The sequence below is a fragment of the Mytilus galloprovincialis genome, chromosome 14 (assembly GCF_965363235.1).
Source record: "Mytilus galloprovincialis chromosome 14, xbMytGall1.hap1.1, whole genome shotgun sequence".
NCBI lineage: Eukaryota > Metazoa > Mollusca > Bivalvia > Mytilida > Mytilidae > Mytilus > Mytilus galloprovincialis.
The window spans coordinates 69,970,186-70,042,274 of NC_134851.1; the positions used below are offsets into that span (position 1 = coordinate 69,970,186).

Genomic DNA, 72,089 nt, shown 5'->3' on the forward strand with positions numbered 1-72,089 from the left:
CGGGGTTTAAATAACACGAGCAACACGATGGGTGCCACATATGTAGTAGGGTCTGCTTACCATTTGCGAGCACCTTAGATTAACGCTAGTTTTTGTTCTTCCTGCTTAGTCATTAGGTTTCTATAATTCATCTTGTGCACTAATGGTTTTTCTGTTTGTCTTTTTTTTTTTAGACATGGCGGTTTTAGTTTATGTTTTGATCTATGAGTTTGAATGTCCCTCTTGTGTCTTTCGCCCCTCCGTTTTCAGCCGTAAAATGAGTTCTTATTGGGAATTTCGTTGTCTATATATACAGAGATGCAACCTTTATTTGGTAAAAAAATGATAACAAGTAGAATTTACAACATCTGGTTTGATGATAAAGGTATATAAATATTTCATCACGATTGTTAACTCATAAGCCTTTACTATGAAGACTCAGCATAAATTTACAATTCACAATGAAAATGAATATGCATAGTTTACTTCAGCCCTGTGACTCCTTTATAAAAAAATCGTACGATTAAGATTGATTGCAAGTGATACTGGAATGCATGACTTACAAGTATTTTTACTCTTATAAAATTTTGTGAAAAGAGGAGCTTTGTTCAGCGTATATTCATTTGTAGTTCAAATTGTTAAGTCAGTACTTATTTTAACTTATCGCAGTTATTTAGACTCATAGATTCTTGCTGTATATTTGTGTTGCGGTGTTTGTGTCCTGTCAAAAACCAAACTATAAGCAGGATTATCTGAGTGTGGGTTTTGTGACCGGGGCATAGATATACAAGCTAGAGATACAAACATAACTCAATTAAGCTAACAGTAGGGTGTTCTATTCTAACTGATAAAAATTTACTAGATATTCTACACTCAGAGTAACAATACAATTATTTTCCACTTTTGAGGCCCCAGAAGCTAAAAACAAAAGAAATTGCCCTGAACCCGGGGTAATAAAATAGATAATTTAGCCTGTGAAGGATATGCTTTTATTATTATAAAGGTCTTCGGTATAGAAAACAATAGTTGTCCTTTGAATGTATGCAAACAAATATGGCTTTGCTTAAACACTTCCAGTCATATATTATCTAAATTATAATAGATGTATAGTAAGAGATAATATTATTATGACAAACATTCTTCACTGATTATTTGAGGCAGACATTGCGAACTTGGATAAATAGGTTTACAGTAAGATCTGGACATACGCATAATTTTATTATTTAAATAATCTAGAATGTTGTAATGATTTTAAAATTACTTAACTTTGCATTTATAGTATTCTGAAATTATTTCAATGTGTTATACTGATTTAAATTTGCACTTGATTGGCTATATAACTATTTTGATTTGAGCGTCACTGATGAGTCCTTTAAAGTCTTAAAAGACTCATCAGTGACGCTCGAATCCCAAAAAAATAAAAAGGCCAAATAAAGTACGAAGTTGAAGAGCATTGAGGACCAAAATTCCTTAAAGTTTTGCCAAATCCAGCTAAGGTGATTTATGCCTGAGGTAGAAAAGCCTTTTATAGCTGACTATGCGGTATGGGCTTTGCTCATTGTTGAAGGCCGTACGGTGACCTATAGTTGTTTATATCTGTGTCAATTTGGTCCTTTGTGGATAGTTGTCTCATTGGCAATCATGCCACATCTTCTTTTTTATATTAGTATTTCATATTTTAAATTTTGTAGACAGTTAATTTATAAATATAACCATATCAATGATGATTCATGTCAGCACAAAAAGTGCCGACTACTGGGCTGGTGATACCCTCGGGGAAATAAATCTCCACCAGCAGTGGCATCGACCCAGTGGTTGTAAATAAACTCATCATAGATACCAGGACTAAATTTGGTATATACGCGAGACGCGCGTTTCGTCTACAAAAGACTCACCAGTGACGCTCGAATCCAAAAAGTTCTAAAGGCCAAATAAAGTACGAAGTTGAAGAGCATTGAGGACCAAAATTCCAATTTGTGTAATGTCATCTTTTGGAATATATATTAAGTATTACACCTGGACAGGATGTTCCCCATAAAATTAAGGTATTAATTCAACACCCAGGGTGCACGCAACTTTCATATGAAAAAGTGCTGCTTTACATGTAATCAGCCATGCAACTTAAAGATGAAAAAGAAAATCTTCATTTTAATCAAAAAAAACAAAATGGATTTTGGTCATTCAAATTATGAAATTAATTATTTTGACATAAAGACAAATTGAATAATTTCCCACAAATTAAAAGAAAATTAGTTTCTCTAATTTTTGTGCTTTTTTCACATTTCCTGACCGGTGTGACTAGTGAAAAATCTGTTCTCGGCAAATGATTAGTCGAAATTTGATTATGACGTCAAAATGTTTTGTTTTTTTCTCAATTTTCCTATTGTGACGTCATGAAAAAAGGCGACCTTGCCTGATGACGTCGCATATAAAGAGCACAATTTTCTGAAAATCTTTGAAAAAGAACGATAAAAAGGATTAGAGAAACTGATTCCGACACTATAACTCGTGTATTACGATATTTCTCCACTCTCGACAGTTAAATTTTATTATTTAAAGGGCTCGGCAAGCCTCGCGCTTTAAATAATAAAATTTAACTGTCTCGAGTGGAGAAATATCGTAATACACTTGTTGCAGTGTAAGAATCTATATATCTACTCAGGAAGTAATAAAAAAGAACTGTATTTATCATGGGTCCCATCGGTCTTATGAAATGGATCTCAAATAGACATGCATAAGTGAGGGAGTTATCACAAATATGTATCCTTGATTCTTCAAAGTGTAGTTTTGTCATAATAAAAAGGAGTCTATAACAGCCATAGAGAGTCATATACAGTGCAGAATAAGTTTGTACACAATTCAGGCGAAATTTATTCTGTTGAGATAGTGTCGATACATATTTAAGACTGTCAAGAAAGTGTCGAGATATATTCAGACAGCTTTAAAATTTTCAAGAATGTGTCAAGACATATTCAGACATTATTAAGAATGTCAAGACTGATCCGGACACATTTAAGACAGTCAATAATTGGTCGAAACTAATCCAGACTCTTATCAGATGATACAGAGAATGTCGAGAAATATTCAGACAATGTTCAACCTGTCAAGACACTTGTCAATAAAAAATAAAAAACCTTATTAGACAAATTCATACTATGTTAAGAATTTTTAAAAATTATTCAGACAAATAAAGAATGTCGACAAAAACTGGTCTTTTCAGACTTTTTGTTTTTTGTAGTGACTGATCAATAGAGATTAAAATTAACACTAAACTGCACACTATACACCTTGTTTTCAGACAAATAATAATAAGCATTTAAAATTGAGAATGGAAATGGGGAATGTGTCAAAGAGACAACAACCCGACCAAATGAAAAAAAACAACAGCAGAAGGTCACCAACTGACTCCTTATCAAAATCTAACAAGAGAACGACATATAAACAAAGGAAATATTGAGGAGTCAATTTGCTTCTCCACTAAGCATAAAGCATTTAGGAGTAGGAGAAAATACCGATCTGATGCAAGCAGTGAGAGCACACATCTATTAATTTATAAATATCATATCAATTGAAGTATATGACATATCATTACAATACTTACCTAAGTCACTCGAAGTAACCTTAGCATGCCAGTGTGGAACAGTGGTACAATATTGTAGCAAGATTGTTCAAATTCCATCAACAGGAACAAATCAAGTTTACCTTAAACAAATATTTGATTGACAAAAATTGAAGTGCCCACTTTACCCCCTGTTTGATTTCATGCAAGTTATAATAAGCATTAAACGCCTATAGGTAACCTTGCAAATATCAAAATAAGATAGTGATAAAATGATTATTGCCGCCAATTCCATATTTGTTGTCATTTATGCTAGTTTTCATCATTTATTTTATTAAAAGAATTACACCATGCACAGAGGACATGAAACTATATATTGATCAACTTCAGTAACTACTATTGATTTTACAAAACTTTCAATAAAAAAAGGGATTTGACTGTTGTTTTCTATTCTTTTGATAGGTTTGAACTTTTTAATTTGTATTTGCTGTTCTCCACACAAGCATGAGGCATTTAGAGGTAAGCACAACTATTGGTAACTGTAAGCAAATAGTGCAGTCATCTATGAAATATAATTGAACTTATTCATTGAAGTAAATAGCATATTATTATAACACTAACCTAAATAAATGAAGGGTGTCTTTTAATACAGTGGGGAATTATGTCACACATTTGCAGTTATTTCCGTCTATCTCTTTTTTTTTTGTGTTATTAAAATTTGCTGTTACAAAATATTAGAAATTATTATAAATAAAGGAATGTATCTCCCTCATGCAAAGCTCTGATTCCTTTTACGGATTTGGCTATACTTTTTGGACCTTTTGGATTATAGCTCTTCATCTTTTATATAAGCTTTGGATTTCAAATATTTTGGCCACGAGCATCACTGGAGAGACATGTATTGTCGAAATGCGCATCTGGTGCAAGAAAATTGGTACCGTTATTTTATTTTTGACAGAAAATCGGCTTAATATAAGAGAAACCTTGTTTCTGAATCCCTAAGTAATAATGTATCACTGTATTCATTTGTGCAAGTCATGTTCATGATTTTTAATGGTAAAATATGTTTAAAGTAACTACTACGGCGCTGTATCATGTGTATAAGAAAAAATGTAGATCGATAAAATAGCTTGAATGTTTAAAAGAATAATTCCTTTCCAACTTGACAGAAAATACATTTTTTTTTATAAATTTAAAGAGTCTATATTATCATTATAGTAGTGAAATCATTCAACCGATGTGCTTTGTATGACATTAAATATAAAGACAGAGTATCACATGTCTACCTATAATTCACAACAGTGAGTTGCTATGTTATCCACCTTAAAATAGAATTCACAAAAGAATTCGAAGTGACTGACAAAAGAAGTTATTCAGTCATTTAAACTACGAGGACAGTATTTAGGACGATTTGTTTTTTTTTTATATAAAAAGACCTTATATAAAGTATCGGTGAACTATTACATATTTATCTTTACAACATCGTACCTTTGCATAAATTTATATTTATATAAAAGAAATAGTGACGTTAAAAATAAAATAAGTATTAAAACGTGAGTTAAACCAAATAAAATAAGAATGACGTACACAATAAAAATAAAAACACCAGTAAAAAACATCAAGAAGACAAACATCCGCAGTTTTAGTCAATACCATATATACATTACAATTGTAAAACACACCCTAAACTACGAAATGAAAGAGCTGCACCGACAAATAGCCGAACTACAGAAACAAGACAACTGAACAGGCAACGAGCCAAATAAAGTTAAGATACATCAAGATAATAATGAATCTCAACGATGATACATTTGATCGAGGTCATGTACTGGTTATATATCAATTATCTTTCATCCTATTGTTCAGCAGGAAATATAAACAACTACACAACGATGATATAAATCACACATAATGTTGATTAATATAGAAGTAAGGAAACACATGATACAAATAAAATTACAAATAACGAAGACATTGTCGTAACTTGATGTTAGAGTAACTTACCGATGTCTGCAATGAATATCTTCACTTTGGAAATTAATTTACTAAGATATTCCTCTCCAAAAATAAAACCAAAACGTGAGTTAAACCAAATAAAATAAGAATGACGTACACAATAAAAATAAAAACACCAGTAAAAAACATCAAGAAGACAAACATCCGCAGTTTTAGTCAATACCATATAAAACCCATTGGTTGCCTTCGGCTGTTGTTTGCTCTATGGTCGGGTGGTTGTCGCTTTGACATATTCACCATTTCCTTTCTCAATTTTAATCTTCCTCACAACGCTTTAAATGTACAGTGTGAACAAAGAAGTCATTCTGTCACACAAACACGGATACACTTCAGTAAATCTAAAAAACCTCAATATTTAACAATGTTTAAATCAGGTGGTACATGATACTTGTGATATTTAAACAAGAATGTTTTTACACCGACAGAAATAAATTTTACCACTGCATCGACTGCAGTAATTCATGTTTTCATCGCTTTCTATAATTTTTATAATTTTATAAAATGCGTTGTTTGTTGTGTTGTGCACAAGTTAGAAATGTATTTGTCGTTTTAACGCGATTTGTTATAAAATTTGTTTCACTAATTAATTTTAGACTATGAGCAGGAAAACCTTATCTTTTTTTCCCAGAATCTCGGAAACGATGTGCACTTTTATGCTCATTGTATGTAAAGTCATCATATATGGTCACCTTTTTTGTGACATATACGATTGGAAAAACAATTATACTTGATTTGTCATAAGATTAACATTCCAGGGAAGTTATTACTTTGACATTTGACAGATTGAATAAGAAAATGGTAAAAAAAAATTGAGTACAGAGAAATCAGTATTACTTAGTAAATTATGCTTTCAAAGTCAAAGATTTCTTTTGAAATTGTTAGAGCGTGCATTTCATACAACTATGTTTTATAAAAAAAACTATCGATGTACAAAGCAGACATACAGGCCATTGATTACACTTGTTTCATTGCAGGCAGGTCATTGATCGAGGTTGTTGAATTAAAAACAGGCTATTGGTTACACTTGTTTCATTGCAGGCAGGTCATTGATCGAGGTTGTTGAATTACAAACAGGCTATTGGTTACACTTGTTTCATTGCAGGTAGGTCATTGATCGAGGTTGTTGAATTACAAACAGGCTATTGGTTACACTTGTTTCATTGCAGGAAAGGTCATTGATCGAGGTTGTTGAATAACAGACAGGCCATTGTTTACACTTGTTTCATTGCAGGCAGGTCATTGATGGAGGTTGTTGAATTACAAACAGGCTATTGGTTACACTTGTTTCATTACAGGTAGGTCATTGACTATAGTTTTCCTTTACAGAGATGCTATTGATTACTATTGTTCTGTGGCAGGCAGGTGATTGATTGTAAGTGTTCCATTACAGACAGGCTACTAGTTACAATTGTTCCATGGTAGGCATGCCATTAATTGTAGTTGTTCTATTACAGACAGGACATTGGTTACTATTATTCCATGGCAGGCGTGTTATTGATTGGTATATTACAGAGAGGCAAGTGTTCACTGTTGTTCCATGGCAGGCGAGTCATTATTTGTAGTTGTTCTATTACAGAGAGGCTATTGAATACTATTGTACCATGGCAAGCGGTTTATTGGTTGTAGTTTTACAATTACATGCAGGCCATTGGTTACATTGGTTACTTTAATGACAAGCCTTACACTTGTTCCGGAAGCCGGTCATTGATTGTAGAACTTAACATAACAGACATGCCAAAGGTTCTACTTGTTCCATGACAGGTATGTCATATATTGTAGTTGTTTAATTATGGACAGGCCATATTGGTTACACTTGTCCCATAGCAGATAGGTCATTAATTGTAGATGTTCTATTACAGACAGATCATTGGTCACATTTGTTTCGTGGCTGGCAGGTTATTGCTTGTAGTTGTTTCATTGCAGACAAGTAAATGGTTTCACTTGTTACATGGCAGATATTGATTGAAGTTGTTCAACTACAGACAGGCCATTGGTTACATTTATTTTTATTGTAGGCAGGTCATAGGTTGTAGTACTTCCTTTGGAGAGTCTATTGGTTACTTTTGTTCCGTGGCAGGCAGGTTATTGATTGTGAGTGTTCCATTACCGACAGATAATTGGTTACACTTGTACAATAGCAGACAGATCATTGATTGTAGTTGTTATATTACAGAGAGGCAATTTGTTAATATTGTTCCTTGTTAGGCGAGTCATTAATTGTTTTTGTTCTATTACAGAAATGGTCATTGGTAACTATTGTCCTTGGCAGGCGGGTCATTGTTTTTTGTTTGTTTGTTTTTTAACTTTACCTATACAGGCAGGCCATTGGTTACATATGATCCATAATTGACAGGCCTTACACTTGTTCCATGGGATGCAGTGCATTGATTGTAGTACTTTACATTACAAACAGGCCATATGTTCTACTTGTTCCATGACAGGGCAGGGATGTCATTGATTGTAGCTGTTCAATTACAGACAGGACATTGGTTACTATTGTTTCGTGGCTAGCAAGTCATTGATTGTAGTGTTTCATGTATGGATAGGCCATTGGTTACCCTTGTACCATGGCAGGCACGTCATATATTGAAGTGGTTCATTTATGGACAGGCCATTTGTTACCCTTGTACCATGGCAGGCAGGTCATTGATTATAGTTGTTCCATTACGGACAGGTCATTAGTTTTTATTGGTCGTATCAGGCAGGTCATTGATTGTAGTTTTTCAATTACGGACAGGTCATTTGTTACCCTTGTACCATAGTCAGCATGTCATTGATTATACTTGTTCCATTACGGACAAGTCATTAGTTACTATTGTTCGTATCAGGCGGGTCATTGATTGTAGTTTTTTTTCAATTACGGACAGGCCATTTGTTACAATTGTACTGTGGCAGGCAGGTTATATATTGTAGTTGTTCCGTTACGGATAGGTTTTCGGTTACACTTGTACCATGGCAGGCAGGGCATTGATTGTAGCTGTTTCATTACAGACAGGCCATTAGTTTCTATTGTTCCGTAGCAGGTAGGTCATAATTTATAGTTGTTCCATTCCAGTAATAATGTATCACTGTATGTATGTGTAAACGTCATGTACATGATTTTTTTAAATAAAACGTAACTACTACATCGCTGTATTATGTGTATAAAAAAAACATGTAGATCGATAAAATAACTTGAATGTTTAAAAGAAGCACTCCTTTAAAACTTGACAGAAAATACATTTTCTTTTTATAAATTTAAAGAGCTTATATTATCATTTAATAGTGAAATCATCCAACCGATGTGCTTTGTATGACATTAAATATTAAGACAGAGTATCACGTGTCTACCTATAATACACAACAGTTAGTTGCTATGTTATCCACCTTAAAATAGAATTCACTAAAGAAGTGACTGACAAAAGAAGTTATTCAGTCATTTAAACTACGAGGACAGATTTTAGGACGATTTTTTTTTTTATAAAAGTTGACCTTATATAAAGTATCGGTGAAATACTACATATTTATCTTTACAACATCGTACCTTTGCATAAATTTATATTTACATGTATTTAAAAGAAATAGTGACGTTAAAAATAAAATAAGCATTAAAACGAAGTTAATGAATTAAAATAAGAATGACGTACACAATAAAAATAAAAACACCAGTAAAAAACATCAGGAAGACAAACATCCACAGTTTTACCATATATACAACACAATTGTAAGACACACCCTAAACTACGAAAGGAGAGAGCTTCATCGACACATAGCCGAACTACAGAAACGAGACAGCTGAACACACAACAAGCAAAAGAAAGTTAAGATACATCAATATAATAATGCATGTCAACGATGATACACTGGATAACGGTCATGTACTGATTATATATCATATATATTTTACTCTAATTTTCAGCAGAAAATATAAACAACTACACAACGATGATATACATCACAGATAATGTTAATTAATATAGAAGTAAGGAAACACATGATACAAATAAAAGTACAAATAACGAAGACATTGTCGTAACTTGATGTTAGAGTAACTTACCAATGTCTGCAATGAATATCTTCACTTCGGAAATTAATTTACTAAGATATTCCTCTCCAACTATAAAATAATTTTCTTCACAACGCTTTAAATGTACAGTGTGCACAAAGAAGTCATTCTGTCACAAAAACACGGATACACTTCAGTAAACCTAAAAAAACTCAATATTTAACAATATTTAAATAAGGTGGTACATGATACTTGTGATATTTATACAAAATGTTTTTACACCGACAGAAATAGATTTTACCCCTGCATCGACTGCAGTAATTCATGTTTTCATCGCTTTCTATAATTGTTATAATTTTATAAAATACGTTGTTTGTTGTGTTGTGCACAAATAAGAAATGTATTTGTCGATTTCACTCGATTTGTTATAAAATTTGTTTCACTAATTAATTTTAGAATATGAGCAGGAAAACCTTATTTTTTACCAAAGATCTTGGCAACGATGTGCACTTTTATGCTAATTGTATGTAAAGTCATCATGTATGGTCACCTTTTTTGTGACATATAAAATTGGAAAAACAAATATACGTGATTTGTCATAAAAAAGATTAGCATTCCAGGGAAGTTATTACTTTGACATTTGACAGATTACCTTAAGGAAAGGATAAAAAAAAGTACACTTGTTTCATTGCAGGCAGGTCATTGATCGAGGTTGTTGAATTACAAACAGGCTATTGGTTATACTTGTTTAATTGCAGGTAGGTCTTTGGTCGAGGTTGTTGAATTACAAACAGGCTATTGGTTACACTTGTTAATTGCAGGTAGGTGATTGATTGTAAGTGTTCCATAACAGAAAGGCTTCTAGTTACACTTGTTCCATGGTAGGCATGTCATTGAGTGTAGTTGTTCCATTGCAGGCAGGCCATTGGCTACACTTATACCATAACAGACAGGTCATTTCTTGTAGTTATTCTATTACAGAGAGGACATTGGTTACTATTGTTCCATGGCAGGCAGGTTATTGATTGGTGTCGGTATATTACAGAGAGGTGTTGTTCCTTGGCAGCCGAGTCATTATTTGTAGTTGTTCTATTACAGAGAGGCTATTGAATACTATTGTACCATGGCAAGCGGTTTATTTGTTGTAGTTTTACATTACAGGCAGGCCATTGGTTACATTGGTTACTTTAATGACAAGCCTTACACTTGTTCCATAGGAAGCCGGTCATTGATTGTAGAACTTTACATAACAGACATGCCATAGGTTCTACTTGTTCCATGACAGGTATGTCATATATTGTAGTTGTTCAATTGTGGACAGGCCATATTGGTTACACTTGTCCCATAGCAGACAGGTCATTGGTCACACTTGTTCCGTGACTGACAGGTTATTGCTTGTAGTTGTTTTATTGCAGACAAGTAATTGGTTTCACTTGTTACATGGCAGATACAGACAGGCCATTGGTTACATTTGTTTTTATTGTAGGCAGGTCATAGGTTGTAGTAGTTCCATTAAAGAGAGTCTACTGGTTACTTTTGTTCCTTGGCAGGCAGATTATTGATTGTGAGTGTTCCATTACCGTCAGACAATTGGTCACACTTGTACAATAGCAGACATGTCATTAATTGTATTTGTTCTATTACAGAGATGGTCATTGGTTACTATTGTTCATGGCAGGCGGGTCATTGTTTTTTATTATTTTTTTTTTTAGTTTTACCTATACAGGCTGGCCAATGGTTACATTTGATCCATAATTGACAGGCCTCACACTTGTTCCATGGGATGCAGGGCATTGATTGTAGTACTTTACATTACAAACAGGCCATAGGTTCTTCTTGTTCCATGACAGGACAGGGATGTCATTGATTGTAGCTGTTCAATTACAGCCAGGACATTGGTTTCTATTGTTTCGTGGCTAGCAAGTCATTGATTGTAGTGGTTCATTAATGAACAGGCCATTGGTTACCCTTGTACTATGGCAGGTAGGTCATATATTGAAGTTGTTAATTTATGGACAGGCCATTGGTTATCCTTGTACCATGGCAGGCAGGTTATATATTGAAGTTGTTCATTTATGAACAGGTCATTGGTTACCATTGTACCATAGCAGACAGGTCATATATTGAAGTTGTTCATTTACGGACAGGCCATTGGTTACCCTTGTACCATAGTAAGCATGTCATTGATTATAATTGTTTCATTACGGATAGGTCATTAGTTACTATTGTTCGTATCAGGCAGGTCATTGATTGTAGTTTTGTAATGCAGGAAAAGGGGGAAGAATCGCTGCAGCACTGTCGGGTTGTCTCCCCTTTCCCTCCAAAACGATTAGATGTCGGGGGACTGACGTCTTTCAATGGGGACTACTGTGACTCGCTTGTGTATACGGGGATTCTCGCCTCTTTCGGAGAATCTTGGGAATACTCTAGCTTAGTCTGGTCTAGGTTATACCTTCTTCTAGCGTGTCCCTCATCTCGGACACTTGCACTTTCGAGGCCTGGCGCTGGTGAATAAAATACAATGATGTTTCAATTATTTATTCCAAACAGCAATCTACATTAAAGTGTGATATGTGATCTGTGATCTAAATAGTAAATTTGTTTTAACTTATTTCTGTTAATGAAAATCTTTTATAAATTTAAATTAAGTTTTAAATATCTAAGTTATTAAATCAGAAGATAAATTCTTACTTTAAAATTCATTTGAAAATAGTTTATTCTTTAACAATTTACATACCTGGTGAATAAAATACAATGATGTTTCAATTATTTATTTCAAACAGCAATCTACATTAAAGTGTGATATGTGATCTGTGATCTAAATAGTAAACTTTGTTTTAACTTATTTCTGTTAATGAAAATCTTTTATAAATTTAAGTTAAGTTTTAAATACGAAACTAAGTTATTAAATCATATGCTAAATTCTTACTTTTAAAATACAATTTGAAATAGTTTACACTTTAACAATTTACATACCTGGTGAATAAAATACAATGATGTTTCAATTATTTATTCCAAACAGCTATCTACATTGAAGTGTGATATGTGATCTGTGATGTTGGGAGTTGATGTCTCTCTTTTTTAACCCCAACATCACGTGCTGATTGGAATTATTTTATTCACCTATGAGATTAAAGCTTCAATTTTGAATTTTCTAAAGTTACTTTTTATTGGTCAACTATTCTCTTTTTATGCTATATATGCATATGATTGACACGTATTTTATTTAGTTATGTAAAAGCAATTAAAGGATTATCAAAATCTTTACTAACTTTACAGAAATAGTAAGTGGACAATAGAAAACACTGTTAGGGTTATTTTCCTACGGCAAATTATAATTTTTTTTTTAATTCTTTTAAAAGATGACAGTTTATTTAAATTATTTCTCAACGTCACATTAATAACTTTTATCAAAAGAACTCTAGAAATGAGATTAACTACATTATTTACAAAAAGAAGAAACTATTTATAACTTAATCTTACATCACCTACATTGTCTTGGAGCTTTAGCAATGCAATATAATTCAATGTTATTTATTTTTTAGTTTATTTATCTAAGTTTACTTTTTTTTATTTTCCTTTTCCAACATACAATTTTCCAACATTATAGTTTTTCAATTACGGACAGGCCATTTGTTACAATTGTACTGTGGCAGGCAGGTTATATATTGTAGTTGTTCCATTACGGATAGGTTTTTGGTTACACTTGTACCATGGCAGGCAGGGCATTGATTGAAGTTATTCTGTTATACATGTAGACAGACCTTTGGTTACACTTGTCCCATAACAGGCATGTCATTGATTGTTGTCGTTTCATTACAGACAGGCCATTAGTTACTATTGTTCCGTAGCAGATAGGTCATTAATTATAGTTGTTCCATTACGGACAGGCCATTTGTTACAATTATTCCATTGCAGGCAGGTCATTGATTGTAGTTTTTACGTTAAAGACAGACCATAGGTTCTACTTGTTCCATGGCATGTTTGTAAACAGGAAATTTATAAAATGAATACATTATTGATTTTCTTGTCAACACCGAAGTGTTGACTTCTAGGGTGGTGATACCATGGGTGGCATCGACCCAGTGGTGTACATAGTTATCAAAGGTACCAGGATTATAATTGTGTACGCTAGACTCGCGTTGTGTCTACATAAGACTAATCAGTGACGCTCAGGTAAAACTATGTATAAGACTAAACAATTAGACAGTTAAATTTGATATATTTATTTTAGGTATTTTTCATTTTTTGACATATATAGCTCTTCAACGATTTTCGGTACTTATCCATCTTAGGATTTCAAATGTTTTGCTTTGATCGTTCATGATGAAGGTAAATCCAGAATAGCGCTTCAGACGCATTAACTTATTTAACGTGTAGTTTTCCATTTTTTAAGAGCATTGAGTATCCACATAGGTTTTGATTTAATCAACGTATACAGTATATTTAATGACACCGATATTCAAAACGTTATACTTCCCTATTTTGATATCACAGAACCACCTATTATTTGATATACATTCAAAAGAAAGAAAAAAAAAAACCCATAAGTTTTATTTTTAATTCTTTGTCAGTAACATCAGCTGTCATTGTAGAACATAATACTCCTCTAATGGGGACTATGGTCATGTAATTTTGGGGGACATCAATGTCGTCCAAGACCGAGACATTCCGAATTTTTTGAAAATAGGACCAAAATATCGTACTCTGTCTAAAATAGATTCGAAAGAGTGTATTCAGATCATGAAAGAGGATCTTTCATAGTATGGTAAAAATTGGTGTAAACGAAAAAAACATACTTAGATTCTTATACATACATATATAAATGTATGAATGCTGTCGATATTCGAATATTACATTTTAAATAATTTAAAAAATAAATAAAAGATTACACAATAAATCTAATTGTAGAATAAAACACCATTAACGTACTCGCCAAGTGTTGAGTGTTTACATCGGTCGACAAAGCAGTCTACAATGTGGTACTGGAACGCCGTAAATACTATACGAAATATCTCAGGAATGAAGTTTTAAATATTGGTCATTCAAATATGTTGGCTCCAAATAGAGTCATATAGTAAACAATCCTATCATAACAAGATTACAGATCAATGCCTCTTTCTGAAAATTTGAAGGTCCTTATAAAGTATTGGTTGCCTTAACTTCCGACAAAAACAGTAAAATTTCGTTTCATCTCAGCCTCTAGTAAGTTTATCGACAGGTTGTAGGCATTTCAATGGGCACCAATTGTGCCCCCGTAATAGCAGACTCGTTCTAGTACTGTTAAAAATTGCAGTGTATGACCAAACTCAGTAAAGACATGTCTAAACTGCATTTAGTTGATAAATCAAATAAAACTTACCGTTATCTTGATGATACTTTTAGTTAGATAATCTATACTTTTCTAAAAATTGATCCATAAGGAACTTCATTAAGATCAATTAAAAATAAATGGTAATGACTGTCCTACCTAGATATTTAAATATGTCAGTTTTAAACGGAAAATATACACTGAAATTTATGACAAAAGGGGCGATTTTTCGTTCCTTATTGTTATTCATCCTTTTTTGACGGTTATGTTCAATTGGCTGCATTTCAAAGTGTTTATATATAACAAGTATGCCCGCGTCTGCTGTGAAGTTTTGAATTTCAATGAACGTAACATATGTGTTACTGGTATATTAATAAGTCAGGTATCTCGTTACCACAAACTACTTTAAACCTGTAGATACACAGATTTGAATTTCAAGCTTGCTTGTTGTTTTTTTAATTACTTAAAACTTATTTTTAACGGGTCAGTATATCCTTATTTTCAAGAGATCTTGTTTACCGATCCCAGAAATTTACATTCAATACGGGAATCTTATCTTATCAAGCTATAAAACCGAGTTTAATAAGACAATGCAGGAAAATTAAAGTAGTTCCCCATTCGTTTGATATGTTTTAGCTTTTGGTTTTGTCATTTGCTTAGGAACTTTCCGTTTTGAATTTTTACTCAGAGTTTTGTTTTAAAGTTTACTTTTTTCTGTCGGGGATATTGCAATTGTTATCCAATAGTCCGTTTTTATGTATGTTTGTTAATAATATGATCAACAGCGGAAATGTTGATTAGAAGTTACCTTCTTTTACATCTTTACTGTCCGATAGGGTTACACTACGTTATAAAAATCATTTTTCTTAAATTAATCTTTGAGAGATATCATCAAGATACATGAAATGTAATATTACATTTTCTCCAAAATACAGTATCGTCAATGTGATTTAATTTGTGCTATAGCTCTATCCGTTTTTTTTTTAAACCAGTACATATCTTCTAATACTTGTTGACAACATAAAATTCCTTCAAATAAAGGAATCAATGCTTTCAGCAAAGGCAATATTCTTCATCGATAATATTTAGAATTCAAAATAATTCACAGAAAATCAAAATCAAAATATAACGTCATACAACCAACGGTAGATCAATGAAAAACTGACGTTTACAAAACAAAACTCGATAAAAAGGGTTAAAATTAAGTATTTGTTATTTTTGGGGTAGTTGCATTAGAACAAAATATGTCAGTTGTTATTAGTGTGTGCTTTACTTTTTCGATATAGTATCCAGAGAGCAAAAGTGTCTTCGTTTGTTCGTGTTACCCAATCAGGTTAAGTGTCATTACCTAGTCAAGTTATCTGGACCATTTGTTAATTGTTGTTACCTCGATTAGTTGATTGATTGGTATTTAACGCCACTTTTAGGACAATTTAACAAGTTATTAGCTATCATCTTTTATTGGTTGATGTCAGGTGAGAGTCACCAACCTTCGACAGGAAAATTTACAATTTTAGTGATTTCATTTATGACTGAAGTCGAGCGCATCTACCACGATTCGAACACACACCATCAGTCTTCACAGGTTAGTGACACAGCAGTTAAGAATTCTTAGACAACTCGGCCATAACCACCGATGTCCCATGTTATGTTGAAATATAAAATCAAGCATAAAACCTTTTATATATTTTATTTTTTACTTGATGGAAGTAGTAAAATGATAAAATAAATCAATTGCATATTTTCTATTTAGTTGTAGTTCAAAGGCACTGTCTCTTCTACTTTTTCTTCAAAAGTAAATCCAATACACTCTGGTCCTCGCGTTTGTTGTATACCATAGTGTCATTAACAGAAAATGCTGGCTGACCATCAAGTCGGACTGCATATTTTAGTGGACAACCAACAGTGCAAGGATCCATACTGAAACAAAAGAACGATTCTTGATAGGAACAACGATTATCTTCTTTTTTTTTAATATATATTACAGCTATTTTCCTGAAGCATGTAGATGAAGACTTTGGTAAGCTTGATTGCTTTGTTTGTATATTGTACAGTTATTTGGGAAAATGTCCAATTGAATTCAAATATTATATATACAGGCTTAATTATGTCATATATATTGTTTGGAGATGTCAATCTTAATTACAAAGCTGGAATAAACAATTATTCAAACAAAGCATGCAAGCCTACCAAAGTTTTACTCTACATGCATTAGGAAAATAGCTGTAATCATTTAAACATCAGCAACATTATCAATTGCTTTATTTACGTACAAACAAACGGCTCTATACATGTGTTTGTCTTTGATAATGACGATCAGAACGGCGTATTCAAAAGCTAAGCATGTATAGAATCAGAAACAGTCGAAGAGCTTAATAACCTTAACGACCGTAACATAACAGACAAATCCATCTGAGTTCATTTTGTTTCAGAGGGAGTGATATACCTAGTTTATAGATAATTTATGAATCCATCCACTCATTCCTTATCTTGTTTTACAGAATATGGTCATTGTTTAAACAAATATTTATAAAAAAAAAACTTATAATTCTTCTCTCTTTAGAAAATTGAGACAAAACTTTTTTTTAAAGTTCATACAAATAAATGTTATATTTTCAACTGAATTATAAGCTATGAGAGAAAAAAATCATCAAGGCAAGGGTGCTATACCTCATGCATAGATTACCTTAGCTTTATTTGGCAAAACTTTTAGGAATGTTGGTCCTCAATGCTCTTCAACTTCGTACTTTATTTGGCCTTTTTAACTTTTTTGGATTCGAGCGTCACTGATGAGTCTTTTGTAGACGAAACGCGCGTCTGACGTATATACTAAATTTAGTCCTTGTATCTATGATGAGTTTATGTATATCAGGAATCGTATAACACGTAACATTAGTCAATGATCAAGGAGTACATACAGAAACGACGCAAAGGTTCCGTGGAACATCAATACCAACTAAATTATCACACATAGATATAGGTTGCATTTCTATGAATATATAAAATGCAATTTCAAATAGGAACACCGTTTACGGCTAAAACTGTACCACTTTCACTATGAGGTTTTAGAATGGAAACTTTATATGCACTTCTAATTCATACCAAGGTCAAAATATAGGGCTCTTTGGCTTATTTTCAACATTTATATGCCCCGAACGTCTAAGAGTTTAAACTTAACTCAATTCTTTACAACGGTATCACAACCTTGACTTTAGTGTTCCCATAGCTTTCAATTAGAACAAAATGCACATGCTTATTCACTGGTATCATTCCGAATTTTTGTCTCTACGATATCAAACATAGAGATCATATCTGGGAACCAGTACGTAAACATAATTAATTAACTATATTACATATCTCCCCAATAGGGGCGTGGTTTAAGAAACACCTGTGTTTACAAAGTGCAACCTATAAGAAGATATGGTATTTATGCGAATGAGACAACTCTCCATCCAAGTCACAACTTAAGTTGTGTCTAGCCAAACCTCGCGCTTTATGGCAATATTAAATATATAAAAAAATCACAAAAATACTGAACTCCGAGGAAAATTCAAAACGGAAAGTCCCTAATCAAATTGCAAAATCAAATGTTAAAACACATCAAACGATAGGACAACAACTGTCATATTCCTGACTTGGACCAGGTATTTTCAAATGTAGAAAATTGTGGATTGAATCTAGTTGTATAGCCCTAAACCTCTCACTTGTTTTTCAGACGCAGAGAGAATAGTTTCAAACTACATTTTTTTTTGCTGGGATTGTAAGTTCTTGCTATTGATCCAATGGTAGACATTGCTTGCATATTTCAGAAAATAATAATTAACTTAACACGTCGATTCTACAGTGTTACCTTGATTGTTAGCTGAAAATGTTAACTTATATACACTTTTCGCTATTTGGTGATCTGCCCCAGTTGATCCAAGAATTTGTCCTGTAACTATTGACGTCATTCAACAATCACTTTTCCATTGTGGCGTCAGATATTTTGTATTATGACCTAAATATTTAAGTAATGGCGAACAAATAGCAATAAGATGTATTAAATCCATATAATGCTAAATTTTTTGAAATACATTTACATTTGTAATATTGAGTTGCTTTGAAATCACACATGTTGTGAGCGCACTCAATCTTTCACTTTTCGGGCATTTAGAATCAGGACATACGTCTCCTTCTGTTAACCCTAAAGCTAAAACAGAGGAGTGCTTCATTAAAAGATCTGTGATGTCAGTTTTCTTACCAAAAAAAATATAAAATATGTCATAAAAATTAATCAACAAAACACTTCAGGAAACTCCTAAAACATTTTAGAAATTTCAAAAACGACATAGTATGTAGTCAAGAAAGAATTCTGACCAATGAATAATAGAACAAAGTATGCAAGCATTTTGTAGCGAAACGCGCGTCTGGCGTACTAAATTATAATCCTGGTACCTTTGATAACTATTGTAAAACGACCTCTACTTGATTGCTGCTGTTGTTTTGTTGACTGCAAAAAAGAAAACCATTTATGAGTTTACTAAAACAAATAAAAAATAAAAAATCGAACGTTATAATTTTGAGATGGTATTGAATAATTGTTATTTCACAGCGGTAACTAGTCAGACCTTCTCCAAAACTTACCAGCATCCACTTCAACAGCGTCTCCATTGTTTGTTGGTATTACATTATTGTTATTTCACATCAATTGATAACTTGCCATACCTTCTTCGAAACTTACCAGCCACTTCAACGGCGTCTTCATTGTTAGGTGGTATTACACAATTGTCATTACACAGCGGTAACTAGTCAGACCTTCTTCAAAACTTAGCAGAATCCACTTCAATAGAGTCTTCATTGTTTGGTGGTATTACATTAATGTTACAACACAGCGGTAACTTGTCAGACCTTCAACATATGACTTTCCCAAATCCACTTCAACAGCGTTTTCGTTTTTTAGGTGGTATTACGTTATTGATATTTCACAGCAGTAACTTGTCACACCTTAAACACGGCTTACCCGAATCAACTTCAACAGCATCTTCATTGTTTGGTGGTATTACATTATCATCCTCATTTCCGCCGTATCTTCATCAGCTGATTTGACTAAATCGTTGACCAGAAGAAAGCCCAAAACAAATACAAATATGTATTTCATGATTAAGAACACAATATTTTCGACTCTACAATTAATGTAATATACCCACGTTTCAACACGTGTTACGCAAACAACGTATGTTCATCTTTACTTGTAGCCAACATGACAGGATGTTGCGTTAATCATGAACTAATAATCGAATGTTTTGTCAGATATTAATGCTACTTCATCATTTTTTTGGAAAGTTTGCTATAGCTTGCTATTGCTACTTTCCTTAGGCGTCGACCTCAAACTTCCGGTGACAGATTATCGCAATTTATTCTGCTCAAAGATAATGTTATACTAGTGTTTGAATTCTGATTCTTGGACGATTCTTTTGAAATTTTGAGTAACTACTCTTTTGACTAAAAAGATTACAGCTTGACTAAAAAAGATGTTCACCGACGATTCAGATGAATTTAACCTCATTTTGAAAATCAATCTCGCGTAGATTTCTTGTAATTTTCTCTTCAGCGCATGGCAGGTCCGAGAAGTAGTGTTTGTGATACTGCGTTTTCATTCATGAATATTTCATGAATGAACATTTTCCCGCTCTACTTTTACTATAGTATATGTACGTACGTAAACGTGGTAATAGCCCGAGTGTATCGAAAGAATCGGGAATGTGAGAACAAGTTGACATTTTGACCAAGCCGTCGGATAATTCATAAGTGATAATGGTTTGTTTAAAACAAAACACAGGGGATATAATAGAGGGACGAAATATACCAAAGGGACAGTCAAACTCAGAAATCTGAAATAAACTGACAACGCCATGGCTAAAAATGAAAAAGACAAACAGACAAACAATAGTACACATGACGCAACATAGAAATCAAAAGAATAAACAACACGAACCCCACCAAAAACTAGGGGTGATCTCAGGTGCTCCGAAAGGGTAAGCGGATCCTCGATAATTATATGTCTAATGTCTCACGCCAAGGACGAGTAAAGGTAAATACCGGCTTTGATAAAAAAAATGCATTGTTTTTGTCTAAACATCGATCGGAAGGTTATATGCCAAAAATCATTTGAAAACTTTTAATTTCGTTATTCAATTACTCATTGTATCACATTCCATTATGGATATAAAGACCTTCACTCGTTCAGCAGGCTCAAGTGGATCAAACTGACAGCAGAAAAACATTGACCCAACGTCAATTCTTCTTCAGTCTTCCAATAATTTACATCATACCACCTTTGTATTATCGCAAATTCGTATCATATTGGCATCCGTATTAAAAGCAACCGAGTCAGCATCTACTTCTTAGAATATTATAGCTCAGGGTATCAAGACAAGTGCTGTAGAAATGATTAAGGTTCACGATGTGTACCCTTTGGCTACAATGGCTGCATTTTCACCTCAAAATTCAGATAGATTACAGACAAACCTGTGCATCTGGAAAATTTTAGGCATAACATGCCCTATATAAATTGAATTCAATTGCTTTGTCATCCAAACACAGAGGCAATGATTACTAATACATCAAATGAATGGCTTAAAACAAAAATTCTTAAATGTTATTGCCTCATAAGACAATTCTTGATTATACAACAGCAACTAAAATGTGTTACAGGTTATAAGCACCTCTATGAATCTAGTGTATATAACCTTTTTATTCCTGTGGTCATACTGCTGTTGTTATGCTCTCACCGTATTGAGTTTTATCCTTGTTCTTCTGTAAGTATGTACGTCCTTCCCTTACTTGTACGTACCTCCGTACATCCCAAAATTCGTTTCTGTTCTCTTACTTTAGTTTGCCTGAACCGAACTGTATGAAAACTTATACGCAATGCTTATTACCACAATTCACGTGGTAATGAATTACTCGAGTTTGAGTTTTAGTTGCGTCACGTTTACCATTCTAGCGCTTTATGCTACTTTACAAATAGAAAAGTTACTGGAAATTTTCTATTCTCTAACTTTAGTTTGTCTTAACCAAATGTTATGAAACGTATACACAATGCTCATTACCACAAACACTGCTCAAGTTTGAATTTGGTTGCGATAGTTTTCGAGTTATGCCCCTTCATATATGTAAAAATTGCTGAATATTTTCGTTTGTTATTGAACTCTAGTTCGCTCAACCAAATGTTATGAAACTAATACACAATACTTTAACCATAAAACCAAGATCAAGTTTGAATTTTGGTGGAGTCATTTTTACTGCTCTAGGGTTGTGCCTCGTTACAAATGGAACCAGATGCTCTGCAGGGCACATATTTAAACGACCGCAGAGGTCGAAACCCTGAACAGTTGGGACAAGTATGGACACAACATTCAAGCTTGATACAGCTCTGAATTGGATTGCGATCAAATGCTTGAAATAGTATATTTATAGGTTTCTGACACAAAACAAATGTCAAGATCTTACAAATCTATTGCGCAATACTGTATAATTAGAATGTATACACAATGCTTATTACCCCATAACTCAGATCAAGCGCAAATTTTAGTACCGTCACATTTACAGTTCAGTTGTGACCCTTTATAACGTTAATGCTAGCGGGGGCATCATTTGTGTCCCATGGACACGTTCCTATTTTTGATAAAAGCCTTTAATATAAATTCATTTTCATTACAGTTGTATCGATTTAAGTTACTGTAACTGTCTTATTTATAAAAAAGGATGCAGTATTTTTTGCAAAGAACCAATGCTATCCAAAAGAGTTCAAATGAGGAAAATGTATAAATAGCTATAGGCCACCTAAACCAAAACAAAAAATCCTAATTCACAGGCCCTTGAAGTTGACATAGCATGGGTACTTAAAGAAATTACCAGAGCTTTCTGTATATTCCATTATTTTAGATCTATAGTTTTAGGTTGCAATAGAAAATATCATACTATTTATGATAAATATAAAAAAAGTGATTTTTGATAATTACTGACGAGACAATGGTTTAGATTGAAACATCAAAGCTGTGATGAAATAAATATTTGAAATAATACACGTCTATAAGCAATAAGTTTTTTGGAATAATACACAGCTACAGTTGCAAGCTATAATTTCGGATATTGCAAGTCACAGACTTTTCAAGCCAGTTCGCATTGGAAAAGATGAAAAAGAGAAAAGATCTTTTCTAAATCTTTCCTTTTCCAACAAAGGTCTCGATGGCGTCAACCTATGCAATATCCTTCATCATAAATTAGTTCAATCGAAAATATCTCCTTATTTCAAAGACCAGTCTGTACCAATAATTTCTAATACCTATACCAAACCTATTGCAACTAAAATTTTCTATTACAAACGCGTTTTGCAGGATCTCGATATTGACGACTTCAAGTCTAAACCTCCTGATTGCACTTGTGCTAGTTCCCAATTCACATATAATCCTGCTGGCTACGTTATTACCGGTGACCTTAACATTGTTAATAACACTTCTCTACGAAATGTGTTATCGAAAGGTCCGAAATATCGTGAGCCCAAATCCATCAATTGGAAATACAACTTTAAAATTTTGATGGATTCAGTCGAGGATTATGCCAGGCAATGGGCTTAGCGCGAGAAGGAAGACGTAGACACTCTATCCGAATGGATTAAGGCAGTGAGGTCGTTAATACAAATCAGAATTAAGAAACTGAATGGGTCCATCAATGCCCATGCTACGTCAATCTTCAAAGACCCAAATGTTGCTAAACACCTATCCGACCTCTATGATAAATATGTTGTTGTCCCCGCAGACAAAGCCCCAAATAACATCGTTTTTGTCTGTAAAAGTCATTACATTAATTGCTTGATAAACGAATTAGGTATAGACAATTCACTTGGAAACTCAACATATACCCTCACGACACTTACCAAAGAGGACATCCTGGATAATCATAGGTCTGTTCTTTGTTCCTTTATGTATTTCAACCAAAGATGAAGAACTGGATCTTCCATCACTGTATTGGATACCTAAACTACATAAGTGTCCTTACAAACAATGGTATATTGCTGGGTCTTCCAAGTGCTCCACGAAACCCCTTTCTAAATTATTAACACCTATTTTATCAGCAATGAAAGACGGGCTTCAAAGTTTTTGTGAAACTGCCTATTCTAGAGGTGGCGTGAATCAGATGTGGATACTTAAAAATTCCAAAGATCTTTTAGAGTACATACAATCTAACTCTCTTTCATCTTGTAACAGTATTAAAACATTTGACTGTTCTACTCTTTACACAAGTATTCCACATTCCAAACTAAAAGACAAATTAAAAGAGTTGGTATTACTTTGCTTCATAAAAAAAGAATGGCCAACGTAGATACAAGTATCTTGTCTTAGGGAGGGATAAATCCTACTTTGTAAAGAATCACTCTGATTCAAACAAAAAATTCTCTGAAACCGATATTATCAAGATGCTTGATTTCTTGACTGACAACATATTTGTTACGTTCGGAGGACGTGTTTTTCAACAGACTGTCGGCATCCCAATGGGAACAAACTGTGCCCCTCTACTTGCTGACTTGTTTCTTTATTATTATGAGGCTGACTTCACGCAGGAACTTCTTAGGAAGAAAGATAAGAAGTTAGCAATATCCTTTAACTCTACTTTCCGTTATATAGATGACGTTCTCTCACTAAACAATTCAAAATTTGGTGACTATTTGGAACGCATCTATCCCATCGAATTGGAGATAAAGGATACTACAGATACAGTTAAGTCGGCTTCATTTCTTGACTTACATCTAGAAATTGACAATGAGGGTCGGTTGAAGACAAAACTTTACGACAAAAGAGATGATTTCAGCTTCCCAATTGTGAACTTTCCATTTCTTAGCAGCAACATTCCAGCAGTACCTGTATACGGGGTATATATCTCCCAATTGATACGATATTCCCGTGCTTGCATTTCCTATCATGATTTTCCTGATAGAAGGTTACTGATCACAAGGAAGCTATTAAACCAAGAGTTCCAAATGGTGAAGTTGAAATCATCCCTTCGTAAATTTTACGGACGCCATCACGAGTTGGTTGACCGTTATGGAATAACCGTTTCACAAATGATATCGGATATGTTCCTTACGTCGTAACTACAATCCCCTTCCCTTTCATGACTGACCTACCGAATTAGACTATTTACCGGATTTGTAATCACATAAGCAACACGACGGGTGCCGCATGTGGAGCAGGATCTGCTTACCCTTCCGGAGCACCTGAGATCACCCCTAGTTTTTGTTGGGGTTTGTGTTGTTTATTCTTTAGTTTTCTATGTTGTGTCATGTGTACTATTGTTTTTCTGTTTGTCTTTTTCATTTTTAGCCATGGCGTTGTCAGTTTGTTTTAAATTTATGAGTTTGACTGTCCCTTTGGTATCTTTCGTCCCTCTTTTGCAAACTTTAGAGGTGCTATCCAGCACTTTGATTTAAAAAGAGAGGCAAAAGATACAAGAGGGATATTCAAACTTACAAGTCGAAAATAAACGGACAACGCCTTGGCTAAAAATGAAAAAGAACACCAGAAGAACAGTACACAAAACACAACATAGAAAACAAAAGTATTAGCAAAACGAATATATTAGAATATCAATTATATTTTGTTCTAATGGAGAATAAAATCCTAGTAAAACAATTACTAGTATCCTATTTTTTTTCAATCACAAATCAGATAAGACTCGTTCAGTATTGTAAGTGACTAATTTGATATATAGTATGGTAGGTTAAATGTTATAAAGACAATACCAACAGCAGCGTACAATAAAATAAAGACAAAAGATACCACAGTGACATTCAAATTTTACCACAACAAATTCGAGTGGGCGACATGTTAAAATTGCCCAAAATAAATTAATTTAGCGAGTAAGGTCAGTGGCGTAGAAAGGGTTCAAATGATGTGGATGCCAAACTCTCTTAACTCTTTACCCTATTTTATTTTGTTAATTTCAATCAACGAGTTCTTCATTAAAATTAATTAAATAGTGCCTCTGGTGTTGGTTGTTATCATTTCCTACAATTAGTTTATAATTTACTAAGAATTGACCCGAACACCTAACTAAAACAATGATCAAAGAAATGAGGCCGAGATCAGGTGACCCCAGTCCGAGAGAGTATAGGCCTAGCAAGGATCCCATTCACCAAATATACAATTACTCACAACTGAGAGCTTCCCATGACAATTATGTAAGCATGAACCATGAATCTGAGTCAAGGATAAAGGACATATGACAGACATAAATATTGCAATATAAAGCATCCATATACAAGGCATGATGCAATCTGGTCTTCTTCCTATTAACTTAAAACGGATTAATGCAAACAAGTTTAGGCTGGGGCTGTCGCTGCCGTATTAATATTCGAATTCTTTCATTCTAAGATTTTCATACCCAGCGACACAAAACATTTTTAATATAAAATATATATGCTAACATGTATGTATTTCAATATTGTTTGTTCAGTCTAACATTCTTTTATATATAAGCACAATATTTATATATGAACATTTGATGATAGATTACTTTATTATGCTTCACGTTAAAATGCCATATTTTGATTGGCTAATACGAGGGTGTTAATTTACTCACATGGCTGAGTGGGTGACAATTTTTTTTAATTTCATCCTCTCGGCTTGACCAATCAAAAATCGGAAATTTAAACGACAATGAATTGAAATCACATCAAGTTATTAAAGACAATGCTTAAAGTTCTAATTTACTATACAACGAAGCGTGGAACGACTCAAACTTATTTCTTTTACAATTGTTGGAAAAACATATTTCTCTTGTTAATATTGTTTCTTTAAAACCTTTTACATTATGCGTTATGCTTATTGTTGGTATTTTATTCCATACATTTCTTAAACGCATTCGTTCACCATCGATTGGTTTCAACATATGATATACATTTCATCATGTTCATTGTGATGTACATGTCTCCACCATATATGAGGCCTTTTAAAAGGGGGATTTCACCCTAAAATTTAAATCAAATAAATAACAATAACACAATAACAACAATTGAAATTTTTGTTTTCGGGACGAATCCTGATATCGTTTATAAATGTCAAGTCAATGCACTATCATTGTCTATTTACTTCATTTCTGTTGATTTTTCTAATACATTTGTACCCGTAACGTTGGTACGTGACTCCATAGAAAATACTTTTAAATAAAATTCATCTGTAAAAGACAATAATGATAGGACATTCAGTATGATAAATTAAATAACACATAGCTGAGAGTGTGATAGAGCAGATCGGTACCCCTCGAAAAAGCATTCTCAGTGTACCAATCTGCTCTATCACCCTCTCAGCTATGTGTTATTTATATAATGTTATACAATGTTATTACTGCTGTCAGGGTAAAACTGTATTGTTAACAGAGAAAAAAATGAACCATACAAAAGAGGTAACTTGGTATAATTGCCAATGTTACAACAAGTATACAATTATCAATAAATTTCCAAATGCCAAGTATTTCTTTATTTGAAACAAAGATAAATTCTGCACAATTTTTTGAAAAGTGCAAATTTAACAAAGACTAAAAAGGGGAAAATCAATGGTGGTATTACACCTGTACATAAATACCTTATCTATGTATTTTTATTAAGATCAATATCTCTATAGATTTATGGTTATCCAGTATATATAGATTAAATCAGATAAAATCAGAAAGAAATAAAACGTTTAAATAACGTCATTTTAAAAAGTAGTCTACCATATATTACGTAAATATCATAAGTATACGGGTGTCTATATATTTTTTTATGAGATCATTATCTATATTTTTATGGTAATCCATTATAAATTATTTATAGATTGAGTCAGATTTATGTAGCTATATGTTCAGCTAACAAATATGGGCAGACCTACATCGTTAAGTAAGCAGCTATAAAGATTGACATGTCAAAATGAGAAACAATTCTAACTGAAATTACAAACCACCTGCTAAACAACAAAACAATGATAAAACACAAATAAGATAGCTTTCAACAAATTACAACCACTGAAAAAAATATACTAGCTTAGTACTATAACATTTGTATGAACACTCAAGCCTTCTTACCTTATATATAGTCAGCGGCCAAACAGCACAACATAAGAACAATAAAATTGAGAATAGAAATGGGGAAAGTGTCAAAGTTTATATATCAGTTAACTACAGAAATTACCTTAGCTGTATTTGGCAAAACTTTTAGGAATTTTGGTCCTCAATGCTCTTCAACTTCGTAATTTATTTGGCCTTTTTAACTTTTTTGGATTCGAGCGTCACTGATGAGTCTTTTGTAGACAAAACGCGCGTCTGGCGTATATACTAAATTTAGTCCTGGTATCCATGATGAGTTTATATATATACAAATCAAACTTGTTCATCTGATGCCATTTCTTGATTCTGAGGATAAATGTTTCTAAGTGTAATAAGATTCCATGAATGTTTAAGCAAATTTTGACATATACATTTAATTCCAGACATATATGTACGTTAAATGCAAAAGAAAACAGTATTTTCTCTCCTAACCATGATGAATCTTTATCAAATTTTATGAATATTGATGTCTAACAAATTGATATCCAGTCTAAAATTTAACGAAACATGTGTTGAGTATAAATAGATATATGCTCTTTACGTACTATCTAAAATTGTCTGTTTATAAATTTTGAAATTATTAAGAAACTAAGGTTACAACTCCCTTAGACAAAGTTGACTTTAGATGAATTTGGCTTTTTATTTTAGGCATTTTTGTCAACGGTTTCGGTACTTATACATCGTCGGATTTCAAATTGTTTTCTTTGAGCGTTCCTGATGAAGGTAAATCCGGCAAAGTGCTTCGGTCGCATGAAATTATCAAACGTGTTGTTTTTATTTTTCAACAGTATTTTAATGTCTGCGAAGTTATTTAAAATAATACAAGTGTTAAGTAAGACGGGCTACATCTGTTATAATTTCGTCGGGAGGAGTCAATGTACTGGTTTCCGGCACTTTGGAAACACAAATACAGGTATTTTATATCTGAATAACAGCCTTTGTATGCCCTCAATTGAAGAATTAATTCATACATTTTTGTATTATTTAAAACTGTCAGTAACAAGAATGTGTCCAAAGTACACGGATGCCCCACCCGCACTATCATTTTCCATGTTCAATGGACCGTGAAAATGGGTACAAAATATAGATAGGCATTAAAATTAGAAAGATCATATCATTGGAAACATGTGTACTAAGTTTCAAGTTGATTGGACTTCAACTTCATCAAAAACTACCTTGACCAAAATGTTTAACCTGAAACTCTCACTTTCATTTTCTATGTTCAGTGGACCGTGAAATTGGGGTCAACAGTTTTATTTGTTTTTAAAATTAGAAAGATCATATCATAAGGAACATATGTACTTAGTTTCAAGTTGATTGGACTTCAGCTTCATCAAAAACTACCTTGACCAAAAACTTTAACCTGAAGCAAGGGTCATCAGTTTTTTTTATCTTTCTTTTGATACCAAAATTACCAAAATATATTCTACATGGTTTGATATTTACGCCTATGCGTATGAACTAGTAGTACTTTCTACTGTGTTTTTTTTTACCAGGCTCTCGTTGGTTGTGTAACATCTTACAGGGTATAAACGCTTATTGTTTACCCTATGGATACATCTCATCAAATTATATAACATTTATCTCGATGTCGACCGAGGTTGCCTAAATGGTTCCGTTTTCAGATATCTTCAGTGTGCTTGTCAGGCTATATTAGGACAGAATATGTTTGATTTTAGCCAGGTTTATATATTTGCTATTATTCCATGGTTGTGTTCTTCAATTCACAGTTGAGGCATGATCGTCAGATTGCGAAGAATTTCGCTCAAACCGGTGCTAGAGGCCATCTTAAAACTTGCAGTGAGGTCAGGTTTTTGTTGGTTTCGTTTCAAAGGCGACACTGTGTTTTTGTTTTGCTTTGTACATATTGTTTTTGTGTCATGGATGGATACCCATATCCTTTCTTTTCTATTATATACACTAACCAAAAAGATTTTGAATAGTAAAAAACTTAAAATTTATCCAAATTTTTGCTTTGAATATATTTTTTTTTTATTGGAAAAGGAACATTCCAAGTTTTGTAAAACTCCATGCTAGATTCAAAAAAATATTGATGTCCGAACAACTCTAGCCGTATTCTGCATTAATTAATATTAACTGAAAGAAGTGCGGAAATCAGTTAAACATGTAAAATACGAAAAAGAAAGAAAAACACAATACCATCAAATATTTCATTTTATTTTGTCTTCATGAGGTTAATGTGTTAAACAAATACACAACAAAATGAACCTTAATATTTACATACACAATTCATTATTACACAACTGGCGGGAACACTTGTTATAGATGATAAAAATAATAATAATACTATAGATTATATAAATACAAAATTCATTATAACACAAATGGTAGGAACACTTGTAATTCATATACGATAAAAAGAATACTTTAGACTATATATATACACACAAAATTCATTACAATACAAATGGTAGAAAAAAATAATGAACAAGATAATTTATATCTGATAAAAAAAACATAATGTAGAATAAATATTTACAAAAAGTCACTCTAACGCAACTTGTAGAAAATACTTCTTTACAAGTGTAGTTATCTATAATTCCTATGAAAAAAAGCATGTGCACTCGTATCAAAATTAGAAAAGGATACCCGAATGAGCCTCCATAGTTTATATATGGTATACAAATACAATATAAATCAATGTTCCGGTAAAATTAAAAGAATAAAATAGCAGAACATGATTTTCGCTTAATCAAGCTTTGATAACCCTATTTACAAAGGATCTTTTTCGGGGAGGGGGGGGGGGGGCACTAATATCAAACATTGCTATTGGTAGCCGAATTCCCAAAATTCCCCAAAACTTAGAATAAAAGATTGCCTCTCGTAGTCATCATCTAATCGAATTAAAAATTGTCTTTTGTAGTCGGGTTCTGCATCAAGACGTATTAAAACTGTATCATCTATTATAATAACTGAATGCATCTGATGGTCAAAATCTTCATCTTCATCTATTATAATTTTCAATTTATCAATTAAAACTTAAATATGCCTCTGGTGGTTGCGTTCTTCATCTATGATTTGGCAATCGCATCTAGAGAACAGTTCAATAACAATATTTCTGCCAAATTTTGTTGAAGTTGGCAAAGACGTTTTATGATATAATGTGAAATGCTTGCCCACAGTGTTGCCATGCTTTAAATCCAACATGTTTAAAATCATGATCATTCGCAGAGGGTGTTTAAATGATCAATCTCCAGATCCTTTTGAAATGAGATGACTAAAGTAAATAAACAGTTTTATAACAGAAGGAAAACAGGAACTATATGAAAACATTACTTGTTATTTTTGTATGAGAAATATGAGATGCAGTCAAATTAAATTAACAGCTATTGTATGAAAATTAAATTCCTTCCTTTTATTGACTTTCTCCTCCTTTTTGTACTACCTTCCGCCACACTATATGAACTATATTTCTTATGTTCACAGTTACATGCATTATAAACTTTTGTTTCTTTTATTAATTTTATTGAATTTTAATATAAAAGTAAGAAAATATGGTAAGAATATCACTAAGACAGCTCTGCAACACAAACCAAATGACGTAAAAACTACAATGTATATGAAATCTTACATCCTTCAACAATAAGTTACATAAACAAGGCTTCCATCATAAATCTAAATAAGTCTTACTTAACTACAATGTATATGACAACTTACATCCTTCAACAATAAGTAACATAAACAAGGCTTCCATCATAAATCTAAATAAGTCTTACTTAACTACAATGTTTATGACAACTTACATCCTTCAACAATAAGTAACATAAACAAGGCTTCCATCATAAATCTAAATAATTCTTACTTAACTACAAAACCACCGGAAAGATGTATGTACAAAACGGAAAAAAAATGTTATACAGCAAAATTGACAACCACTGATTTAGAGTCTTCTGACTTGCTACAGACATAATTATACAGAATGTGACAGTATTAAACATGTCAACGGTAAAATAGTAAATGATAGACATTTCTACCACATCAAGAACATCTATCACTGTCATATACAAAGGCATACAATGTATGAACAGAGATTGCATCAACACAGTGCAGACATCACACCCTGACTGGAGTCAAATGAATTTGTTGTTTCTTTAGGTATCATACAAATGCAACATAAAAACGTAGACGAAACACCCTGTTCAGTATAAGTAAAATGAATTTGATATTTCATATTAAACTACATTTGATAAGTATTTTACAGTCACACAGCACAGACAACAAACTCTGCAATCAATATAAAATGTTAGTCCAATGATTTGTTGTTTCTTTAGGCAGTGTATATAAAGTGCGAATCCAGTCAGTTCATTTTCACTGTTGTATGCGAGTATGTTCATTGTAGAATAAAGGATCATGGGAAAACTTTATTTGTTTACGTTTTGAAAATACCAAAATAATTTGAAACTAAATTTTAACAAATTTTCATTATGATGTGTCTTTTTAATGTAAAATAACAGTATTAAAGTTCAAATATGTTGTATAAAAGCAACATAACATAGAATATCAGTTATTAAAAGCGATCCATTTTCACTATACATTTTGTAGATACGATGAATTATCACTGTATGTCATTCATTTCTGATGTAGAATTTTCGAAAATACGATGAATTTTTATTGTAGAGTAATGTAATAATTAGACTTGCAACAAATGAAAAACTTATTTGATTACTTTAATATTTATATCTATTTATAACTTGTATATGTCTATAGAAACTGGCTGGTCATTTATACGTTTCCCACAGTATTGACATGTGTGAACTGTAAACTGAAATGTTTCCCCGCAATGTTTTTTTTTCCGGTTCGTATATTGCTATGATGTCGTTATCATCTGCGTCGTCCGAAGAGCCATTTGGTTTCCGGACAACTTTAACTTAAGTGAATGGATCTATATGAATTTTAAAGAAGGTTCAATACCACAAAAGGAAGGTTGGGATAATGTTGGGGATGATGGTTCCAACCGTTTACGAAAAAGGGGCATAAAAGAAGCATGTTTTTAGTTTCAGGATAATAACTTGTGTATAAGAATTTTGATTGTTCTGAAATTGTACCACAGTGTTCAATACCACAAGTAGAATGTTAGGATTCATTTTGGGGTTATGGTACTAACAGTTTTGGAATGAAGGAACAAAAAGGGACACAAAACAATCATGTTTGTAGTTTCCGGATAATTACTTGTGTGTATGTTTTTGGATCTTTTTCGCATTATCACAAAGGGAAGACTGGGATTTGGTTCGGGGATAATTGCCCCAAACATGCAGAAATTATGGGCAAAAGAAATGGCAAAACAAACATTTTTCTAGTTTCCAGACAATATCTTGTGTTCAAGTGTATGGACCTCTCTAAAATTGTACTACAAGGTTCATTACAAGAAAGGAAAGACTGGGATTTGGTTTGATGGTTATTTATCCTAGAAGGAAAACAAAATGTTATGGGCGGGAAGAAACCTTCAGTTGCACAGTATTGCGCACACGATTTAAGATCTTCGACCACATTTACCGTGTATCAGAAACCTATATAACGTCATAAATTTGATAGTATCAAGCTTTAATATTATGTCCAAATTTGCCCCAACTGTTCAGGGTTCGATCTCTGCGGTCAGCGAAGCATTTTTAATGTTTTACTATAAAACGAGCAGATGTGATTAAAAGTTCCTGTTGCCTTCTTCATATGGTAAGCTATGCCAGCATAGGCGTATCCAGGGGGCCTTGGAAAAATTTGATTGATTATATAGGGAATCACCTAAGCATGACTTGAGCCCCCCTTTTAGGTCAGCCATCTGGCCCGCCTTACAAAAAGTTCTGGATCCGCCACTGCCCAGTTCTGCTTTTGAAGTGTTTGGAACAATGAATACAAATCAGGCTTTCTCCATGCTATCAGTTGTTATGCTTATTGAGAAGTCTTAAAATTTTAATTCACACTGGTCACATTTGTTTAACCCATTAGTGTGGATCTTTTTATGCCTGGAAAAACTAGCTACTCATTTTGTCTAGAAAGGACAATACGTGCATTGGTATGAAGACCCCTCCTTAACTTTAGTTCTTTTTTTTTGTGATTCATCTTCACTTGCCTCCCCTATTGTTGAGCCCCCAAATGCTTCAACACCTATATTCTGAAGGAAAGATAGTTTTTAGCTCGATTGTTGCTTGCATGTTCTTTACTGTATAAAATGAAACGACAATGTTACATATAATTATCCAACGTCATTAAAGCTTGAAATGCAAGTCAATTTGTCTAGGGCAAACTTTATCTGTCAAAAATGTATACTGATAAAGTTGAATTGGAACATGATGCACGTGTTGTAGAGCACCCTTGATACTACCGCAGAGGTCGATCCCTGGACAGTTTGGGGTAAGTATGTACACAACATTCAAGCTAGACTTCATTTATGATGAAATAAAAAAAATGTTGAATTTCGGACCCTTTGGGCCTCAATGTGGACCATTTCGATAACTTGGCCCAAAAAACCAAAATTCCAAATTAAAAAACCCGGTAAGATTCAACATTCCAAAGTACCCCAAATATTCAACTGTTGTTAAAAATTCCAAAGAATTTAATTCTTGACAGTTTGGTCACAAGATAACAAACTTGTTAAATGGGCCAAAAATTAAAAAATAATAATAATAAACACAATCATGTATGGATTCAGCCTACCAAAGAACCTCAAATTTTATTCTGGACCCTGTGGGCCAATTTAAAACCGGACCCCAAATCAAAAATCTTACTTCAAAACCTCATTGAAATTGGTCAAGAAGTGATTTAAAAAAAATAATAGAAAGTATTGTTGTTTTTATCCCTTTTTATCCCATTCTATTTCGATAGACATGAGAGATGTACGTATTTAGTGATGGAGTTTCAATGCATTGGACTATATATAAATATAACTACACTTTAAATAAAGATTCTGATGAATTATAAAAATTTCTATGACATGCTTCTTCTGATTGGTAAATAGACCCATACTCAAAATCCAATGATAAAATTTGTTTGCACATGCGTATGACTACTGCAGACACATGACTTTTATCAAATTGACATGCATTTGAAAATATTTTGCTTTAATCTAAAAACACTTTCAACTCTGAAATGATCCACATATTGTTATATAATAACATGATGTGTTTTATTTGAAATAAATATTAATTTTATTGAATTTATTGGAGTGTTAAATCAAACTTTTCATCTCAAAGTCTGCACTATCAAATCCCTTTCTTACTTTAATTATTGTTTGAGCAAGTCGGCTGAATTTGGAATGTAATGCATAAAAATTAATAAAATTCATACAGTGAAAATGCACCGCATATACAATACTAGTGAATCGCTCTACAGTGAAAATGAAAGTAAAGTATCATTATTCAACAGCGAACATGACTTGCAAAAAGATAGCATCATAGTGGAATTCAATACAATATGGGCAAACTGAATAACAAAAGCTATTCTACGTTATACAACATTAATAATTGTGTTGTAATGAATATTTTTTTGCAACTACATCTTTCCTGCTAGTTTTTAATCACCTGCACGATTTGTTCGTAAAACGTCCTAAATATTCACCTATTTCGGTATATATTTCACGTATGGATGGCTCTTGGCGCGATAAAAACCCGTTCGGATCTCTTACTTTGTATAACGTGTATTATTCATTACTAAATATAAGACATGTGAACAATTTTCTTCATTTTCTTCAAAAATCATAATTTTTTCGTCTGTTTATTTACCATTCTACATCAGAAATGCATGGCATATACAGTGAAAATGGTATTTTAGGATCCGCACTTTACATACACTGTTTAGGTATCACACAATGTAGACACAATATCCTGTTATCAATAATAAGTCAAACAAATTTGATATTTGTTTAAGTATTATAATTAAACATCCACAAAGGACAGGTAACAGGTCCTGCAAAAGATATAAAATTTAAGTCAAACGAATTTGTTGTTCATTTAGGTATCATACATGTGCATCGACAAAGCGCAGGTAACAAACCCTGAAATCAAGATAAGAATTAAGTCAATTACATTTGTTGTTTTTTTAGATATCTAACATATGCATCCACACAGCGCAGGTAACACACCCTGTATTAATATACACATTAAGTCAAATGATTTGTTAGTTTCTTTAGGTATCTTACATATGCATCCATACAGCGCAGGCAACAGACCCTGTAATGGATATACAAATTAAGTCAAATGAATTTGTTGTTTCATTAGGTATCGTACAAATACATTCACACCGCGCAGGCAACAAACACTGTACTCAATATGAAAATTAAGTCTATGAATTTATTGTTTCTTCATGATATCATACATATTCATTCACACAGGGCAGGTAACAAACCTGTAATCAATATAAAAATTAATTAGTCAATAATTTGTTGTTTCTTTAGGTAGCATGCATATTCATTAAAACATGGCAACTATCCTGAAGCAATATAGAAAAATGTTTAACAATTTGTTTCTTTTTGGTATGAAAAATATTTATCCATCCAAGCAACGCAAACAACAAATCTAAAACAATATAAAATGATAGTCCAGTTCACGTGTTGTTGATTTTAGCTGTCATGCATACTGCTAACGTTTTCCATTAAATCTGAAGAATACTACTTGAATATATTATCATAATGCTATACTACATATCTAAACATATAATATAATTAAGATAAATACAATTCAAATCAGACAGTAGTAATTTGTTACTCTAATAACTGAACAAAACAACTAGATTAAAATATAGACAAATATTTACATGAATTTATCAGTTAAGAAACTTAAGGAAGCTCGCTTGTCATGTTTTGGAATTTTGGTCAGATTTTCGGAATCCTTTAGTTTTATCAATTTGAATGCCTTAACAAATTTTGCCCGGTGACCCCCATTTTTCTTTTTATAATTCTTTTACATATATAATGATAAGCTGTATGTTAAAGTCTTATAAAATTTTAATTAGGTCTTTCCACTTTTCTGTGGAAAGACCTATTGTTTTTCTTCTGATTATTTTTTTTTTCTTCCGCCTAATTTTGTTCTTGCGATAAACATTTGTTTCACAATATGTCGCTTTGATATTTGGTATATGATATCGAACAGTTTATGCGCTTTTGAAATTTACCCTGCGTAACCGAATACTTTTCTTTGTAGGAGTTATCTCCCCAAACACTGTGTTCCTTGTGCTCACAACTCCTTCGCAACCGTAAAAGATAACGACAAATTTATTTTACAAAATTGCTCGTTATATCCTTTGCATGATTTGTCCTATTTTGACCGAAGCAATACGACCGCTCCATATGAGAGTTATTTCCCCTTATGCATCTGATATAAGTGATATGCATTTCTATCTTATAAACCATAAGTGATAGAGACCTAGGATCTTTTGATTTGAGGTCCTTGGTCCAAAAAAATGAAAAATAGGTCAAGGTCAAAGGTCAAGGTCATATTCTAATATTTGAATTTTGCTTATTTTCACTTATATCCAAAGACCGTATAAGATATCAACAAATTATTTTTACTAAATTGTTAGTTGCGACATGTCGTAACACATAAATTTTTATTGCAAGGGCACGTTGAACGTAAAAGGGAGTTTTCTCCCCTCTTGTATTTAAAAATACGTGTTTGGTGATATAAGTCATTAACCAAATATAATTAAGACCTATGGTCTTTTGATTTGAGGTCCTTAGTTCATGACCTTGAAATTGATCTCAAGGTCATAGCTTAATTTGACGTTCTAGATTTTGACCTTTGCTTTTATTTTATATGTATACATGATAAAGCTATGAAACTTTGGAAAAAGGTATCAAACCATTTAACCTTGAAAAAAACAACCGGAAGTGACCTTTTGTAAACCGGAAGTAGCTATTTTTTGTACTTTATTAATATAAAAGTATATAGAACCAGATATTTTTGGAATCAGTGTCAAGTAAATAATCAAATATAATCGTAAGTAACATTTTTCAAACCGGAAGTAACAAATTATCTCCCTTATTTAAAAAAAATGTATGGAAACCAAATATTTTTGGAATCAGAGTACTAGAAGCTATCATTTGACGATTGAAATGACATTTTAAACTTAGTTTCACAACTTTCATATCAAAATACATTGTTTTGATGGAAAGACCTTCAATTGTTCTCTAAACAATTGGTTTTTAATTATTTTTTAATAGTTTTTGAGGACTTAAACTTGTCAATGATAAAGCAATGAAAAAGTCAAGAGAGAAGATTTTCCCGCCAAAATTGTAATGGCTAATATCTCGAAAACAAGCACGGTGGCCTATATATTTTTTTGCTCTTTTGATTCCTTTATCAAAACCCTATCAATATATGCTAGTGTTTTGAAAAGTTAATTACTTTGAAACTGATAAGGAACTCCCTTAAACATATAATCTCAGAAGAAACATAAGATAATGAGTTATAAATATATTAATTTACATAAACTCAAGTAAGATTGATTTGGTTGTTTCTTTACATCTTCTGCCAAACGTTTTCTTCTTTTTTATGTTGTTTCATAGCACGAGATGTTATGGGAAACCTGTTGATATTGAAAACGAGATTACACGTTTGATATTAGAAATATTTCTTGAATCCCATCTCAAGCATTTTATGTTGTCTCTGAATAAACAGACACTATTTTATCACAGAAATTGAGAAAAAAAATAAAAATTCCTTATCAACTGTTTCATAATTTTACAATTACTTCACCAAAAAGTAATATTAAGCTCCAAATATCAAAACCAATAGTTATTTCTGTTTGCAAATTATTTGATACTCAGGTTATTTATAATATCTTAGTATACATAGAAAGATCTTCAGATTGTAAGATACATGATGAACATACATATAACCTACTCTCTTCAAGTTTATTTGTAGCAACCATACATGGTTGATATATCTCTGCTTGTAACCACTGTGCGTTCTATTTCATCTGCCAGTTCAGTAGTAACAGAGTCTTCTCGTAAAGCTTTTAGAAATTCAATAAATCCTTTTTCACTTCCATGCAACAGAATGTCCATTAGTTTTCTGTTCTTTTGAATTTGTGCTGGACAGTCATTTATCATTTGACTATGAGCTATTTTCAAAATATCACGTGATATTAAATGATCTACTATTTTCTCATGATTTATACAGTCAATGATATTTGAGTAATTCTTCTGTAGACGAACTATATACACTGGAACGGTCCACCCTGACAATCCTAAAATTTATTGTTTATAAGTTTTTATTACGACGTTATACATTCATGTATAATAAAAATAAACAACGAAAGTTTCACAGGAAGTCATGATCATTGATCATAACCGCAGAAGTAGTAAATTGTTTTGGAAAATCCGCGGCAAAACTTTTGCGGGAAATCTCAGCATAAGAATAAGACCAACATTAACCGAAAATGTAGAAACAAATACTGATTGTATTTTTAATCTTTTAAGTGAATGATGGTTAATACAAAACACAAGTCACCCAGATTAACATTGCAATTATATCGACGACATAAAAAAATCCAAACATAGAATACAAACCCCTAAAATTAACAACGGTGTCACAAGGATTGTACGGTCCGTCTAAATCAGACTACCTCTTCCACATTTATTTCGTGGGTTTTTGCAATGTTTAATTCCTATGTAGTGCTTTAAAAACTGTTGCTTTTTCTTTTTGCGCAATTGATAATTCAACTTACCATCATCTTCTGGATTGCTTGTACCTTTGGTACTTTCCGCCTTTCAATACAAACATTAGATCTTTTTTAACTTCAAAAGGGGCGAAAGATACGCGTGGGACAGTCAAACTCATTGATCGAAAACAAACTTACAAGGCCATGGCTTAAAATGAAAAACACAAACAGACATTGTAGTAAAAATTGTACCAATAGAATTGAGAATGGAAATGGGGAATGTGTCAAAGAGACAACAACCCGACCAAATAAAAAAACAACAGCAGAAGGTCACCAACAGGTCTTCAATGTAGCGAGAAATTCCCGCACCGGAGGCGTCCTTCAGCTGGCCCCTAAACAAATATATACTAGTTCAGTGATAATGAACGCCATACTAATTTCCAAATAGTACACAAGAAACTAAAATTAAAATAATACAAGACTAACAAAGGCCAGAGGCTCCTGACTTGGGACAGGCGCAAACATGCGGCGGGGTTAAACATGTTTGTGAGATCTCAACCCTCCCCCTTTACTTCTAACCAATGTAGAAAAGTAAACGCATAACAATACGCACATTAAAATTCAGTTCAAGAGAAGTCCGAGTCTGATGTCAGAAGATGTAACCAAAGAAAATAAACAAAATGACAATAATACATAAATAACAACAGACTACTAGCAGTTAACTGACATGCCAGCTCCAGACTTCAATTAAACTGACTGAAAGATTATGATTTCATCATATGAACATCAGGCACAATCCTTCCCGTTAGGGGTTTAGTATCATACCATCATAACATATATGAGAAGAACAAACCCGTGTCATGCCAACAACTGTTTTTAGAACAAATGTGTTTAGTTCCGACGCAAAGAACTTATCAGTGACTCAATATTAACGCCAAAATATGCAATCTTTAATGACTTGACAACAGTATCGTAATTATATCCCTTCTTAATAAGTCTATTCATAGGTTTTGTAAGTTTCTGAGGTGAATACTGACACCTTTGTGCTTTATAAAGAATATTTCCATAAAAAATTGGATGTGAAATACCTGAACGTATAAGAAGTCTGCATGTTGAGCTATATTTACGAATAATTTCTTTATACCGATGATAAAATTTAGTAGAACATCAATGTTATACAAATGCTATTATTTGTACATTTTCATTACAAAAAGACAGTTCATACCTTTATTTGGAGGTGGTTCTAATGCTTCATTTGACCCCTCTTCCTGTGAATCGCGTTTCAATTCATCTGCTAAATCAGTGTATCCACTTATCCGTAGTGCATCAACAAACACTGTATAAGTAGACTCTCCCCTTTTCTTCACTACTTCAAGCAACGCTTTATTCTGATCATCTTGTCCAGCATGCTGCTCAATACGACGTCTATCATTAAATGATATCACTAAATGTGTCATCATATAATCTAAAATCTGACTGATTTCAATATCTTGTATAATCCTCTCTGTATTTGGGAAAGACAAATAAAATCTGATTAAACTATTATACTATCATTTTAAGTAAACATTTATTTTTTGTGTATTCTCTACATCTGTGCATGATTGCATTATATTTCGATAATCCCTAAAGTCAGAAGCAAATTAATCTCGGGTTAATTTTGATAAATGTTCACGTGGTTTAACATGTGTAGCTTAATATGATTATACGTCTGCAAAATATCCACTTTTTGTATGTTTTTTTTATCTGTTTTGCATTAAGCAGAAATTCATGCTAATGAATTAATGAAGGCCGTGAGTTCAAGTTGTATGTCCTTTGACAGATAGACATGCACATATCAATTTATTCAATAATCTGTGCTCCATTTTGGCCCTTAATTCTCTACAACATCGTACTTTATTTGGCCTTTTTAACTTTTTGGGGGGATTCGAGCGTCACTGATGAGTCTTTTGTAGACGAAACACGTGTTTGGCGTATATACAAAATTTAGTCCTGGTATATATGATGAGTTTATTTGTTGTTTGACATACCAGTTAAGAGGAAATATGTGATTTTAAGACAACTGCTTTTACTTTATTAGTCTTCTTATCTATCAGAGTTTGAAGTATGCTTTTTGTTTGATTTATAGATATAGGAAGATGTGGTGTGAGTGCCAATGAGACAACTCTCCATCCAAATAACAATTCAAAAAAAGTATACCATTATAGGTTAATGTACGGCCTTCAATACGTAGCATGTTTAGGTTGCACAAGCATTATATTATGTGTATAATTAGTTTATGGCTTGATTTTATTTCTTTGCTATTTCTTAGGACTTGGAGTTTGCTATCTTTTTATCTGTTGGTTTTGTAGCGACAATTCATTTTAAGTTCTTTTTTAATATGAATACGTTAATGAACTAAATTTGAGTAAGAATAAAAGAAAGAACTCACTTGAACACGTAATATAAAAATTAACCAAAGAACCATTGATTTGAGTTCATTATCAGGTATTTTGTCATATGGACGAACTTGCCTTATAACTATAATTGTAGAAACCACACCAAAGTTCAAACCCTTTTAGTGATATTGGATATTAGGTTATCAAAAAAAAGGAAATTTAATTTTTCACGTTTTATATAGTCAATGCACAAATATGATGTCAGACAAAGGGGCAACTATGTCAAAATTAACACACCTTTAACCTGTTCTCCTAATCCTATTTCTATTTGTTCCTCTAATTCTACTTCTACTAAGTCCTCTAATTCTACTTCTATTTGTTCCTCTAATCCTACGTCCACCTTTCTTTCTAATCCTACTTTTAATATTTCTTCTAATGCTTCTTCATATGTTATGTATGATAATACACTAGATAAATCAAGCCGATGGAGAGCATTGACTAAAACTTCATAAGTAGCTTCGGGAAGTGTCCTCCATGTGTTCAGAACCTCCTCTGTTTGACCACGAAGATTTGTCACGTGGTTCATTGCAATGTGTTGCATCTTAACAACTGATAGCCCAAGTTCTATTCCAAGCTGGAATGTTTGAATTCCAATATGGTCAGACAGTAGTTTTGTAATGGCATTTGATGGTCTAATGAGTAACTTCTCCTTTGGTTGGTCTATAATGTATATACATTTTAACAACATTATCATTTTTTTCTTATCTTCAACATTGATTAATACTATTGTCATTACGTCAGCTGTCTTATCATTTATTTACCGTAATGATATCCACGCGACTATGACCCCAAAAAAATCAACACAAAACTTCAATTTTTGATATAGGTTATTAAGAAATATTTGGTAATATACATTCCATATGGCAACATAAAGTATTTTCAAGAAATTAATAAATGTAAATATGACAATCATTAACCATATAAGAACATATTGAAGCCGAATTAGACAACATTACAACTGTCTAAACACAACAATTCGTGTTTTATAATGAGAAGACAATGAATAAACGAAAGATTACTAATAGTTGTTAACTTGTACCTCGGTTTGTCTCTGCTTGGGAGTTGTCTCATTGGCAATCATACAACATTTTCTTATGTGTATTTTTCAATTTTGCGTTTACAAAGCTTTATACTACATGTACTATTAACCTTCATAAGGAATGCTGACACCCAGATATATATCAAAGGTACTAGAATTATAATTTAATACGCCAGACGCACGTTTCGCCTACATAATAGTTATCAACGGTACCAGGATTATAAGACTCATCAGTGACGCTCAAATCAAAATAGTTATATAGCCAAAACAAGTACAAAATATAACAAATGACGTATACATGCATTAAAAATGTGCGACACATTATGATAACCCTTGTTGAAAGTAGAAATAATCTCGGAATAGTTATTGAAATAATTTGACACTAATAGTATTTTGCCAAAAACATGATAGTTTTTCACTGTTCCAAAGCTAATTATTTAATTGAAACTACTAATCTACACTATATACTATTAAAAGGACTCAAAGATGCATTATTATTTATCAACAAATGTGAATATTAAGAGGAAATGAACATCTAAGTGCAACTAAAAACTAGGAAATATGAATATTCTGTCTGCAGATATGACTAATTTCATTATCTCACAGAAGTAACCACCGCAACATTCATTAGGATAACTAAAAGAAAAAGGTGTAAAAATAAATTATCGTAATGACGGTTTCAGTAGTTATGTAACATTGTTAAGAGGCGATAACCAGTGTAAGGAATACAAACAACATAGGATACAAGGTTGATAGTATTTTCATTATCTATTTATAGGTTGATGCCACCTCTGGTGAACTGTAAGATCCCAAGAGTATCATCAGTTCAGTAGTCAATCCTTTGATACTGACAATATTCAAAGTGAGCTTATCTTTATCTCTCTGTCAACTAATGAGGTAATAAGGTCCATAAAGCTAAGTTGGTGTTTTTCGTCAATCGTTTTATGTCTATTATGGTCAATATCTCCAATGTGATAATACATATTTGGCATTAACAGTTTCTGTTGTAAGCTTTCCTGATTAAGGTAAATACAGATACGATCGTCACCTAGTTTATTAAGCTTTATCTTTATTTTGTAGTAGTTGATCCATACCTCTTCCTGAGGTGTGTTAGTCTGTAAAGGGTAAATCAGTTACGTGGTCCGTAGTTCTGACAAAATTTATAAGATAAAGGTTTAAATTCTTCCATGTAAAAATTAGAATTTACATATAAAGTCGGAGACTAATGTCCACCTCACACAGACGAAGCTAAACGGTTTGTTAAAATGGTGCCACTGCACCCAAATACGGTTTTACGATTGACCTTTCTTATCGAGGTTAATCCAGAAATGTGTTTTAAAAATGGAATTTCATTTTAAATCTTTTAAAAGTTTCACTTACCAAACTCTTTTTGAAATTCTCTTGAAATCTGAAATATGACATGCACATCAGTCATTAATTGGCCACGAGCATCACTGAAGAGACATGTATTGTCGAAATGCGCATCTGGTGCAAAAAAATTGGTACCGTTAATGTTATCATTAAACACACAATTTTTAAATAAAAAAGGTGGGTTTTCCTGTATTATTATATAATATATCTGAGTAAGAAACTTATTCTTTTGAGCCCATCGTTTGCATCCTCATCATGTCTTTCTGTTTAATGAAATAAAGAAGCACTCACTGGGTTTTGGTATAAAATCACCTTTTTGCTGTTGACATAATTTATATGACCTATATCTATTTTAAAACATTGTCACACATGTCACAATAATATGAATAATCTCGAGAGAGAGAGGAGACAAACAAACTCATCTAAGATACCAAACTAATGATTTGGAACGCCAGACCTGTGTTTTCTATCAATTATACTCATCCATGTCTTTCAACACAAAACATTTGGAAAGCAAAATCAAATAAAAATCAAAAAGTAGTACTTGCTGAAAATAAAGATATACACAATTACTGGCATTCATATTTCAATATTTGTTGATTTAAATTAGTTTTGCTCTTAAATAGGTTAGTTTTTCGATTTAGATAGTTTGTAAAAACCAAAGAGTACTGTTATTATAGAATGACATAAGTCAAGATTGTCACTCTCAATTTGGACAAACCATTAAAAAATATGGACGAAAGATACAAGAGGGACAGTCGAACTCATCTGTAGATTGAAAATAAATTGACAACGTCATGGCTAAAAATAAAAAGACAAACAATAGTACAGAAGGCACAATAAAGAAAACTAAAAACTAAGCAACACGATTCTACCAAAGACTGGGGGTGATCTCGGGTGCTCCGGAGTGGGTAGGCAGATCATGCTCCATATGTGGCACCCGTTAAAATCATCTGTGAAAGCTTGTAGAAAATATGTCAATTGGTACAACAGATGTTATTTAAGATGTTATATACGATGCATTCGAATTTTTTTTACCTGGCATAATATGTGTAAGTCTATATCTTCCTCTTCCATACTTTGCCGAAGGTGCTGGAATGACGCATGTACCGTGCTCTTCTTCCAATCATGCAAAGCTTTGAATTTGATATCAAAAGGCTCTTTATTGATTGACTCGTTTATAATTTCCCAAGACCTAGCAGGTTTCTTTCCCTTTAGGTGCATGTATATTTTTCGTATTTCGTCCATTGTCATTTCAGCTGCTAGACGACCCAAGTGTCTATCATCTGGATTACTGTCTAACCATGCCATATCTAGACCTGTAATATATTGAAACTTAAATCAATGCAAAGTACCAATTCGTAATACTAAATGTCCAATTTATTTTTCTACTTCAATTATACAAGTAGATAAAACATCCTAGACTTTCGAGCTTAACTGTAAATTATTTCTCATAAATGATACTAGTTAGTTTAGACATATGTTATTGTTCAAAAAGGACAAATGAATTAGACATTTTTCAACTTAGTAACGTCTTCTCCAATATACATACATAGATATACACATGAATGAACATTACAAATATCGAACTTTAACCTATTATTATTAGCACGACGATTTACTTACCTACAAATGCAAATTCAAGGGAATCCTTTTTTTAACCATTTTTCACAACTGAATGTAACGTAATATGATTCTGTGGTATAACACTTACAGGAGAGTAATTTTCCCTGCGGTTTATGAACACAATTTTAATTCATCAAAAATCAACAAGAGTTATCTACCCTTTTTAATTTCCAACCATATTTCGATGAAACGATACTGTTACATTTATGTACATCGAACATCTGAATGGACTTCGACCTTATCAATAGATATGTGTTCATGTGTCAATGCTTTATATACAAACAATATATGATTTGCCTTTGATTTATATTGAATTTTTTATTATTATTTTTTTTTTTTGGGGGGGGGGGGGGGTAGTCTTTTTGGTTTCTCTACACAATTTTCTTTTATGTTTATAAACGAAGACAAACAAAATCTTTAAACTAATGTTTTTATGTGTAAAAGAGAGACGAAAGATACCAGAGGGACAGTCAAACTCGTAAATCGAAAATAAACTGACAACGCCATGGCTAAAAACATATACAACTAAAAAATAGGTAACACGAAGCCCCAAAAAACTAGGGGTGATCTCAGGTGTTCCGGAAGGGATACATTACTTCAATTATATAAGTAGATACGAAATCATAGACTTTCGAGTTTAACTGTCACTTATTACTAATGAATGATACTAGTTAGTTTAAACATATGTAATTGTTCAAAAAGGACAAATGGATTAGACATTTTTCAACTTATTAACGTCTCCTCCGATATACTTACATAGCTATACAAATGAATGAACATTACATATGTCGGTGTTTATCCTGTTAACATTTTAGCATGAAGATTTAATTACCTTCAACTGTCAAATTCAAGGGAATACTTTTTTGACCATTTTTCGCAACTGTATGTAACGTACTATGATTCTGTGGTATAGAACATAAAGGAGACTTATTGTCCCTGCTGTAAGTGCATACAAATTTAACTTATCAAAAGTCAACATGAGTTATCTACCCTTTTTAAATTTACAACCAAATGATGATACGTTACTGTTACATTTATGTACATCGAACATCTGAATGGACTTTGAACTTATCAATAGATATGTATTCATATTATATGTCAATGCTTTATACAAACTATATATGATTTGCCTTTTATTCATATTGAATTCTAATATGCTTCTATTTCTTTATGAATAAACCCATGCTCAAAATCCAATAATTTGTGCACATGCGTATATTGACTACTTCAGAATAATGAATTTGGCATGCATTTAATATATTTCATTAACTTCAAACTCTTCCAAACTCTAAAAATGATGCACATGTTGTTATTAATTCGTTTAATATGACTGTAATGTGTTGCATTCCGAAATTGACATATTTGACCTAAATACGTCAACTGTTCATGCTGACTGTTCAAAAACTCCTCCATCTGAAAAATCACAGTGCCAGCTGTTTGCTTCTTTACAAAAAAAGGGAGGTTCATGGAAGAGCCTACACAATTGCTTTACCCTTATACACATCGGGCATAAAAATTACCTTAATTGTCGTAATCAGAATCGAAATAATTAATGCAAGCTATACTTTGTTGTAGTTTTAACATGGGTGGGCATTATATTCGTGTTATTTTAGCCCCAACTATCAGTCGGGCAAAAATAATATCCAACGATATAATGCCTACCCATGTTAAAACTACAATAACGTATAGCTTGCATCAATTATTTCTTATTTTTTAAATTTTTTTGGGGGTTGGGGGAGATTGTCATTTTGGGTTATCTACAACATTTTCTTTCATGTTTATAAACAAACATAAAAAAAATCTTTAAACTAATGTTTTTATGTGTAATATTATAATACAAGTAAATAAAACTAATGACGGAAATCATAAGATATTACTTACCAGGACAATCTTCTGGACATCTGTCACCCACCGTAGGTAACTGTAAGATAAGATAAACAAAGCTGCATTTTAATGAACTTATGATGTCTTTAGGAGGCTCGGGGATACAAAAAATAGAGCAAAAAATTAAACATTTTTTTTTATAAAAAAAGTTTATATTTTACACTATTAGTTGTTACTCAATTATATGGTACAAAAATCAACCCAAAAAAATCAATTCGTTTTCGCACCAGATGACTTTTCAAATGTTTATATCATTGAAAAAGCTCCAAATTATCCTCTTTTGGTGAAAACAATGATTTTTTTTTGCATTAATATTGAAACATCTTTTTCTACTCATCGCTGAGGTATATTTTCTATTATTTCTTTCAAACAAGCTGTACTTGAACTAAACTGTTGTAAATAATAAGCGATTACTGTAATTTAGTTCTTTTTTTATTCGATATTACCCTTTTTCTCCTATTTGTTCAACCGAATGAGTACCTTAACTAAAATACCTGCTTCTTTCGGAGGCAGAATGTAAGTTTAAATGAACGATGACCCCAAATTTTTTATTTTATTTTTCTATTAAGTATAGGATGAAGTGTATTTATAGAAAAACTAGCGAAATCCTATATTTAAAAAAAATATATTTAGACCCGCGAGCCATGATGGAGCTGCACGTATTGATGTTTCAGTGGTTTTTGTATTTATACCAACTAGTAACGGTGAGTGTTCTTAGATTAGCATTTTGACTTTTTTTCCTGTTCATATTTGATTTTGTCTGCATATAACCCAACATGGTGATTAAGCTCTTTCTTATCTTCCTTACAGATTTTTAAAAACAGTTTTGGTTCTTATACAACCTCGACTTTCAAACATTTAGCATAACATTTAGCATTGAGCGTTTCTGATAAAGATCAAATCAGAAAAGTACTTCGGACGCATGAAATTAAGAAAGAGTTTTGTTTTGTGTTCTTTATCAACTCATGTGTATAATAAAGGCAACAGTAGTATACCGCTGTTCAAAACTCAAATACATCCATGGACAAAAAACAAAATCGGGGTAACAAACTAAAACCGGGGGAAACGCATTAAATATAAGAGGAGAACAACGACATAACACCGAAACGTAACACACACAGAAACGGACCAAGCATCAGACAAAACACCACGAGAATAACAAATATAACATGAAAACCAAATACATGAATTTGGGATAGACAAGTACCGTGCCACGTCTTATCTCAATTTCTCAAAAATAAGAGAAAACACAAACGACTCAACGTTAAAATGCAACACACACAGACACGAACAATAATATAACCAGTCAATGTTCATACTTCATGTACTTATAAACATCAACTCATTGGTATAATCCAGTCAATGTTTATACTTCATGTACTTATTTGTATAATCCAGTCAATGTTTATACTTCATGTACTTATTTGTATAATCCAGTCAATATTTATACTTCATGTACTTATTTGTATAATCCAGTCAATGTTCATACTTCATGTACTTATAAACATCAACTCATTTGTATAATCCAGTCAATGTTCATACTTCATGTACTTATAAACATCAACTTATTTGTATAATCCAGTCAATGTTTATACTTCATGTACTTATTTGTATAATCCAGTCAATGTTTATACTTCATGTACTTATTTGTATAATCCAGTCAATGTTTATATTCATGTACTTATAAACAACGGTAAATTCAGTAATGTTCAGACGATTGACTCATTTGTATAATCCAGTCAATGTTTATACTTCATGTACTTATAAACGTCAACTCATTTGTATAATCCAGTCAATGTTTATACTTCATGTACTTATAAACAATGGTAAATTCAGTAATGTTATAATCCAGTCAATGTTTATACTTCATGTACTTATAAACATCAACTCATTTGTATAATCCAGTCAATGTTTATACTTCATGTACTTATTTGTATAATCCAGTCAATGTTTATACTTCATGTACTTATAAACAATGGTAAATTCAGTAATGTTCAGACGATTGACTCATTTGTATAATCCAGTCAATGTTCATACTTCATGTACTTATAAACATCAACTCATTTGTATAATCCAGTCAATGTTCATACTTCATGTACTTATAAACATCAACTTATTTGTATAATCCAGTCAATGTTTATACTTCATGTACTTATTTGTATAATCCAGTCAATGTTTATATTCATGTACTTATAAACAACGGTAAATTCAGTAATGTTCAGACGATTGACTCATTTGTATAATCCAGTCAATGTTTATACTTCATGTACTTATAAACAATGGTAAATTCAGTAATGTTATAATCCAGTCAATGTTTATACTTCATGTACTTATAAACATCAACTCATTTGTATAATCCAGTCAATGTTTATACTTCATGTACTTATAAACAATGGTAAATTCAGTAATGTTCAGACGATTGACTCATTTGTATAATCCAGTCAATGTTCATACTTCATGTACTTATAAACAACGGTATAATCCAGTCAATGTTTATATTCATGTACTTATAAACAACGGTAAATTCAGTAATGTTCAGACGATTGACTCATTTGTATAATCCAGTCAATGTTTATACTTCATGTACTTATAAACAATGGTAAATTCAGTAATGTTATAATCCAGTCAATGTTTATACTTCATGTACTTATTTGTATAATCCAGTCAATGTTTATACTTCATGTACTTATTTGTATAATTCAGTCAATGTTTATACGTCATGTACTTATTTGTATAATCCAGTCAATGTTTATACTGCATGTACTTATTTGTATAATCCAGTCAATGTTTATACTTCATGTACTTATTTGTATAATCCAGTCAATGTTTATACGTCATGTACTTATTTGTATAATCCAGTCAATATTTATACTTCATGTACTTATTTGTATAATCCAGTCAATGTTTATACTTCATGTACTTATTTGTATAATCCAGTCAATGTTTATACTTCATGTACTTATAAACAACGGTAAATACAGTCCATGTTTATACTTCATGTACTTATTTGTATAATCCAGTCAATGTTTATACGTCATGTTCTTATTTGTATAATCCAGTCAATGTTTATACTTCATGTACTTATTTGTATAATCCGGTCAATGTTTATACTTCATGTACTTATTTGTATAATCCAGTCAATGTTTATACTTCATGTACTTATAAACAACGGTAAATACAGTCCATGTTTATACTTCATGTACTTATTTGTATAATCCAGTCAATGTTTATACTTCATGTACTTATTTGTATAATCCAGTCAATGTTTATACGTCATGTACTTATTTGTATAATCCAGTCAATGTTTATACTTCATATACTTATTTGTATAATCCAGTCAATGTTTATACTTCATGTACTTATTTGTATAATCCAGTCAATGTTTATACTTCATGTACTTATTTGTATAATCCAGTCAATGTTTATACTTCATGTACTTATAAACAACGGTAAATACAGTCCATGTTTATACTTCATGTACTTATTTGTATAATCCAGTCAATGTTTATACTTCATGTACTTATTTGTATAATCCAGTCAATGTTTATACGTCATGTACTTATTTGTATAATCCAGTCAATGTTTATACTTCATATACTTATTTGTATAATCCAGTCAATGTTTATACTTCATGTACTTATTTGTATAGTCCAGTCAATGTTTATACTTCATGTACTTATAAACAACGGTAAATACAGTCCATGTTTATACTTCATGTACTTATTTGTATAATCCAGTCAATGTTTATACTTCATGTACTTATTTGTATAATTCAGTCAATGTTTATACTTCATGTACTTATTTGTATAATCCAGTCAATGTTTATACTTCGTGTACTTATTTGTATAATCCAGTCAATGTTTATACTTCATGTACTTAATTGTATAATCCAGTCAATGTTTATACTTCATGTACTTATTTGTATAATCCAGTCAATGTTTATACTTCATGTACTTATTTGTATAATCCAGTCAATGTTTATACTTCATGTACTTATTTGTATAATCCAGTCAATGTTTATACGTCATGTACTTATTTGTATAATCCAGTCAATGTTTATACTTCATGTACTTATTTGTATAATCCAGTCAATGTTTATACTTCATGTACTTATTTGTATAATCCAGTCAATGTTTATATTCATGTACTTATAAACAACGGTAAATTCAGTAATGTTCAGACGATTGACTCATTTGTATAATCCAGTCAATGTTTATACTTCATGTACTTATAAACATCAACTCATTTGTATAATCCAGTCAATGTTTATACTTCATGTACTTATAAACAATGGTAAATTCAGTAATGTTATAATCCAGTCAATGTTTATACTTCATGTACTTATTTGTATAATCCAGTCAATGTTTATACTTCATGTACTTTTAAACAACGGTAAATACAGTCCATGTTTATACTTCATGTACTTATTTGTATAATCCAGTCAATGTTTATACTTCATGTACTTATTTGTATAATCCAGTCAATGTTTATACGTCATGTACTTATTTGTATAATCCAGTCAATGTTTATACTTCATGTACTTATTTGTATAATCCAGTCAATGTTTATACTTCATGTACTTATTTGTATAATCCAGTCAATGTTTATACTTCATGTACTTATTTGTATAATCCAGTCAATGTTTATACTTCATGTACTTATAAACAACGGTAAATACAGTCCATGTTTATACTTCATGTACTTATTTGTATAATCCAGTCAATGTTTATACTTCATGTACTTATTTGTATAATTCAGTCATTGTTTATACTTCATGTACTTATTTGTATAATCCAGTCAATGTTTATACTTCATGTACTTATTTGTATAATCCAGTCAATGTTTATACTTCATGTACTTAATTGTATAATCCAGTCAATGTTTATACTTCATGTACTTATTTGTATAATCCAGTCAATGTTTATACTTCATGTACTTATTTGTATAATCCAGTCAATGTTTATACGTCATGTACTTATTTGTATAATCCAGTCAATGTTTATACGTCATGTACTTATTTGTATAATCCAGTCAATGTTTATACTTCATGTACTTATAAACAATGGTAAATTCAGTAATGTTATAATCCAGTCAATGTTTATACTTCATGTACTTATAAACATCAACTCATTTGTATAATCCAGTCAATGTTTATACTTCATGTACTTATAAACAATGGTAAATTCAGTAATGTTCAGACGATTGACTCATTTGTATAATCCAGTCAATGTTCATACTTCATGTACTTATAAACAACGGTATAATCCAGTCAATGTTTATATTCATGTACTTATAAACAACGGTAAATTCAGTAATGTTCAGACGATTGACTCATTTGTATAATCCAGTCAATGTTTATACTTCATGTACTTATAAACAATGGTAAATTCAGTAATGTTATAATCCAGTCAATGTTTATACTTCATGTACTTATTTGTATAATCCAGTCAATGTTTATACTTCATGTACTTATTTGTATAATCCAGTCAATGTTTATACGTCATGTACTTATTTGTATAATCCAGTCAATGTTTATACTGCATGTACTTATTTGTATAATCCAGTCAATGTTTATACTTCATGTACTTATTTGTATAATCCAGTCAATGTTTATACGTCATGTACTTATTTGTATAATCCAGTCAATGTTTATACTTCATGTACTTATTTGTATAATCCAGTCAATGTTTATACTTCATGTACTTATTTGTATAATCCAGTCAATGTTTATACTTCATGTACTTATAAACAACGGTAAATACAGTCCATGTTTATACTTCATGTACTTATTTGTATAATCCAGTCAATGTTTATACGTCATGTTCTTATTTGTATAATCCAGTCAATGTTTATACTTCATGTACTTATTTGTATAATCCGGTCAATGTTTATACTTCATGTACTTATTTGTATAATCCAGTCAATGTTTATACTTCATGTACTTATAAACAACGGTAAATACAGTCCATGTTTATACTTCATGTACTTATTTGTATAATCCAGTCAATGTTTATACTTCATGTACTTATTTGTATAATCCAGTCAATGTTTATACGTCATGTACTTATTTGTATAATCCAGTCAATGTTTATACTTCATATACTTATTTGTATAATCCAGTCAATGTTTATACTTCATGTACTTATTTGTATAATCCAGTCAATGTTTATACTTCATGTACTTATTTGTATAATCCAGTCAATGTTTATACTTCATGTACTTATAAACAACGGTAAATACAGTCCATGTTTATACTTCATGTACTTATTTGTATAATCCAGTCAATGTTTATACTTCATGTACTTATTTGTATAATCCAGTCAATGTTTATACGTCATGTACTTATTTGTATAATCCAGTCAATGTTTATACTTCATATACTTATTTGTATAATCCAGTCAATGTTTATACTTCATGTACTTATTTGTATAATCCAGTCAATGTTTATACTTCATGTACTTATTTGTATAATCCAGTCAATGTTTATACTTCATGTACTTATAAACAACGGTAAATACAGTCCATGTTTATACTTCATGTACTTATTTGTATAATCCAGTCAATGTTTATACTTCATGTACTTATTTGTATAATTCAGTCAATGTTTATACTTCATGTACTTATTTGTATAATCCAGTCAATGTTTATACTTCATGTACTTATTTGTATAATCCAGTCAATGTTTATACTTCATGTACTTAATTGTATAATCCAGTCAATGTTTATACTTCATGTACTTATTTGTATAATCCAGTCAATGTTTATACTTCATGTACTTATTTGTATAATCCAGTCAATGTTTATACTTCATGTACTTATTTGTATAATCCAGTCAATGTTTATGCGTCATGTACTTATTTGTATAATCCAGTCAATGTTTATACTTCATGTACTTATTTGTATAATCCAGTCAATGTTTATACTTCATGTACTTATTTGTATAATCCAGTCAATGTTTATATTCATGTACTTATAAACAACGGTAAATTCAGTAATGTTCAGACGATTGACTCATTTGTATAATCCAGTCAATGTTTATACTTCATGTACTTATAAACATCAACTCATTTGTATAATCCAGTCAATGTTTATACTTCATGTACTTATAAACAATGGTAAATTCAGTAATGTTATAATCCAGTCAATGTTTATACTTCATGTACTTATTTGTATAATCCAGTCAATGTTTATACTTCATGTACTTTTAAACAACGGTAAATACAGTCCATGTTTATACTTCATGTACTTATTTGTATAATCCAGTCAATGTTTATACTTCATGTACTTATTTGTATAATCCAGTCAATGTTTATACGTCATGTACTTATTTGTATAATCCAGTCAATGTTTATACTGCATGTACTTATTTGTATAATCCAGTCAATGTTTATACTTCATGTACTTATTTGTATAATCCAGTCAATGTTTATACGTCATGTACTTATTTGTATAATCCAGTCAATGTTTATACTTCATGTACTTATTTGTATAATCCAGTCAATGTTTATACTTCATGTACTTATTTGTATAATCCAGTCAATGTTTATACTTCATGTACTTATAAACAACGGTAAATACAGTCCATGTTTATACTTCATGTACTTATTTGTATAATCCAGTCAATGTTTATACGTCATGTACTTATTTGTATAATCCAGTCAAGGTTTATACTTCATGTACTTATTTGTATAATCCGGTCAATGTTTATACTTCATGTACTTATTTGTATAATCCAGTCAATGTTTATACTTCATGTACTTATAAACAACGGTAAATACAGTCCATGTTTATACTTCATGTACTTATTTGTATAATACAGTCCATGTTTATACTTCATGTACTTATTTGTATAATCCAGTCAATGTTTATACTTCATGTACTTATTTGTATAATTCAGTCATTGTTTATACTTCATGTACTTATTTGTATAATCCAGTCAATGTTTATACTTCATGTACTTATTTGTATAATCCAGTCAATGTTTATACTTCATGTACTTAATTGTATAATCCAGTCAATGTTTATACTTCATGTACTTATTTGTATAATCCAGTCAATGTTTATACGTCATGTACTTATTTGTATAATCCAGTCAATGTTTATACGTCATGTACTTATTTGTATAATCCAGTCAATGTTTATACGTCATGTACTTATTTGTATAATCCAGTCAATGTTTATACTTCATGTACTTATTTGTATAATCCAGTCAATGTTTATACTTCATGTACTTATTTGTATAATCCAGTCAATGTTTATACGTCATGTACTTATTTGTATAATCCAGTCAATGTTTATACTTCATGTACTTATTTGTATAATCCAGTCAATGTTTATACGTCATGTACTTATTTGTATAATCCGGTCAATGTTTATACGTCATGTACTTATTTGTATAATCCAGTCAATGTTTATGCGTCATGTACTTATTTGTATAATCCAGTCAATGTTTATACGTCATGTACTTATTTGTATAATCCAGTCAATGTTTATACGTCATGTACTTATCTGTATAATCCAGTCAATGTTTATACTTCATGTACTTATCTGTATAATCCAGTCAATGTTTATACTTCATGTACTTATTTGTATAATCCAGTCAATGTTTATACTTCATGTACTTATTTGTATAATCCAGTCAATGTTTATACGTCATGTACTTATTTGTATAATCCAGTCAATGTTTATACTTCATGTACTTATTTGTATAATCCAGTCAATGTTTATACTTCATGTACTTATTTGTATAATCCAGTCAATGTTTATACTTCATGTACTTATTTGTATAATCCAGTCAATATTTATACTTCATGTACTTATAAACAACGGTAAATACAGTAATGTTATGACGATTGACTTGTAATAAGTTAAGTTCTGTTTAGTCTATGTTCAGATTGTTAAGAAGTTGTTATCTTCCTGTACACATCAACATCATTCTGAATTGTATAAAACGCTACTAAAAGGTACTATATAGATTAACTGCAATGGAATTATCTCATCAGTACTGAATTTACTGCAAGGATAAATCGGAAAATTTACCGAAACACTAAACACATCTGAATAATAGCTGTCACTTTTTTTTATGATTTTAAGGTCAAAATGACCGATCAAACTTTCAACAGTGAATTGACTCTTCATTCAAAAGCATAACGTTATAAACATTCTATAAAAGATAGATACCTTGTCTGCAAACCACCTGGACACAATATTAGTCTTATGTATAATATTGTGATCGGGGCATGTCCATTCCTCCTTAGATCTCAACATGTGGTCAAAAAAGCAAAGATCTGACCCACAAACTATACCAATTTGAATGGTAAAAGGCAAATCTCTAGTACAATTAGAATCCTCTGAAACTGAGAAATAGAAATTGGAAATGTTTGTAATGGCATTTGTGAGGCATTCCTGAGCTGTTGATGCTATTGTTGGTACAATGGAAATTTGGCTTTCTTTGTGAGAAAGAGAAACTATGATTCTGTTTCCCTGAATGTCAATTCTCATATCGTGTTCATTATCAATTGTAACATCAGCACTGTCTGTAAAGATCATCAGACGACTGGATTTAGTGCTGATTCGAAGCTTCCACATTGATATGAAAGTCGCAATGAACCGGTAAAGGATAGCAGGTGGCACAACTTCCTCTTTAAACCTATAAGCCAGATGTATGCTTCTGTCAATATCTATGTGTGGGTTGTCTTCTCTTTTGGTTCTAATCATGCATGGAACTAAGAACAATTCTGATTCATATTCATCGTCTTTTTGTCGACAAATTATGTCCAAATGTACTAACATTTCTACCATGTATTTTTTATGCTCTGAGATCTCCTTGAAACAGTCTTGTTTCCATATTTCGTATAAATCCTTTTTCAGCAATTTTCCACTTTCTTTAAGTTCTCCAAGTACTTCAGTGAGATGTTCTGGCCAAAATTGTTCATCAGTAACGATGGAACGTAGCACGTCTACCAAAAATACTGGATCTATGATAACGTTATCTCTCAAGCAAGCTTCATCGAAGTAGATCAGTTTTCCAAGGGCATGATTAACCTTCAGAAATTTTTGTAGCTGATCAGGGGTTAATGCATGTTTTTCATTCTGCTGGTTAAGGTTATTTAATTCACCAATGGATATTACTTTCTTTTTTTCCTCTACTTTTTTGGCTAATTGAAGTTCAAGGGGTACAAACTTGGTTGGCATTAATTCTCCGCAACTAGGATGGTCTAATGCAACTTCCACCAACTGCTTCTTCAATGTGTCTAATTCTTTGTCCTCTTTGTTTCTTGCATCCACAAAAATTAGTGGTTCATATTGAAGATGTTGTTTTCCTCCATGATTTTCAAAGAGTTTTTCAATTGAGGTTACTAAGATTCGTCTCTGTTCCTCAATATCACCCTAAAATATACACAAATGAAAAATGTATATGTACAATTCAGTGAATCAAGCGATACTTATGATTTATTGTGTGAACAGGATAGTCAAAACTTGTTTCCTCTCACTAAAACTATTCTATGACATTTGCTTAAAATGAAATTGTAATTGCAAGAGTTCCAAAATTGAATTCCATAGGGATAACAGTTGACCATTTATACTGTTACATGGACTCTAACTATTTTATGGAGATAAGCCCAAAAATGCCTTCAAACTACATTTAACAAGTCAAGCCACAGCGGCCATGATTTTTTATGGATCAAATCTCAGATGAACTTTTTTTTTTAAACAGAATGTTCCACAAAACGTCCAGGCTAATGTTTTTTTGAAGATTCAGAGATCTGAACTTTTAACAACTTTGAAAATGTTTACGGCGAAAGATTTAGTCTAGAACGATTATATATATTTTTTTAAACCCTACATGGCAGGTACATAGCTACAATACATTCTACAGGGTTTCAAGGATCTACATTGTATGTTAACACAAAAGGAGCTGATAGCACATATCTGTTTCATCATTTAAAATTTTATTTTGAAAATCACTCCTTTCTAAGGTAGGAAAATGTGGGAAAAAATCTTCAAACACTCTTTCTGTGAAAATCCCATAATCTAGGGTAAAATCTGAAAGACATAATTATACGAAATAAGTACCATCTTGTAAAACAGACAGCTGATCAGAATACCGCTAACAATTTCATTATGGCATGTTTATAACTTCATTATATTTCAATCTTTTTTAAAAAGTCAGGGGCCTAGAAAAAAACGGACAGATGAGTTGTTAACCCAAAAGTTAATTGTAACTCTGTCAGACATGTCAAAGTATTAGAGTTACACAGTTCTTGAATTAATGTGAGTACTTACTTTTACTTGATCTTTGTGTGTTGCAACAAACTTGATTTTTGGGTATCCTCCATTTTCAGCCGAAGTCTTACAATATGTAAGGACTGAATTAACCCAATGGACAAGATAGACTGCAACAAACACGCATACATGTTGATATGTTTGAAAGTATAAAATTGCCTGCCAATAATTACTGAACAATAGGCATTTATAAAGAACTGAAAAAAATTGACTCGCACAACCACTATCTAATCATGTCAATTGAAGATATCTTTTCAATTGTCAGCAGCATTGTTGAATTTAAAACAAAAACAACTTTTCTATCATTTCTGTTGTTAGCTTATTCATCTTTCCTTTGAGGTGAACATATTTTGTATTCTCGCAGACATAGCTTTTAACAATACTTTGTTATTTGCATGAATCATCAACTGAATTACGCAACAAAAGAATGCAGGGTTTAAGCATATTCATTTTTATACATATTAGCATTCACAAATTGGTCTTCCGCTCTTTGTGTTCAAATTTTCAGATAGGAACAATGAAATTTTTCATTATTTATACGGGATAAAACAAACTTCGATCAGTTCATCTAGATGTTACAAACAATACCAGATTTTGTATTGCTGACTCTGTGGCTGTATACATCTTCACTAAGGAGCCTATTTTTTTTTATGTTGAGGCCTTTTGTGCTCAAGGAGAGCTTAGGCAATCTACAGTTTACCTATATCGAAAGACTATAAAATATATCTTTGTATTGAACAAGACAGATTGTTTTACCCATTAATAAATGATAACATACCTGCAGTATTCTGTTGATTATCACAGCCAGGTAAGTTTTTGTAGTCAGGTATGTCGTCATCGATACCCTTACTACCATTGAAGATTAATACAAAAGTGCCTCTGCTAGATATAAAGAGTTGGTGTGTCAAGTGATATATCTTTTGACCGCCAAAGTCCCATAAATCAATGGGGACAATTATCATTTCGTAATTGCCTTTATTACATATAGATCGGATTAGTTTAATAATTTCATCCTCTGACATGTCCTTGGCAGTCAATATATCTTCCAAGTCTCCCCTTTTCCCAGCACTATCATCTCTAGTAGCTCCATGCATCAGAGCACTTTCATCATTTGAAGATTTAAGATGAGCAACATTTTGACCTGAAAACAAAATATATAAGTTGCTTTGTGTATGTAAGAACTGAATATAAGGTTAAAGATAATCGTGTATGTTTTTTTTTAAATTTCCTAGATATTGAAAAAAAAAACATAATTGCTCATTTACAAATTTGTCAAACAAGTTTTGTAAACAGACAAATCATTATTCACAAAGCATTGTTTCACTTTTGAAATGTTTTGACTTTTGAAATGTTTTGCAATGATATTCATTTCAGCAGTCATGTCTTGATACAATTAAATCAATGATTCAAAAACATAGATTATTTTATAGATCTTTGAAATGATACATGTACGGGCTAGACCATTTTACACACAAGGGTTAGACTTGGAATATAATATAGTTACCGTAGGACTTTTCCATTCTTGGCAGTAAAAAAGTTGTTAAAATTGGTTATGCATTTTGCTGTGTGAGGTGTATTAAGATACAACCACGTTCAGTCAGGATATGTGTCGCAAAAAATAAATGATGACATCTATGTTCTGGCATAGGGTTATTAAAATTAATAGTTTGCAGTGTGCTTGTTGATACGACTCAGATAGAATGTTGTCTAAGAACTTCAACTTTAAAAGTTTGAAATTGGCCTTTTTGACTATAATAGTAAAATATATAAAATATAAATACATGAAAATTATTTTTTGTTGAATTTGAAAAAGTGGTTAATTTAAAAGACCCCGATTTGTGACGATTTGAAAGCTGGTCCTTAACTATAAAATCTAAATACATGTTTCGATTCAGCAAATACAAAAATCTATTATTTCATTTTTAAATATTGAACAAAGTCTCATTTTGGATTCTCCTAACCTTAATGATGACCAGTTTGAAAAAGAGTCCAAAATTCAAAATATGAACACATTACATTGATAGATTCCGCATTTTAAAGAACAAGAAGAATTCAAGTCTTTTAATTATAACCCGATTGATATTGCTCTATAAAAAAACCAATTAATTCAAAGTAGAAAAAAAAGTATTGTTTACCCCTTTTAGTAAAGTATTTAGGGTTTAACCCCTAAAGTCATTCCAAGCTTTCCCTTTTTAGTACAGAGCCTTCGAGTTTAAATTTCACAGAGACCAATAGACTTTAACATCAGTTATTGTCAGGAAACATGGAAATCTATGGTCGTTACTTCCTTCACAGTTTGAGTATAATCCCCAAAAAAATTCTTAACCTTCCGTTTTAGTATGACACCTTTGGCTATAACTTCATTGAAAGCCATAGATTTATACACAAGCTATTGTCCGAGAACATTTAAATTCTATTCTTTTTATCCTTTTTAACAGATTTGGCAATAATAACCAAAATAAAGCCCAACCCTTTATTTTGATGTATAGGACATTGTCGTACACATGTACAATTTCACAGATATCCATACATTTATACACAAGTCCTATAACATAAAAAATACTTTTGGTTGGACCCCTCCTTCCAAAACAGTTTGGACAATAACACAAAAAAAATAATCCCAACTTTTCGGTTGTGTCGTGACACCTTGTGGTACAAGTTCATAGAGATACACAAATAATTGTCCAGCAGCATATACATCCTAGTTTTTGGTTCTTTTAGACAATTTTGGCCATAACCATCAAAATCAATCCCAACCTCTTGTTTGAAGAATAGAACCTTCTAGTGAAATTTCGCAGCTATTCACTGTTTAACGACGTTATTGGTTAACATAAACTGTGACATGGACAAAATTAAGCACAACACTGACAAGAAAGACCAGACAACTACACAATATGGCATGGATCATATTTACACATAATATTAACAACACATACCTTTAAATCCTTTCTGTTTTCGACTTGGGAAACTGAAGAAAGCTTTCAACCTTGACATTATCGTGTTAACACCTGGAGTACTGATGTTAGACTTAACACCACTTCGATCTGGCATTTCCGCTATACGTTTTGTAGCCCCTGGACTGGAAGATACAGAACCTTTGCTTTTGATTTCCTCCCTATGTTTAGCATCATCAGAATCTGCCACTTCCTCGATATATTTTACAACACCTGGAATTGCAATTTCTTTACTTCGTAGTAAACTTTGCACTGTTGCATTCAAGATAGTCCCTGAAATATGTTATCTGATTTATCATACAAAAGTTCGTTTCAAAGACATTATTTTAATCATTGCAAAACATCAATTCACATCTACTAAGGGTATACTCTTAGATTAAGACATGTGTTTAAGAAAGACATTGAATAGTCACATGTGATCACGTTGCAAAGAGTTATCGATGACAACTGAATACTGATTACGATTACCTCTGTCCCTGAAATAATATATTTCGCATTAATCAAACAAAAGTTCGTTTCCAAAACGTTTGTTTTGATCATTACAAAATATTGATTCACGTCAACTTAGGAAATACTTAGATTACGAAATATGGTTAAGAAAGTCAAAGCCTGGTTACATATGATCATATTGCAAAAATTAATCTATAACTAATTTCTAATTACGATTACCCATCCCCCCTATATGACAAAACACAATGTAAAACATTTCGAACAAGTAAACCTAGGAATTAGAATTGAATGCTGATAGTTGTATGCCTTACATCCAGTGGGAAATATGTCATGCATTTTCAGGACGCGAACAAGTTAATACTAAATAAAATTGGTAGGTCCAGTACACGATGCCGTCCAGGATGAAGGTCAGCGAAATAAAGGCTGCCACTGTAAAACGCGGTTTACATGGATAAAGACAGAAACTTATATGACATTATCTTTACTTGAGGCATCGGATTTAACATCCCCATTCTAAATGCTTGTGAATTTTATGCATCGCACAACCAAACGGACGCCTCACTTTTAGATGGTTTTCACTGCCGTTTGCAAAAAGACCAATGGTGACAATATTTCTTTTGTCTGGTCTCCCTTAACAATTAGAATATAAAAGACAAATCTTACAAATGTATTGGAAGTAATTTGTGCATTTTAACTCAGGCGTAACTGTTACAGCTATTAAGCATTTATGTTGTTTCTATTACATTGATTTAAAAGTATTTTTTCTCAAAGATTGCAAACCAAAAGTTAAAACGTAGTAGATAAACACTCAAACGTGTTAAGTTTTAAAACAAAATATGTTCTAAGTTTTTTTAAATTTCTATTTGCAACATTTAGATAAATTGTTGACAGTTTGAAAATTTAAATGGTAGAAAATGAATGAACATTGAAATTATAAGGTTTAAGCGTTTATTTGATCGGATCAATGCCTTTAGTTTTATATACAAATGGCAAAATGCTACAAGATATAATTCAAACACCCATCCCAGTACCAGCTAATTCTAATATGTAATCAAAATCAGCACAGAGATAGTACTTAGACATTAAAGAGATAGACTGTTTACATATTGAATTAACCAGCTGCTGTCTGATGACAAAGAAATTTTTTTTGGAAAGGAAACCAACTTGATGTCTGTCATTTTGGTCTTTTGTGGATAGTTGTCTCATTGGCAATCATACCACATCTTCTTTTTTATATTGACGCTTCAAAATATCAGGATGATAATTCGTCGTCGCAAGGTTATCGTCCAATAATATATATGTTTTCCTTATAAACGTCTCCATTAACAATTTCAAAGTAGGCACGCAAAATAATGCACAGATAGACTGTAAAAGGTTGTATGGAGAACAGACAAGATTTTTTCTAAAAATAAAACATAATGATTTCATTGTCTGGCAATGTTTGAAACATTGATTTATCTGAGTTGTGCAGAATTTTTGACTGATTCATATTTGCATTCAAGTTATAGAATTATATATATGTACGTCTTTATATAGTGTCAGATAAGTTGTATGATAACTTGTGCAAAACAGACAACCAAAATGTTAGAAATTATTATAAATTAAGGAATGTATCTCCCTCATGCAAAGCTCTGATTCCTTTAACAGATTTGGCTATATCTTTTTGGACCTTTTGGATGTATTGTTAAAATACGCATCTTGTGCAGAAAAATTGGTACCGTTAATGTTGTTATTATATATGTCTATCAGTGATTTTCGAACGTTTCACAATGTTTAATTATGGTAACCCCAAAATAGTCATATTAAGTAAGTTTAAGAAAAATCAAACATAATAATGTTAGGCTTACCAAGGATTTACCACCAAAGGTCAAAAGAGTAAGTAAAGACGATATAATAGGCAGAAACCAACGAATAAAACAAATAATTAAGTTAAGTTCAAAGTTCATTATAAATAGAACTTTGACCTGAAAACTTGGTTCAATCCCTTACTCAAAATTAAACTAATTACTCGGAGATGCATATCCTCAGTCAATTTCTATTGTTTATTGTCTTAAAATTTACTTACCCTTTTCCAAGAAAACCCAACAACGTTCCTTTATATTCATTCCAGCTCTGCCGAGGTAAATCCATATACCATCTGTTGACTCTCGCTGCTCTGGGGCCTCATCTCCCACTAGAATTTTGGCTAAGCATGTCTTGCCTACACCAAATGGACCGGTAAGAAAAACACGGTTCCAGTAACATTTGTATGATCCGCTGATTAACAGACCTTGAAATTCCATATCAGAAAATATCTGTATTTCTTTTTTGGGTCCTAAATGTATAAAACCGAAAAAAATGTAAGATATGAAATTCAAAGATCATGTTTTATTGTTCTCTTGCTGACACAAATACAAGCATTATAAACAAGAAGATACATCATATATGTTTAGATCGTTATACATTTTAGAAATATCACAAGCTAACACTGATTTATAAATTTAAAAGTATCAGTAGAGCTGTACGTAGTACAATTCAACATTATAAAGTTTTACATCAAATGTCGATTCATGCCTTATTACAAACAAAGTGTTGACACAGAGATTGTCTTGCCTACCGGAATAAATTAAAACAAACAAATGTTAATTATCGCAGTCTACAGACTTTGATGTAGTTGGCAGGGCCTAAAAATGTTAAAAAGACTGAGACAAACAGACAGTTACATAACTTTATAGAAAATATCGTCGTTTATTATATATGGTTATATGTAGTTCCTTTTAATACAACTTAGGCAGAAAAACTGAATATTGCTTATTGCTAATTAATTCAATCACTTGACCATGTCCTATTGAATATGGCCTCAAAACAATCTTCAAACTGATATGTACTGATAGTAATGAAAATCTCTATATGTCGCCTTCCTCAACTTTCTTTGCAGTTTTAAAAATTATGAAACATTTTAAATGTGTGACTAAAAAATCAAGCTGAGTTGGTATTACACAAATTACAGAAATTTTAACAATAAGTGACTTCCCTAGAGATCTCAAAACTGTTACATAGTACACATCAATGTCATAAAACTGATAAACCGAAAATTAAATCATATCTGTACAGAAGATGACGAAATGTGAAAAAATTCTTTCAAAATAAAAAAAACCTACTCAAATAGCCTAGCCTAAGGCTTACAGTTTTGCACAACATATGCAGCTTTCGACCACGAATAATAAAAGTATTATGACATGAATTTAGCAGGAAGTTATTGTCTAGATTTACTGAAAATTGCATGCACAATGAGGAGCTTAGAACCTTATTCCGAAATACTAGCCTACTCAGTTATGAGTACACTAAATAAAATTAAACCAACGTGATTATGTTGAAGGATAGCTGCTTATAATCTAATGTCAAATAAAATACACATTCTGGACGATATTAAGAAAAACAGGAATTGACAGCCAAATAGAAATCCCTTACACAGTTAAAATAAAAAAAAAATCTAGTACAACACATAGGAGTCTCAGGATAAACCAATCTATGTTGTTTAACGGTATTTAAACTAGCCTTACTGAAGGGGGGGGGGGGGTATTTCAAAGGGAACTAAAGTGAGTGGTAATGTGAGAAGAAATATCTCCAGATTTATTAAAGGCTAACAGGTACAAAATGTATATGAGTACTAACAAGTACTAAAAAGTATAGGAGTTACCGATCTTCCTAGTGAGTACTCGTGTACTCTTTGCCTTCCCTAATATATACCGCATGTATGAGTTGATCATATAAAATTCTCATTTTCTTGTAACTTTAAAATCACTTTTGTTTTAATCTCAAATCTGTTGATGCCGTCTCACAGATGTATTCCACACAGGAAATGAGATCATATACAAATTTACCTTTGATAATTTTTGTTAGACCTTTCTGATGGAAGACTTTTGTGGCCACTTCTTGTTCTTCCTTTGCCATGACAGTCTACAACACAGCAGACGATATGTTATGGTTATGAATAGGAAAATACACATTGACTGGAGAATATAAGAGCCAGAATTTGTAACTAAGGGGATCTAATGGAATGTATAATCTGCCCAGAATGATTTTTTTTGGTAAATATTTCGTGATTTCGTTCAGCCAGGCATTTGTCTCTGTTTTATATTGTAAAAATCAGATTTCAGCTCGGATCTGGCTCTCATACTTAATTTGTAATAATATTTGAATGAAGGACAAAGCAAAGTAAACAATGATAAACAACTTTTGATAAGCGAGTTGGAGAGGAATATAAATTAAACAATGCAAAGAACGGGACAAACGTTAACTTTAGGCCATTATAATCACGTTTCAGTCAATGAAATGAAAAATTATTTTGTTAAAAACTGAATCTGTTGGTAGAACGCTTGAATTATGAGTGCCAGAAAAAAAAAACAACCTCAGACTTGTTAGTATTTAAATAGTTGTTGCTTTAAAATCTAAAAGTTTTATTTCACACTACTGTCACTTTACCGAGAAGTGTCCTAAAAGATGAAGATGGCACTGGTAAACAGGCACCGTTTCACTCTGTTCTCTACGTAATGTTTAATATAACTGGTCTTCTGATTGGATAAGATAATTTTGTTTATCATCTCATGAACATGAGTTTGTCACATGACCGTAACGTCATCAACGTTTTTTTTTTATGATTTGCTCCATATTCATTGTGAACCACATTTTTTTAATGCTGTTTCTTTAGAGACAGAAAAAAATATTTCAGTCAGTCCATCAATGTTTAAAAACTTCACTAGCCTACCATTGTTCTGAGCTGTGCTTGTTCTAATCATATGTATTTATTAAAAAAATATTATAGAAGAAACATATATATGTGTATCTTGACTAGTTTGCTCCTGGCCACATGCGTTTACGTCACAAAAATGACATTAAAAACAAGTATTACAGACAGCGACTTATGACAAGCAGTGAATTACAGCCCCTTGACAAGGGACATCGACATACAAGTTAAGGCGTGGCTAAAAATCTTTATGAGCGCTTATTTCTCCCAAACATCAAAAAGATGTCTCATAGTATCGTTGGCTCTGTGAGGCAGCACATTTAAGGCCAAAACAAAACAAAATACGTCTTATCATATCCAGTTTTGTATGCCTCATAATGCGTAACCTTAGACTTTTTATTGGTACATAATATTCATATAAAAAATAGACAGTATCAATATAACATCTTCTGAAATGTTTTATTAATCAATAGTTTTATACACGTTAATCCGTAGTTGTATACTAGATATCCTTATGTTATAACTTTATCGGAAACAAGCTTTTTTTGTAATGCCAAACACTGTCTGTTTTTTTTAAATAAAGTATTCTTTTTCACTTTTTCAACTCGAACGTTACAAACTACATTTCAAGAAATTTGGATTCAAACATTTGTTTACGGAACACATACCCCGTAACTAGAGAACTGTTATACTGATGCCACCCAAATTTGACCTTTACCTGTGTTTTGTGGAAATAAGCATCGTGTGTCAAATATTAAAAACAACACGTTTAATAATTATATGCGTCCGAAGCGCTTTTCTTGTTTTCTTGCTTTTATTTCATCAGGAACGCTCAAAGCCAAATATTTGAAAGCCGATGATGTATAAGTACCGAAACAGTTGAAGAGGTATGTGTGAAAAGACCTAAAAAGAACCAAATCTATCTAAGGTCAACTTTGCACGAGGGAGTTAAAACATTAGTTTCTTTATAATTTCAAATTTATAAACGGACAATTTTAGAAAGGGTTTGTTATAAATCATGTAAGTACCGAAGTACTGACTACTGAGCTTGTATAGACTTCAAAACATTTGATAGAGGCAAACTCAAGTAAGAGAATGGACACTAATTTTGGGACGAACGTTCGGATAGACATACGGACAAATTAAGGTAACAGTACAATGTTGAAAAATTTCAGATATTTTCTAAATTTTGCTGTTGATGAAAATCAGTGTAAACATATTATTTTTTGATTATTTTATACAATATGATAAGACAGAACATCTACCTTGAGGAAACTCATTACTTCTGTCTTTCCTATTTTCTCCTTAGATGAATAGTTGACGTTGTCTTTATTTGAAGCCATCATATATGGAGTGTTACCCTATAAAAACAATCTTAAATCTGTATCTATCAACTATAATCATTCCGTTTTTACAACAACTTGCAAGCAAAATAGAAGCAGCATTTGTTACATTTTTGGTTTCATGTTTTCTTTGAAATCTAGTAGGATAATTTCCTGATCACAATTCTTTCAATAAATTTTGTCTTCAGCAAACTTAGTGTTTGAGGTTGACATCTAATTTTAAGATTCAAAACTATAGTGTTTAGTGCATCGGACTACTAACACAAAGGTTCCTGGTTCGATCCCCTTCCAGGGAGAAAATTAAAGGACTGGATTTCCGGCCGTCCCTTGACACCATTTACAAGTAGGGTAGTCCATCGGAAGGGGACGATAAAAGGCTGACCCGTGTTAAGAGAGAGCCATATCTTTTGTACGTAAAAGACACCCTTGTAGATAAAAACAGCAGGCTAATGCCGCTACATGGCAGCATTCGCACCCGCAAAGCAGAAAGTTATTAATATAAGTTGGATTGACTTGTTTCCTAATCCACTATATATATTTAAGAAAATATGTTAAAATTCACAACTCTAGAACATCAGTCAATGTAGCAGTGTATTATTTGATTTCGAAGATGATTATACTGTTATAGCCATGTGTTATAGTATTATAAGTATATTGTTTATGCATACTTCGGTGTTTCTTCATTTGTAGTATTTAAAATTAGTAACAATTCATAGCTAATGATTGTGTCTTATAAAAAGTACTAAATATAGATAGTAGTTTGAGACTATCATATGAATGATTGGCGAGGTAAAATCTATAGTGTTTGATTGTTGGTGTATGTGTCTTCAGTGTCTGTCTGATGGTTTGCTGCTGGAAATACCCGTTGAATGTCGTTAGTATCTGGTAAGTGGTTGATTGGTATTAGTACATGTTTACATTGTGAACTGTAATAATATTAACGGTACCATTTTTTATGCACCAGATGCGCATTTCGACAAAACATGTCTCTTCAGTGATGCTCGTGGCCAAAATATGTGAAATCCAAAGCTTATATAAAAGATGAAGAGCTATAATCCCAAAGTTCCAAAAAGTAATTATGTAAGCTGTTGTGTGTTTTATCAATGACTAAATTGTTGTTTTTACAATTATCGTCGTCTTTTGGTTAGTTGTTGTTTATGTCTAATGCCTGTCATTTGTTTGATAAATGAATACGACTTGTTGGTTGTGTTTTGTAATAAGTGTCTAACTGTTAGTTGGAATTGTCTGAAGGTTATATTGTGTTTGGTCCGTGATTGTTATATGTTGGTCGTGTCTTTATAAAAAGTGTTTTGTTCAGTTTTTTAAGTGTCTAACGACTGTTCTGTGTTTGATGTGTGACTTCTTTTTTGCTGGTAGTGACTTTCAAACTAGTATTGATGGCTGTTGTATGTGCCTGATTGCTTAAGTGTTTCCTTGATGATTGTAAGTTGTTGCATCTTGTTTTATAGTAAATCTCTGATAGTTGATATTTGTTGGTAGTGCTTGATATTTGTCATGTGTTTGATTGGTGATTATAAGAAATGATTGTGCATTTGATAAATGGTATTTTTGATATCAGTTGTGTGTTTGGGAGCATGTTTGTTGTTATTTGTATCTTATAAGGTAGGCTTTAGATGCTGTTGATAGTTTTTGATAGAATCTTATGATATTTTGCACATAAGTGTCTGAAAAGTTAGTCTCATATGATCGTTTGATAGTAGCATTACCTGATTACTGCCAAATGTTTGATATGTGACTACTGATTGTAAGCTGCGTCCATTTGCTGTTAGTGAGGTGCCTGTTTGCAGATAAGTTTCTCAAAAGTTAGTCTCATGTGATCGTTGGATAGTAGCAGTACCTGATTACTGCCAAATGTTTGACATGTGACAACTGATTGTAAGCTGTGTCTATTTGTTGTTATTGAAGTGCCTGTTTGGTGTCACGTGTTTAATTTGACGTAGTAAGCTGTGTCCATTAGCTGTTATTGAAGTGCCTGTTTGGTGTCATGTGTTTAATTTGACGTAGTAAGCTGTGTCCATTTGATGTTATTGAAGTGCCTGTTTGCTGTCATGTGTTTAATTTGACGTAGCAAGTTGTTCGTTTTAGGTAAAGTAAAAGAGGGACGAAAAATACCAAAGGGACAGTCAAACCCATAAATCCAAAACAAACTGACAAAGCCATGGTCAAAAATGAAAAAGACAAACAGAAAAACATTAGTACACATGACACAACATAGAAAACTAAAGAATAAACAACACGAACCCCACCAAAAACTAGGGGTGATCTCAGGTGCTCCGGAAGGGTAAGCAGATCCTGCTCCACATGTGGCACCCGTCGTGTTGCTTATGTGATTATATTGTTTGTTAGTTGTTCCTGAAATGTGCCCAATAAATAGTTCTTAGTTGTTAGTCTGTCTTCATAACATATTTCAATTGGATGTTGGGAAAAAAGTAAAATCTCAAAAATACTGAACTCAGAGGAAAATCAATTCGGAAAGTCCATAATCACATGGCAAAATCAAATAACAAAACACATCAAAAACGAATGGACAAGAACTGTCATATTCCTGACTTGGTATAGGCATTTGCAAATGTAGAAAATGGTGGATTAAACCTGGTTTTATAGCGCTAACCCTCTCACTTTGATGACAGTCTCGTCAAATTCCGTTATATTTACAATGATGCGTTTACAGTCTCATCAAATTCCGTTATAGTTACAATGATGCGTTAACAGACACAATAAATAAATAGTCAAAATTTTACTCTTAACAATAACCACAATAAACCTTTTTCTCGTATCAAACATAAACTAAAAGAACTAGCCAAGGAATTTGTTTGTGTCCCGGCCGATAAAGCTGCTAATAATATTATTACTGTTTGAGGTTCTACAAAAAGAAATCACCAATTCACCATCATTCCAACTGACTCCATTTTTAGAAAACTACATATGTAACAAACATTAACCTTTAGCAACCGCTTCACAAGCAGAACCAAAAACAATGAAAGTCCAAACTATGTATTGGCTTCCGAAGCTACACAAAACACCTTACAAATATAGATTTATTTCGTCTTCAAGCCTTTGTTCCACTACTGAATTATCTATTCTACTTACCAGTACACTTGATACAATCAAAAACTTGATAATAAATTGTTTAAATAAGACCTTCGAAAATAGTGGAATTAATTACTTTTGGAGTTTCAAAAACTCGTTGGAAGTACTTGATAAGTTGCATGCTTATATTGGAGAGTTTGAATCTGTTCAAAGTTCTGAATTTTTTTTGTTACCCTATATATCACATTGCCTCACATTCTCATTAAGAAAAAATTCACACACATAATAAAATGGGCCTTTAAAAAGTCAGTATGTGAATATATATGTTCAAACTCTTTAAGGTCA

General features: G+C 32.0%; 2 protein-coding genes across 2 annotated transcripts in view; both read right to left on the reverse strand.

The window, feature by feature from the left end:
* Positions 1 to 35,855: 35,855 nt before the first annotated feature.
* Positions 35,856 to 42,747, reverse strand: LOC143058168 (uncharacterized). Its single transcript, XM_076231632.1, has 4 exons — positions 42,252 to 42,747; positions 40,805 to 41,083; positions 38,850 to 39,039; positions 35,856 to 35,886 (listed from the first exon to the last, which is right to left on the reverse strand). The coding sequence occupies exons 1-4, from the start codon at positions 42,745 to 42,747 to the stop codon at positions 35,856 to 35,858; spliced, it is 996 nt and encodes a 331-aa protein (XP_076087747.1).
* Positions 42,748 to 59,972: 17,225 nt separating this feature from the next.
* LOC143058169 (uncharacterized) overlaps positions 59,973 to 72,089 on the reverse strand; it is a 17,243-nt gene continuing 5,126 nt past the window's right edge. The window contains exons 3-7 of the mRNA XM_076231633.1: positions 68,616 to 68,711; positions 66,488 to 66,563; positions 64,690 to 64,938; positions 62,157 to 62,447; positions 59,973 to 60,361 (exon numbers count right to left, since the gene is read on the reverse strand). Of these exons, the coding sequence (XP_076087748.1) occupies positions 59,973 to 60,361; positions 62,157 to 62,447; positions 64,690 to 64,938; positions 66,488 to 66,563; positions 68,616 to 68,696 (1,086 nt within the window). The 5' untranslated portion in view covers positions 68,697 to 68,711. The remainder of the gene's footprint in view (positions 60,362 to 62,156; positions 62,448 to 64,689; positions 64,939 to 66,487; positions 66,564 to 68,615; positions 68,712 to 72,089) is intronic.

What these genes read in the sequence shown, in the direction of transcription:
- LOC143058168 (XM_076231632.1), bottom strand. Translation starts at nt 42,747, where the DNA reads ATGACAATAGTATTAATCAATGTTGAAGATAAGAAAAAAATGATAATG. An exon ending in ATTAGGAGAACAGGTTAAAG is followed by an intron (nt 41,084 to 42,251) that starts GTGTGTTAATTT and finishes TCCCAAATACAG; the next exon opens with AGAGGATTATACAAGATATT. An exon ending in AGCAGAGATATATCAACCAT is followed by an intron (nt 35,887 to 38,849) that starts GTATGGTTGCTA and finishes TATCTTTTGCAG; the next exon opens with GACCTGTTACCTGTCCTTTG.